Source organism: Dreissena polymorpha, chromosome 1, assembly GCF_020536995.1.
Source record: "Dreissena polymorpha isolate Duluth1 chromosome 1, UMN_Dpol_1.0, whole genome shotgun sequence".
NCBI lineage: Eukaryota > Metazoa > Mollusca > Bivalvia > Myida > Dreissenidae > Dreissena > Dreissena polymorpha.
In genome coordinates this window covers 137,666,315-137,738,403 of record NC_068355.1, presented here as the reverse complement: position 1 = coordinate 137,738,403, position 72,089 = coordinate 137,666,315, and the positions used below count along the sequence as shown (strand labels likewise).

At 34.5% G+C, this 72,089-nt stretch overlaps 2 protein-coding genes and 1 long non-coding RNA gene across 3 annotated transcripts in view; 2 read left to right on the top strand and 1 right to left on the bottom strand.

Annotated features, from left to right (window-relative positions):
• Positions 1-3,389: 3,389 nt before the first annotated feature.
• Positions 3,390-5,740, top strand: LOC127851627 (uncharacterized). The gene is made up of 4 exons (XR_008035858.1): positions 3,390-3,434; positions 4,104-4,161; positions 4,390-4,449; positions 4,701-5,740. It is a non-coding gene; the product is annotated as an uncharacterized LOC127851627 (long non-coding RNA).
• A 37,122-nt stretch (positions 5,741-42,862) lies between these two features.
• On the bottom strand, positions 42,863-59,481 carry LOC127851591 (uncharacterized). Its single transcript, XM_052385428.1, has 5 exons — positions 59,272-59,481; positions 53,590-53,747; positions 52,976-53,054; positions 50,550-50,711; positions 42,863-43,310 (listed from the first exon to the last, which is right to left on the bottom strand). The coding sequence occupies exons 1-5, from the start codon at positions 59,381-59,383 to the stop codon at positions 43,213-43,215; spliced, it is 609 nt and encodes a 202-aa protein (XP_052241388.1). The 5' UTR covers positions 59,384-59,481; the 3' UTR covers positions 42,863-43,212.
• An 11,575-nt stretch (positions 59,482-71,056) lies between these two features.
• Positions 71,057-72,089, top strand: part of LOC127851602 (uncharacterized) — a 4,061-nt gene continuing 3,028 nt past the window's right edge. Inside the window, exons 1-2 of the mRNA XM_052385441.1 lie at positions 71,057-71,156; positions 71,817-71,870. The gene's annotated coding sequence lies outside the window, so the exon portion shown is untranslated. The remainder of the gene's footprint in view (positions 71,157-71,816; positions 71,871-72,089) is intronic.

The window sequence follows — 72,089 nt, the reverse complement described above, 5'->3', positions numbered from 1 at the left end:
TTCTTTAGTCTGTCCAAAAGTGAATCGTTGTGCTACGACGTTTATGTTATCGCTAAAGTATGAACATGCGAGGGTATATTACTACAAATTTTATGCAAGTTAGAACAACTGTTATGATGGATAACACGTTTAAGTGTGCGACGCATTAACTTGGAAATTAAATTATTGTACTATGGTTTTGAGAACGGCCATATTGGTTCTATTGCGAAGAAACACCACTTTTGTGGAATGATGTTCCCACTTATTCATTTTTAAAATAACTTGGTAAAACCACACGTATACATCTCTGTGCATAATGAAGGCTTTGTCAGAGTCTTGTACAAAATTCATCGTAAAATGTGTTACATAACATAATTGTTCTTCCAAATAAAACCACAGATGTTATGAAAAATGATGTTAGACAATCTTTAATTACTTCTCCGCCGGAAATTGTAACAAGAAGTGTCAGACAATACACACAATGTGGAAATCATTCAGAAGCATAGTGCACATATTGGGTTGTCATAATCTGACATTTTAAATAGCATAACCAAAAACTGAATATGTTAAAAGTGTCTCATGCGAATGTAAAATCGTGTTTTGCAATCATTCAAATAAGAATAAAACATACATCGCCATACAATGAAGACATTCAAAACGCAAAGACCAACACAAAAAAGTGAGGTGACCCACTTGGACATGTAAATGAAAAGCAAACAATCGGTGGTATAACGCGTTGGCAGCACTGAAATGCTTCAATTACACATTAACGTGTACAAACAAATAAAACCAATAGCATCACAAATCAAATCTAACTGAAATAACTGTAAATACATTTTGGCCGTCTGTGAAAAGGGTGTTTAATGAATTTGCATAAAGTGGCGTCCCGGATTAGCCTGTGCAGTCTGCACAGGCAAATGAAAGGCGACGCTTTTTTGTTCTTGATTTTTGCTAAAAAGAGACTTTCGTTCAACAAAAAAATATCATTAAAGCGGGAAGGGCCGTCCCCAATAAGCATGTGCAGACACTAATTAGCCTGTGCGGACTGCACATACTAATCTTGGACGACATTTAATACACATGCATAAAACCCCATTTTCACAGTGCACGGTCCATGGCTGTATTATTTTCGCCTTAATCATTGGTTTATGCTAATCAGAGCATTAGACTAGTAAAGGTCTGAGGAATAATTAAACCAAACATCAACCTCAACATGTCTTAAATTTACACTCTTCTAACATCTTATAGTTTAATATTTAGATAATCGTAATTCAGTTCTTGGAAGAATAGGAACAGACCAGTTACATAACTTTGTTACATATGTTATCATGCACACCAATACAAATGCATGTTGATACTTAATTGTATTAAATAAAAATAAAAACACTTGCTGTAAAAATGTAGTAAAAATTCTTAAAATACACGTGTTGCAAACCGAAAAGAATATTTCTTCTTGTTACGACACATTGAGAGCATATTAAGATGATTTTTACGTAAACGTGAGACAACATAAATTGTTCAGACAGATTTCTACAAGTGCATGTACGTTCACATGCTTAATGAGACGTCGCCGTAAGCATGCTTATTCACAATGAATTAGCTTACTCGTTTTAGATGTGCACGCTAACAAGTCGTTAAATAGTATTATTTCACAATAATGACAGTTGCTGCAAAATTAAGTAAACTATATATGCACATTTTAGCATTATATCAACGTTAATATTTAAATTTAGTATTTCATTTTATTCGCAGTCTTTGCTACATTAGGACTCGACCAAAACTGGCAATGGATGAAAGATGGTTTCAGAAAAATACTAAAAACAAATTATTTCCAAACTAACATGCAATATTGTGTTGGCTTATGTCTGTCTATTGGGTAATTGTTGATTCGAACGTAGCTCTAGAAAACAGAAATCGTGGTGTACGTGAAATTCAGACACGACACAACAACGAAAAAACACACGGATGAATGGTCTATCTTTGTAACATGTTCATAAAAAGATTTTAGGCGCACGCACTAGTAGTCATATGTACTCCCGTCAAATGGGAATGACGGCCTTAGTGAGGCTGAATAAGATCATTTTTAAAGACAACTCCGATTCGTTCGTCTCCATTGGTTTACTAAACCAACATGAACTGCGGTCTGTATGTCATTTGCACGGATTTGAAACTCCACTGAAGAAAACAAAACAATAATCTTAACGCAAACGTGTATTACAAACTTCTTTCATATTCGTGTTTTCAAGCAGCGCACGGAGTCCCAAACGCGACCTTACTCCCTCCTCTTGGCTCTACGCGTCCACTTTGATTCATAGATCGGGCCAGTTTTAATAAAAAATCTTATGTTTTTTTCGTTAATATTCTGCTTTTCTTACGAACAAACGTTCTAACGCCAATTCCAAGTACGATTTATAAACACTTTTGCAAACTTAAGATTTTTTACGAACGTCTGCGTTCATCAATTGAAGGTTGCAATTTGAAAAAAAGTAGATCTGAATCAAAACAAATTTTCATGGAACAATGCAAATTACAGTGAAAATAATAGTTTGTTTCCGCTAACATATTAACAAGCTAATTAATAACAATTAGTTATTGTTTTTATAAGCTCACCTGAGCACAGTGTGCTCATGGTAAGCTTTTGTGATCGCCTTATGTCCGTCGTGCGGCGTGATAATTTGACCTATTAATACTATAGAGGCCACATTTATAGTCCGATCTTCATGTAACTTGATCAAAAGATTCATCCTGGTGATATCTTGATATGGTTAAAAAAATAATGTCGTTGGTTGAAAAAACATAGCCGCCAGGGTGTGTAGCATGTCTCTTTTTACGGCTATTGTAAGACCTTGTTCACTTTCTAGAGGCCACATTTATTATCGGATATTCATGAAAATTGGTAAAAACTTAGTCCCAATATTTTGGACGAGTTCGAACATGGTTCCGGGTGTTTAAAAATCATGGCTGCCAGGGGGCGGGACTTTTTTTCTTTTATGTCTATAGTAAAACAGTGTTAAAACTTTAGAGGTCACATGTTTTGTCCGATCTCCATGAAACTTGGTCAGAATATTTGCCACAATGATTTATTAAATGAGGAAAAAATGTTAAAGTTTGTTAAAAAAACATTGCGGTTAGGGGTGAGACATATTTCCTTATATGACTATACTTAAACCTTGCCATACTCTAAAAGTCACATTTATAATCCAGAACTTTGTCTGAACATTTTTGTAATGATCTTTTGGATTTGTTTGAAAATGATTCTAGACTTTTGGAAAGCATGACCGCCATTGGGCGGGGAAATTTGCCTTATATTGCCAAAGTAAAAAAATGTTAATGTACCTGAGTGGTATTTAACCCTTTTTATTTATGTGCAACCTATTTTCTTCTGTTCAGTTTGCTTACTATTGGGTATGGTTTTGTTGGTCAGCTGTTCAGTCTTCGGAGGGAATTCGTATAAGGTAGCAGTACACGGTAGGAAGCAGAAATATGCGAATTGGCCCCGGTCAAAAAGTGAAATATTGGGAAAGGGTAGGTTTCCATGTCAAATTTGAGGGTAATAGGTCTTATTGTATCCCCAAATTGCATTAAATCCTGAGAATATGACCATTTTCAAATGCGAAACTGTGGGGTCATGACCTCTTGTTGTTGTTGTGTTCTTTGTTACTCAGGAAGGAAAACTGCGGTAGGCATATTGTATTTTGGGTTCTTTTTAAGCTGGAATCGCTAGTAGGATCACGCTGTGCAGTATTGCGCGAAAACCACCTGGTTACGTGGTATTTATTCATGGTTTGATGGGTTGTGCTATGTTTTGCGTGTAAAAATATCATTCCAAAAGCAGGCTATCATTTCCATTTCATTCGTCCCCAGCCACTTTCGTACATGGTAAAACGTTTATTTTGCAGGCACTGTTTGCGGCCTTGCAATTCTTTCACTTTTGTCAATAGTATCACCTGTACAGGTTCCATATGCTCTTTTTTTATCTTAAATGTAAGTTTCAGACTACTTGTGTGCAGTGAATGTGTTTTTATGATTGCAGGTTCATTGTTTTCTGAATTGAGCGTGGTGGAGATCAAGAAGGCGTCCGCGGCTCCGAGAGAGTGTGTGTCTACCGTGGTCTGCTACCTAAGAAAGGCAGACAATTTCTTCATAAGATTTTTTTTTCTTCTCTAATCAAGATTTCCATTGGTTAGTATATTGTCTTTGGTTGCATTGAACTGCATTCCATTGGTTTTGTTTCATTCGTATTTAAAGAAGGATTTGACATGTTGGTAATGTTTAGTCATATATGTTCGCGATTGTTGAAATGGTTGCACCATAGATACAAATATTTTTTTTATATATTGATATCTGGAATTCTTTTAACTCATTACTAATAAGTGCACTTAATAATGTGTGTGCATGATTATTTTGCAGCAGTCATGTAGGCGTGGGTAGAGGACCAAGACAGAGGAGTCCATTCAGTTCCACAAATTGGTAATTTAACTGTTTGCTGTGTGATATGCAATGTTCTTGTCGTGTGATATATGTTTGTTGCTCTGTATGTTTGTTAATATTTTTATTGCAAAATAATGTTTAATGTTCATTTTAATTTGTAAAGACATTAGAACACGACATATTATTAATACTGATAGTAAAAGTAGGTCTATGATATTTATATTAATAATAATAGTATAATCATACTTATGCATCATAAGTTTAAATATACGTATTTGTATATTTTACAGGATGTGGCCTAGCCTAGCTTGACTATTTTCTGACCCACTATGTGTGAATTATACCTTTATATAAACATATTGAAACGTGAAACTGAACAGTATTGAGTTTCGTATAGTCCTTTGGTGTGGGTAATTGCTAAAATAGCCACAAAGTTACATTAAGTTCAGCTCATTTGTACCTCATGTAAGCGAATTTGGACCTTTAGGATCTCTTGTTTGATTATTAAACCTTTATAAATATGGTAAACATGCTGAGTTGTGATATAATAATCTAGATCTCGAACTACAACCACTGAATAAAAGCTTCAGAGAACTTGTTCGATACATTGAATATTACTCAAACCATACTGCCCCGTACACATATGTAAGTGAAACTAAAAAAATAACATAACCAACTACCTTAATTTTAAAGAAAAAATATTCGTTGTTCTTCTCTTGTTTTTACATTCCTTTTGTAATAATTCACTGACAGATAATCAAATATTACCTTCCAATTAACTCAATTCTATAAGGAAACTGATTGTGTTACACAGTAAAGTCATACACAGTTGAATACACATTACGTGTTTTCTGTATCAATCATCCATGTATTCCACTTTGCTCCATTTATTTTTCATGTATTTAAATAACGTTTATTATAAGATTCGCTTTTGTAATAATCATCTCTTCTGTATTTAGAAAATGCTTTTCTAGTACTAAAACGCATGACCAGTGGTAATTCAAAGGAAACATTTTACATTTAACTGTGTTTACATTTGACCTTGTTTTCTTATCGCGATTTCGAAAACAATGGAAACAACTGTACCCTTTATAATGTATACTTAATAAAGATACGTGCAGAACAATGTATCGACTTTTTCATTTTTAAGAGAAAATAAAATAATTTAACTTAAATACTACACGCCAGATTTCTGACATACGTTTCTCTGCAACAATATTCAGTGACAACACATAATGTTAAAGGCCGCAGTTGCTGTATGTTTAAAGTACTCTTTTCAGTTATTTCTTGTTTAAAACACATATAGAATACTAGGTCAGTGCCGAATAAAGCGAAGTTTATTTTGCGAGGCTTAGAAAATCTGAACCACGAGCCTTGGCGAGTGGTTCAGATTTTCGGGCCGAGCAAAATAAACTTCGCTTTATTCGGCACCGACCTAGTATTCGATTTATCCCATCATCTTTCTTATTCGTTAATTATTTCTTTTAAAATAGAATAGGAAAATAAAACTACACGGAAAATCCCGAAGTTATTTTAAGCAAACAGTGTTTTTCGACCTTAGCTGTAAAGAGGTCCGCGTAAGAAAATAGTAACAGAATATTTCAAGCAAAACAATACCAATTCATTTATTTACAAGACAACAGCCACTTACAAATGTTACCAAAACTCAACCAAATCAATAACAATAACCAAATTATATGTATAGCGATGTAAAGAGTCAGGTTCATTTAGAATTTGTTTTTCTACACAGTAGGCCGAGCACGTGAGTCAACTTGGCGTGTAGAGCAAATCGATGCTTTTGTCGGATTTACGGTGTGTCAAAGGTGTTATTGCAATACTGGATTAGTTATTGTGTACATGAAAATTCTGGATGTTGAACGTTGCCCGAAGAACTGGGATTTAAATGAGCTGGACAGTGACTGCTGAAAGCTGTACTGTGGCTGTGGGTGGGGAACTTGCACTTGTGTTTCGGGTAGAATTTCCGCTTCGGTCTGATGTTGTTCCGGCTGGCTAGGGGGCTGCGTTGACGAAAATGTGGCCGTGCTGGTGACAGAGTGTTTCCTTCCTTGAATTGGATCTGCATTTTGACCATGGGAGGCAAGTATGTTGGAACATTTTTTCTGTTGCTCATGACTTACATTTGAGTAATTTAAAATTGACTGTACATTCTTGTGTCCAGTGACAGACATAATTTCAGTGGCTGGAATGTTGTGTTCTCTAAGCTTTTGGACCAGGTGCTTGCGAGTTGAATGATTGGTCAGGCGTTTTTCAACTGGTAGCCCGGCTTCAGTTGCCATCATCCTGAGCATTTTGCTCAATTTATTCATCCCAATTTTTTGACGAATGAACCATTGCATGCTTTCTTTGTGATCAGACTCGGACTCCTGCTTCATTATTGTATTTGGAGCGAGATAGAATGGGTCGTTCACATCGCAAAAATTGGCTGGGCGTTTCTGTGCATAAATTTTGTACAAAGCAACTGGGTTTCTGGGGTCATTTTCATTGGTGGCAAACATTTTCGGGGTGACTCTTCTAGCATCGCTCAAGTTTTCTCCAGTTCTAGTCTTGGTTTGACGTTCATTGAGCTCCAAGTACTCCGTCTCATCAGAAGATATTTTCAGTTTAATATCCCCCCATCTGTTTGGAAAAAAAATTAATTTGTAAATATTACAGTAATTTATTACTTATTATTTTATGCTTTCCGGTGGTTTATAGAGAAATATCAGTGAATTAAAACTAATAATTTCACTGTTTCAAACAATAAAAATTTATAGTGAAATTTATTGATAATTTTCACTGTTTACTGTGAAATGATGTCATTTCTTTGACGAAATGATGTCATTATCCCAGCAAAATTCTTTAGTTAAGCTTGTTCGTTAACAATGAATATTAAGTGTGAAAAAAGCATAAAATAAAAAGAAAATGTGTTTGATTCGTTGATTTACGATTTTAATTCACTCGTGATCATAGAAAATATATATTTTCACTTTATTGTGGCCACTTGTGCGGCACTCGTGAAAATATTATTTCCCCAAAAAACTGTCGCCCACTACCTTAACAATCACCTGTGGAATGGTAAAAAATTAAACTGTCCAATTCGCGCAGTAAGCAGTTTTGCTAAAATTTCAGTTATTAACAGACGACCAAATTAATGAATTTTTATATTAAAATAGTTCATAGTTCTACTTCATATAAATTGTTTATGTTTGAATAGCTGTTTCAGTATAATAAAATAAATATTACATGTTTGACAGGGTGACAGTAAATTTGTCAACTTTTGGTAAAATACTGTCAATCGAGGTGAAGAGAAGGTTGAAATTTTCTTAAGTTGACAAATTTACTGTCAACCTGTCTGACGTGAACTGTAATATTTATATAATATTTAATTTGTTGCTGTTTTTTCTGATTTTTTGTGTGTGAAACTTACCAAAACTTACTTTATGCAAAACAGCAAAGTTTTTATTATTATTATTTTTTTTAATTTAAATTCTGTTATTTCAGGTATCAAATTGATTATACCTAAGGCTGTATTGTTCCTTCGTGCCACGCAAACCAAAATGCAAGCAGTTGTTTAGCCACATGGTGTGGACAAGAGCTTTTGGACTGTTAGGACCTAGGACACTCTTCTGCCACATTATATCTATTTCATGGTCGGTAAGTACGTCTGCCTCACATGGCCGGTTGCCCTTTCCCTAAATAAAAGCAAAGGAGGTTTAGAAAAAGAAAAACCCATTATTATTTATAGCGTTAGAATTGTAAAAATTATTTCTTTATTCGTCCTTATTTCTAGATTTACGCGAAAAATCCCAATCAACTGAATTTACACACACAAATTTCAGATTTGTTTGGTCCCAGGTACTTTTCAAAAAGGCAACAAACTTGCTGTAAACTGTGAAAATCAGTGTTGGCTTAAAGAAATACTGCAGTCAGTATACAAAAATATTATCGTTTCGTCAATATATCACAAACTGTCATAGTTTTCATTAACCCTTTCAGTGCGGGAACCGAATTTTGAAGGCCTTTGCAAACAGTTTGGATCCAGATGAGACGCCACAGAACGAGGCGTCTCATCAGGATCCAAACTGTTTGCTATTCTGATAATATTCTTTGAAAAAAATCGAAGAAAATGCTAATTTTAGAAATTCAGCAGACGACATTTTAGCAGACAACAAATTTCCCAGCATTCAAAGGGTTAAATAATTCAGTACAGTGTTGAGTAATGAATTTATACCGGTAATTGCTTTCATTTAAAGTGGCTATGCACGATTTTGATGTGTGTTAAATTGTAATATATTGCTAAAAATATGTTACAATAACACAAAATAGGCAAGAACAATTATGCATTGAAGACAAATTTCATAAAATGCAGCAAAGCCAAATAAGCCCCCCCCCCCTGAGCCGATTGAAACGGAAGATTTTTTGTACATAATTTCCTACAATAAACCAAAGCATTTGTCTTTTAAATATGATTGCAGTTAGTGTTCTTGTGTGGTTTGAACAAATATCATTGCATGAAATTAAAATGATTTGTAAAACTAAATGTAGATTCACAGCGTACATGCATGACATACGTACTGGCGAATTCGACTGTACAGACATTTTCGACTTCAGAATTAAATATCTGGCTTGTTTCGCATTTTTCGACGCATGTTCTTCTTATATTTTATTTTAATTTATATTATTTTTAAATATATGTATAATATGTTTTTTTACACATTTAATACAAATTAATAAATATTTAACAAAATTATGCATTTCCATCTTTAAAAAGAAAGTTATTTTTACCTGCTTTTTCAGGCTTTTCTTTTTAGGTTTCTCTTGTCAGAGAAAATTGTGGCCCTTTCTCATTCATAATGCTAAAAGGGTATTTGTGTCTTTTCAGCTTCCGGTCCAGGCTACTGATGATGGCCCGGATACTTGTCGGCTCAAACTCTGTGCCATCTTCGCGTTGCAGGGATAGAATGAACGTTGCAATATGCTCGTCAAGGAAATCGACATCCAACTGATGCATTTCCCTGGTCTCACCCTTAGTCAGTAGAAACCTCTGGAACTTTTTTGTGTCATTTAATGTTTTTTTTGCAGTGTTTTTGTTTTCTTCTTTTGTGATGTACTGTCGGACTTCAGAAAGCTCTATGTTTTTAAATTCATTTGGAATTGACTGGTTGAGATGTTTAGCTTCATTTTCAATTGTAACATTTGTGTTATTTTGATCATCACAATTTGACTCAGGGGCATTATTCTCAGTTTAATCCTCATCAAATTGAAGTGCATTTATTCCATATTTTTGCTCAAATTCTTCCAAACTTAATTCCACAGCATTTGAAAACAAACCATCCCATACTACATCAAAATCACCTGTTTCTTGGTTGAACATTGTTGTCAAAATTTATTTCATTTGATGAAATATGTTTTGCTGCAGTTTTATTTTAATTCTTGATTGTGTATTATTTATTTTTTCATTGTTTCAACCACAATTGACATTTAAGACTTAAGCAGACGACTTGATTTGCTGCTGACTTATTTAATAAAATACATGAAATAAAAAAGAAACATTTCATATATTTTAAATATTTATTTCTAAACAATTTATTTCCAATTAAATGAAAATAATATATTTTATTATTGCATTGTGTTGATTTTTAGCCATTCATTGACAAGAAAAGTCATACACAAGGTAAACAGATGCTAACTACTGAACCGTGATACAAAAAGTAGTCCCTCTTAATAATGACGTCATGAGGACGCGCACTTAATATTTGGAAACAATGTTGTTATTTTGCTGTTTGTGTTGCATTTTGTGTTTCAAATATATTACATCTTGGTATCAAATTGTTTTTTTTGTTTAATCTGATTCGATTTTACTAAAACTGATTACTTAATAGTTGATTCCGAGTAATATGACCATCCTCCTCACATAACAGTCCGCCGCGCCGGACAGCTCTACTTCAGCACTGCCGAAATAGAGGAAAATTTATTCCACAGGGGTTTATTTCGACAATGCACGTCTGATGATGGGATAAAATTATTTCTTTGTTGAATTGTATTCAACGATAAATATGAAGGTTATGTTCGCAAATTAAGTCTGAAGTAAACTTTGTGATTTTTAGCGTTGATAATTCTGGAGATGGTAATTAGCGAAATTTGTTAAGCTTTATACAATTCCTTTGAAAATCAGATATTTGCCTTTGGTTAAAACATTGTTATTTCTTTAAAAATTATATATATAGTTCCAGATATACTCGGTAAGAAAATGTATAAGATTTAATACCGAGACATACTTTTTTATCGAATGGAACATATCTTCGTTTTTCTAAAGAGTTATTACTTCGTTATTAATATTTTTTATTTAAGTATCATTTTTTAAGGTTATGTAAAATCTCTAGCCGAAATAAAGTTTGAGAATTTAAATAAATTGGTCCGGAAATATTTTTTAGCAAAACTCTGCAAGATTTCATGTAGAGGCAGTTTTTGTATTAAAAAGTAAACGGTTTTTTCTAAAATTCAAGCTTAAACAAAAATCTCTAGCCTGAAATGAATTTTGTGATTTTAAATGAACTCTTGCGAAGGATATTCATGGCAGTTTTTTTTTTATTGAATAGTGAATATCTGCTTTTGGTTACAACAAATTTGTGTTTGATTATTTAAATACCATTTTAATACTAGAATCAAAGTATGTATCCTCAACAAACTGTGTCTGTCTTGGACTCAATATTTACTGAACTGATTGCTTTCTTAACTTTATTTTCTTCATAAAATCTAAATTTACAATATGAATGCTCAGCATTACACATACGTAGCCATACGTTAACTTAAATAGTCCCAATGATGGTCACTACATTACGCAAACGTATACATTCATTCTTAACATTTCCGTATAAAGTTTAGATTTGAAATAAACTATGAAAACACAAACGCAATCAATATGTGATGTTTAAAAAAACACATATGCGATCGAGAACCGAAAGCATTCGCTCAGTGGGACACGATGTCCCGATGGTGGATAAAAAGTGTTAATTGGTATGCCTGTGACACCATATGTCTCTACATTTGTAGATGCCGTTATTAAGAACAGAACAGAACTGAACAAATATTGTATTCACTTAAGCATATTACAGCTCATCGTGTTCAATAATAAACATTCATACATGCGTGAAAAAATATAGCAATAAAGATAATAATAAATTACTCGTGAGAGTGTTGTGTGTTTATGTACACACTGAATTGAGTATCCATACTCAAGTATATATAAACAAAAACAGAGGAAACAGCAAAAAAATCACATTTCATAATCATTACATAATACACTGAAAATGTTATATATACTTTATAAGGCAAATCGGCATAATCCCTGCCTTTGGCCATTTACAAATACTGTATTACAAAGAGATGGTCATAGCAAAACAACATGTTAAGTTTAAAGTGCATGATATCAAAATATTTATGTACAAATACATATCGAACCACAAAACAAATACATAAATACATCTGACCAACATATTTATACAGCTTAAGAAGCATTACAATCAAGTATTTGGGAACGTCGTTTCATAGAAAAATATACACATTTTGCCAGGCGTCTTAAAACTCCTGTTTGATATGAGGACATAAGCATAATAAATTTATTCATAGTATTAAAAGCAGTTGGTATATTATATTTTCGTCTTGTATCTTGATACAACGGACAACAAATTACAAAGTGGAATTCCGATTCAACTACATTTAGGTTACACAGTTTACAAAGTCTTCTTACTCTATCAACATTATTGAATCTACCAGTTTCGATCTCAACTGGTGGAAACACAGTCTCAGTTTTGTTAATGCGATTGTATAATTATCATGGTCTACTGCATCTAGATATTTTTCATATTTGAAAACAGTTCTATTTTGTACATTCAATGAGTTGAAACTTACGTCATGTATGTTTTCCTGAAATATTTTGCTTGGAAGAGATTCATAATTTTTCATATTTTTTCACCAATACTGTAAGGCCTTTTCCTTACAAGGAAATCGGCCTAATTCGCTAAGGACTGCAACTGTGGATGTTTGGGGACGAACTCCAAGGATATGTTTACAAAAATTTAACATGGAGTTTGTCTACTTCCTTTAAGTCATATACGCCCCATATCTCGCTACCATATAGAATAATCGGCGCAACTTTGGAGTCAAACAGTAGCAACTTGGTTTTAATATCAAATGATACTCTAGTTAACAATGTATATGCTTTGAGTGCCTGTTCATTAAGTGTTTTTATAGCCTGGTTAAAGTTTCCGTTATAATATAATGTCATGCCTAGGTAACAGAAACTATCAACAATCTCAACATCGATATTGATGATAGACCGAGTATAGTTGTTTCTAGATAATTTGTCAATATCATTTACAGACAAATTAGTCAAGTCAATATAGTCCTTGATGTCATTTATAAATAATATAAACAAAAGAGGGGACAGAGTTTCGCCCTGCTTTACACCAAGTGTTAGATCAAACAGTTCAGAATACGACATATTTTCATTATTTCTTATACAGGCCTTAACATTCGAGTATAATGATTTAAGCATTTTTAACATCTTAGAACTTATTTGCGAATTAGTTAATTTCACCCATAAAGCGTCATGTATAACAGTGTCAAAAACCTTTTGATAATCAATAAATGCACAATATAATTTTAGTTTATTAGCAAGTACTTTCTGTATTATAGTATGAAGGATAACAATACAATCGCAAGTACTACGGTTCTCACGAAAACCAAATTGAGCCTCATTCAAGTTTTGTTCACTTTCGCACCAAAACAAAATTCGGCGTCTACAGATAAAAACAGTACATTCATTTTATATCAAACGGTAAATAAATAACCATTATAAACGTTGAATTAAACAGAAATAAAATTATTTCTTTTCTTAATGCATGTAATACAGTAAATTGCTAACTTCCGAAGGGTACCTTTATTATTTCTATTTAAGAGTTTCAAAAATGTATGCATACTTGGTCTTATTGAATAGTATTTTGATATGTATTTGGATCTTTCTTCTAAATAAATTGGACATTTAAGTAAAATGTGATATTCGTCTTCTAAATCGTTAAGATTACATAAAGTACAAATTCTTTCATTTCTGATAATGTTATAATATCTACCAGTTTCAATTAACAGATTATGTGACGATTGACGTATTTTAGCAATTATGTTTCTATGTTTTTTATTGTGAATGACATCTAAATACACAGATCTTTTAAATACAGGTTTAAGTTCCTTATAAAAAAAGGAATGAAGTTGATGAATCAACATTAACTCTCCTTTCAGATACATACTGATCTCTGAGTCTAGTCTTTAAAGTGATATTATGGGCATCTAACAGTTTATAGATGTCTATAGCAACCGTTGTTTAGTTTTGATGTTTTCACCTCATGTACACTTATATTTGTTAATGCAGCATTAACATACTAACACAATATCCCGGAAATAGAAAAATAAAGCATTTGAATATCAACCGTACTTATGGTCATGTAAAATATCGAATATAATATTATTTTTTTTTAACAACTGGAAGCAAGATGAGTTGCAGATATTGGTCAGTAACCATATTAAAATGCCCATAATATCACTTTAACAAAGAAATAAAACATTCAATTATAACAGACTCAGGAAAAAACATACATCTGTAAATTCTGTTTGGTTAAAAAATCGAACTTTAAACCAATTAACAGTATTATTTTGTGTTTCAATTTCTAATCTTAGCATATTAATGACCGTTGTAAGGATACAATTTCTCTGTTTATTTTGATGAAGTTAAAAATTTTTTTTTATCAATTCGTAGGTATTTACCAATATATAAAGAAAATCGACCAAGTTCGGCATATAGTGACATTGAATTTGTTGACAGTTTTACATTTAACAGTCTTTTACAGAACTTTCTGTGAATACGTTCAATATTAGTTGCCGCAATAAATCCTCAAACTTCGCAATTATAATTAAGGATTGATAATACATATGAATCAAACAGCTTGAACATAACATTTATTGGCACTTCCATATCTTTTGTAATACAAAATGTGAATTCATAGACCTTGTAGCTTTACCATTAAGTGTATTATTGGCAAGTATAAATGAGCCCCCACTTGACATAACAATACCAAGGTAGTTGAAATTGCTAACTATTTCAATAACTTTTTCTTCGTAGGTCCATTTGTAGTTTTTGCTAAGCGCGCCCCCTTTTCAAAAGACCATTATTTTTGTTTTTTCAATATTAACAGTTAAATTCCATTTATTGCAATATAATTCTAGATTGTTCAACGATTCCCGGAGTCCTTCTTTTGTTTCTGAGAAAATGACAGCATCATCCGCAAATAGGAGGAGATAAATAGACAATTGATCTAACGTTATTCCTGCGTTTATTCCGTTTTGCAAATTAAATTCTATATCATTAATAAATAGCGCAAACATTAAGATAAGATACTTGTACCATACGTCATCTTCTAATAACATGTCAGATGACAATAATCAAGGCCTAATTTTACGTCTCTGGTTTTATGACTCTTAAACAATGCAGATGAACCTGATAAAATATTTATTTAAATAATACGATTTGTTATATGATTATCGTATCGATAACAGAAACCATTTTTATCTTCAAATATAATTAATGTAATTGCGTCAATTCATTTTATTGTTCAGGGACCTACACAGACATATAGGTCCCTGCATTGTTTTTCAGTACCGTTATGGCGGCACATGAGAGTATTCAGGTGCGGTAATCCGTGAGTTATCGATTTCTAGGATTGTCTATACAGAAATACATAGCTACATAAAATACACATTAAACATGTATACGCCTATGTGTTAATATAATCGTATTCTTGATTGGTCTATAAGAGATTTTATTATATGTCCAATAAGTTCAAGTTCATCTAATCGGCATTCTTCATATGTACCACGTGACCGTCCAATATATTCCGGTTTTGGATCCAACAAGTCCGTATTTTTCCCATATTGGACAGTTGAGTACAAGTGCACTAATCAATTTTTTTATAATAATAAAAGCCGTTACCGAGAAAAAGTATCCGAATGTACAATAATCGATTCACACGGGCGATTGTCTTGTAAATAGCAGAGATGCAATTGGAGCATTTTAAAGCGGAAGAAAGGGATATAGAATAAAAAGCTTATAAGATGTTTAAACTGTACACTACGTGATATATTTGGACTTGCACACAGTTTCACGTCATAACGGCTCGTCCAATTTGACGTCAAACTGTGTGCTCGTCCAAATATATCTCCGTATTGTACAGTAAAACGTCTAATAACCTATAAGTCTTAAAACTATTAATACTATAGTTTAAGATGCCTTTTTTACAAGTTTTTATATTAACATAAACACACATTTTCAAACATTTCCTTTTAAAACGCTGTTTCTTAGTTTGAACTATTATTCCGGAATCAGGCTAGGTACCTGATGATGTCATCGTGCCAAATGATTTACAATCAAGTGGTGTTTTTTCCGTTTAATTTCCAATCAGTAAGGGCGTTTTAACACTTTCATATGCATACACCATCTACAATTTCGATGCAAATAGAGTATTTATAAATAATGACATTTTTGAAAGGAATATCCAAGTTGTAGAATTCTTCAACAAATATTTTTATCTTGCTTAACGTTCTAAATAATGTTATAATTAACAAAACAATTATACATGAATAAATTAATGCCATCAGTTATAAATGATAAACGCCTTTTGATGACAGTTTATTTCTATATACATTAATCATAACGATCTAAATCATTCTGCCATAATCTTGTGTTGATGTGACAAAAAACCATGACAGTTTAAAATTTATCATACATGTTAGAGTTGTCACCCTAAGGTGGTGAGACGTGACTGAAACAATTACTGTCGTTTGGTATAACATAGCGATAAATATGGACAGCGATGTGTTACAGCTTGCCCAAAATAAATGTAATGCGTTGGTTTTACGAACTAATTAGCATTTCATGTGTATAGTGGTACTGCTCGCACGCTACAAAGTCATTCGCGTGTGTGCATTTCGTCACAATATAATATACATAGGTACATGTGTGTATCTAAATTACCCGGGGGGGGGGCAATTGTGTAGAATCTTTTTTAAAGCCTCTATATCCCATGAGTCTCATGACACATTGTTTGCAAATGGCTAAAATACTGAAAAATTTAAAGTAATACTATGGGCATTTTTCACGTGTTAAATTGAGCTGAACAGAATTAACAGGTCAAAAGAGTTAGTTAAAATGTGGTTACTGACCAATTATCTGCAACTCATCTTGCTACCAGTTGTTTATAAAAATATATATTATAGTCGATAGTTTACATGACTGGTGAGTCCTGTAAGCCGAAATGATCCGTAAAACAAAATTGTGTCTTTGTGTCGTATGAACGAATCTGCACTAAAACTAAATTTAATATTACATCGTACATGCATGATCAGTTGTCAAACGAAAGTACGGTTGATATTCAAATGCATTATTTTTCTCTTTCCGGGATACTGTTTTAGTATGTTGATGCTGCATTAACAAATATTAGCGTATATGAAGTGAACACACCAAAATTAAACAACGGTTGCGATAGACACATATAAACTGTTAGATGCCCATAATATCACTTTAACTTTAAAATGTGTTTGTGTTAAAAATGTTCAATCATTTTCTGTAGATTACCTTACATGCACAATGCAAACTTTTAAAGTAAACAACTTATCTTAACATCCCTTAATCAAAAAACACATGTTATCTATCAAAGCCTGCCTCTTATGTGTATATCATTTGTATTTTTATTAACCTATCCGTAATACATATATATTTAACACATATTTGTATATGATTCACATAATATTCCTTTAACATACTTATTGTGTGTCAAAGATATATTTTTTTTAGATCATCATCACATTATTCTATCAAACACATTGCCAACAAACTTGCTAAATGACAAAAATCAATGTTACACTTATTTATCATGATGATAATATTAACAATTATAGTAATAATACAGATGTTGGTAATATAAAAAGCATCCATAGGAATACATCTCTCAGGCTAATAATAGACCGATAAATACTTAAATCTGTATATATTTATAACCTGATAATTGTATCATTTTATATATGCTTATCATTATTATTATTATTATGCTTATTATCCCCCGCCATAGGCGGAGGTATATTGTTTTGGCGTTGTCCGTCCATTCGTCCGAAGTGCTTTCATCTTGGAAGCACAGGTGGTAAGCGTGTGGCTATGATATTAATTAGTGAAATTATCATTTTGATTGATAAATAATTATATTATAACGAAAAATCAACTTTTCTGACATAAAATATTTCACTATCAAATATATATATAACAAGGTATCCAATTCAAAATCACACGAAAACAGGGTGCATCGCTTTGAACAGCCATAACTTCATCAGTTGTGCAGCGATTTTCACGATATCGGTCTTATTCAACGCAGAAATGAATTTCCTTTCTGGACGGATACATGTCTTGCAATATTTTTTACAAATGATGGGTAAACTGTTTAGAAATAACACGATACACAACTCACATGGCCTACTTAACATCGATCAGACAGGTTAAATGAATGAAATCTTCACGGAGTAAAGGGCATTTTCCCTGCCAAGTTCACGGACCTCGATATCATAATTCAATAAAACGTATGAAAAAACATTCTTACCGTGCTTGCCGTTGCGTTATGGATCAAAACTAACTGTCCAGCGCCGTTTAAAACCTTTGTTTACATACATTTCAACTAACCGACATTTTAAACACACGAGTGATTGCATTGGTCCAATGCGATGGTGTGTCTTAACAACTGAAGATTTCATTCATTAATTCTGTCTGATCGGTGTCAAGTAGGTTACGCGAGTTGGGTATCTTGTTATTTCTTAAAATTTGACCCAGCAATATATTTTGTAGAAATATAACAAGATATATACATGTCTAGGAAATTCATTTCTGCGTTAAATTAACCCAATATCGTGATAATCGCTGCACAATTGATGAAGTTATGGCTGTTCAAAACGATGCACCCCGTTTTCGGGTGATTTTGAGTTGGATACCTTGTTATATATATATATATTTGATAGTGGAATAAAAAAAATTCAGAAAAGTTGATTGTTCGTGATAATATTATTATTTATCATTCAACATGATGTTTTCACTAATTAATATCATAGCCACACGCTATTCACCTGTGCTTAGAAGTGCTTTGGCGGATTTCATTGAAACTTGGTATGAGTATATATGGATAAGTGGATGGTGCATGCCAAATGGCATTGTACATCATCTGTTAATAACGGAGTTATGGCCCTTTGTATCTTGAAACATGCTTTTTAATATAAGCGTAGAGCTTTAACTCCATTAACACATAAGCCAGAGCCATGAAACTTGCCAAAGTTGTTCTCAATCATCTACGGTTGCTTCACATTCAACACCCATAATCCTAGGGGCTAAGGTTAAGGTCAAAGGTCACACATTTGATGAATTATTCATTATTTAGTCATTACTTTACTTTGCATAATGGGATTTTGTAATAACTGTCCACAATTGTTCTCCATTTTCTAGCTAAGTGTCAAATATAAGATCCAGGTTTTTAGGGTCATGGTCAAAGTCACACATTTTGATTAAATATGCCTTATTTGGTGAGGATTCTTCCATACTAAAGTTTTACACCCATCCATAAACAAACTTGATTTGGCGGGGGATGTCAATGCAACGAATTCGCTTGTTATTGTTATAATATAATCAAAGTCTTACTAATGATTTGCCATTTGTTAATGTTTATATTTCAAAAAATTGTTTACACAGAGTATTCCAATGTTAAAAAATGTTAACATGCCAATTTATTCGACTTTGAACTTTTTTCGATATGTGTGGTTATTGTTTTATTTTTTATTTCCGATCTGTCTTTATATTTTTAACAGTTCGATTTTCGTGCTCCTATTTCGAATCATGATGTCCAGAAACGCAGACTACTTCGATATGCGTGTTACAAATGTGAATATTCAAACTAGTTAAAAACTCGCGCTTCATGTTTGAATTTTGATATCAGAGCTTTGTCGTTATTTGCACCAGCTTGATACTGTTTGTACTTGAATTTCAATATTAAAGCTGTATTTTTATTAATTCTATGCCAATAGTTTTGGCCCCTATAAGGCATGTGATATTCCTTGCTCGATATTCATACCAGCTTGATGTTCGTGTTATGCATGCTGATTTCAGATATGCCTCGATAACAAGTCTGTCTCGAGTGCAATTCATGTTTACGTTTGTATGTGTATGCTAACTCGCTATTTATGTTTTGCTTTGAATGTCAATGTCGCACCTGGCTCTATATTCAACCTGGCTCGATTTTACTTATTTTCTATATGAATGTCCATTTTAAAGCTATCTCGATATTCAACCATAAATGATTATTCAAATCTTATTTGAATTAAGTGCTTGTATTAGGTGAAGGCGTATTTCGAAAATTCGAACATATTTGTTGGGTGTGTATGCTAAAAGCACGCTAATATAAATCACAATTTTCCTTACACGATCAAACTGTTGGATATGTACGTTTAGGGTATGTAAAATACCACCGAGGCAAGAAAATGCAAGACAAAGCTACGGGGGGCTAGGCAAAGAAACGCCAGTCGATGCTAGGCAAGGAATAGCAAGGCAAGACTTGTCTAGACAAGACATGGCAAAACAAGGAAAGGTAAAGCAAGGCAATCTAATTAAAGGTAAGGGTAGGCCAGGCAAGGCTAGGCAATAAAGGAAAATCAAGGAGAGACAATGCTAGGAAGGGCAAGGTAAAGCTAGGTATTGCATGACAAGGCTATGCAAAAAGAGGTAAGGCTCGGCAATACGAGGCAATGCTGGGTAATCCGATTCAACGTAACACAAGCGAAGGAAAGACAATGCAAAGCTAAGAGAGGAAATGGAAAGCAAGGCTAGGCTAGGCAACTCAAGGCAAGACAATGCTAGACAATGCAACGCAAGACAATGCATGGCTAAGAAAAGCTTGGAAATGCAACGCACGGCTACACTAGACAAGGCTAAGCTAGGCCAGGCAACACAAGGCAAGGCTGAATTAGGCAAAGAAGCAGGCTAGGCATTCAAATACAAAGCCAAGCAACGCAAGACAAGGCTAGACAGTACGAGGAACATGGAGGCTAGGTCGAGCAACGCAAGGAGAGGTAGGGCAATGATAAGCAAAGTGATATTATTTAGGCAAGCCAACGTAAGACAACAAAGCAAGACCCATGACAAAACACGGCAAAAAAGCAAGACATGGCAACGCAAGGCAATGCTAGGTTTTGCAAGGTTCGGCAAGGTAAGGAAAGGTTAGGCTAGGTAAGATAACGCAAGGCAATGCAAGGTTGTCTAAGGCTAGGCAAGGTGAGGTAAGAAAGGTAAGGTAAAGTGTACGGTCGTATTGTGTATATGGACAGAGATACTGTATAGTTAGGTAATTTAATGTTACGGTCATATATTACGAAAGTGTAATGTTTCAAGATTTAAAGTTTAAGTTCGAGCCTTTTTTAACCTTAAAATGTTGCACATCTAATGTTTGTCCATGGAGCAGCCTTATAGTGATTAACTTTTAAACTTTCAAATACAGGGATCAACATTTTCATAAATAACATCAAAGAATATATTGCTCCTAAATAGTACGTCTTAATGTCTAATGATCATTTTTACTGGTTACTATAAAGACACTAACTTCCACAATTTTGATACTGATTGTACATGCAACCCAATTATATACACGGTTATGCATAATCCATTTTACCATTGATCAAAGTGCTAAATCAGACGTTAAGTATAAATTGTGAATGAGGCTTGATTAGTCGGTCAATGTTCCAATCTAACACTATTTAAGATATACAGTGAATCGATCATGACAAATGATACAATAATTGTCCGTAACTAGTGGGTGGTCCCCATAAATATGGCGTCGTATTTTGTGCTTGAACCGGACGATGTTACGGTTCAATTTTATTACTGAAGTCCATTCGGTTAATGAAATTAGCTTCATAGAGTTAATTGTGATTATTTGACGTCAAGTAAGCTTTGTGTCGCATGAACAAATCTGCATAAAAAACAATTTAGATTCACATTGTAAATCGAATCATTCCTGTCGTCAGTTGTCAAAACGAAAGTACGGTTGATTTTCAAAAGCATTATATTTCTCTTTCCGGGATATTGTTTAATATGTTGATGCTGCATTAACAAATATAAGTGTATATGAAGTGAAAACACCAAAAAAAAACAAACGGTTGCGATAGAAACCTATAAACTGTAAGATGCCCATAATATCACTTTAACATTAGTTAATTTTTGTTGTTGCAGAATTTATATATGTCGTGCATTAATTTATGACATCAATCTTAACTTGTTATATCTAATTTAAATCTAAATTAGCATAAATTATATTTGTTTCACATGTTTTTCATTAAATAAAACGCCTGCACTTTTTCGTCTACTGCCGTTTGCATATTTTTGCTACTGACGTTTGCCATTCCTAAACGTACTACTGACGTTTGCCATATTTGTTTTCACTCTTTAAACGTTTATTTATTATCCGGTAGATATTTTTGTTTGTTTATGCATATACATATGCAATATATGTTCGTCCGGTACATCATAGACAGTTCTGTGATAGTTAATTTTCGAGAACACTGATTCTTTGTAATTTTACTACTGACGTTTGCTTCTTAAATGGAAATTTGCGCCGAAGTGTTCTCGAAAACCAGAGCAAAACACAAAACGCGTGATATACCGATCGAAAGCTATATGCATGCCATATTGCCTGTACTAGGTCGTATGAAAGTCAGAGGATGATCAGCAAAGATATTGGAAAAAAACTACCTTGCGCGGCTGTTTGTTGTCATAAAATGACTACTGACGTTGACTTTTGTGGTCACGTGACAGTTTTTGTTCATTCACAGTGTAATATCGTCTTAACGTAATAAGGTCATGCCCTGTTAGTTACAAGTAGCGGGCTTTTAGTAAGTCGCACTGTTTTATTCCTCGGCATTGCTTCCCGTCCTCCCTTTACCATTATTTTTTCACTTTTTGTTATGAGCTTTGTGTATTGAAATCTGGACATTCTGAACTTTGATATGTACACTGGTTTATTTGATACGAGCAGGCTTTGTCATATTATGATACGCTGTATTTGTATTGTACATGATTGGTAGGCGCACTATTTAATTGTATATTTATGCTTATGGTTTAACTAAACATACCACGCGCTTTATTATCAAGAGCTTATTAATAAGTTGTGTAAAGAAAGCTCAATTTAACCCTTCGAGTATGTTTTGATTAAGCTTTTAGGGACTTGTTCACACTTTGATAAATTGACAAAATTGAAAAAAATTGTTTCGGATTTGCAAATTTTCATAGTAGTTATGATATTTGATTTAAAAAAAAAAACCAAATTGTTTCCATGCTCTAAAATTTGCATTAAATGCAACTTTTGACGATTTGAAAACCTGAAAATTATAAAGCGTCTCAGACGCGAAATGAGTTAATTTTAGTCAGAAATTGTGAATGGGATCCCAACTAGTATACCAGAATGCAGCATGCGCATGCGCGCTGCGCTTATCCGCTTTTGGTTTACAAACAATGCATCTCATTTCTGTGATCGAAAATATAAAAAAAGAGAAACAAAAGCCGGAGCCAGCGACATCGCTCGAATTTATTCAATCTTGGCGACAATACTGAGTGTTTGCAGAACCATAGAATTTTAAGTCATATTTTAGAAGCTACGTTTAGTTTTTTGGCAAGTGTTGCCTGTTTACAACGGAATTATAGCAAAAGTTTGGATAGGTATTTAGTTTTATTGTATGGATATTTTACTCTGCAACGAAACCAGATACGCACTGATAACATAATTTGTTCATCGCCCGTTTTAAAATAAGCCTTTATGCCCCTATGCCAAGATGTTCGTATCAATTTAATGAATCGTTATAACTTACAAGGAACACTCCAACACGAGTCAAATGAAGCATGAAATTAATGATAAATGATGAATTATGAATGATTAATTTATTCGGTATATATAATATTATAAAATATACTGGTATGCAAATGTATATGTTATATTATGTAATCAATTATCATGATATGATAATATGATTATACAGTTTATTCCCTGATTTTAACATCAATTTTATTGTTTCTTTAAATTGATATGTGATCAATTTTATATTCTAAAACAAACCTTCTTTTTAAGGTATTTAGGAAGACGTGCCGGCCAAACTATTGCAAGTTTGACTGTTCAGCATAATGTTAGAACAACAAACTCTTCACCTATGCACGGTCATCAGCCCCCGCCAGGTCCTGGCCTGTCATTTGTGTCACAAGGAAGTACCACACCAGGTCATGTGTCAGGAATTGGAGAGATAACATCTTACTTAGAGTATGCAAACAACCCTGTCTTAGCATATTTTAATTGATAAAATAATATATTTATATTCAGTAAGATTCTATGTGCTTCCTAAAGTTCCTTGGTAATATAATTGCTTTATCATTTTTTTACCAGAAACTTTTTATGTTAAGAAAACCAGAGGATATCCGATAGCTGGTTTGTTTTCTGAACCGTTCAGATAACTTGCATGGTGATTGGTCATGAAATTATTTCAATGCCATTCTCCTCCAAATTCTAGTAGTACAGTAATTGCCAGTTAGTGACTCAAGTATGATAACTTCATCATATAATAAGCTCATACTGGTGAATCAAGAAGCCAAGAAAAGTATTGGTAGGTTCATAAGTTAATACTGGTGAATCAAGTAGCCCAGAAAAGTATTGGCAGGTTCATAAGTTAATACTGGTGAATCAAGTAGCCCAGAAAAGTATTGGTAGGTTCATAAGTTAATACTGGTGAATCAAGTAGCCCAGAAAAGTATTGGCAGCGCTTCCGTTAGTGGACGTCCGGGCGTAAATTACGCCCGAAAAAGGCAGTCGTACGTCCATTATGCAAATGGTGGAAGTCCCTTGGACGTCCGATAATCCGCATGTACGCTATTTTCTAATACACAACACATACAAATGTCAACAGTAAATCGGGTTTTTCAGACCGTTAACTCCGCCTTAGAGCTACTGTTTTCAATGAATTTCACAGCGAGTGGCCAATATTGATTTCTCCAGCTGTCAATCAAAGTCTTCATGGTAAGCGCATCAGCCAATCAGCGCTCAGGCAGCTGAATACACGCAGACCCCACGTGAAGCTGTATACATTAGCGACCTCTGCGTTAGGATGTGTTTATTCAGCAATCAAATATTTCAGTCCACGCTTTCCCTGAAGAAGAATGACGTGATGTCGTACATGAAGTCTAATTTTCGCATGATTTTCACATGTACACGAAATACACGAGAAATGTTTATGTGTTGCTAGATTTTTCGTAACTTTCCGTGAATAATAAAATCTGGAAATGATTTCGGATAACACGTTTGTTTATACGCATTTGAAAATAAGCAGTCTGCAAAATTAACCCATCGCCGGATTGCCAATGCAATGCAATCTAGGCTCTGGCGATAGAAAAATTGTCTATCAATCGCCTGATTTGCGATGAAAAAAATCTGAAGACAGTATGGAAATAACCGACAAATAATTAATTCACGAAAATTCGTTCACGTGCGCGATAATTTGAGAACGAATTTAATAGTCGGCATTCCGGAAATTTTCAGTACCGATTTTCCCCGGTATTTTATTTATTTATTTCCGATTTGTTAGCAGATGGTACAGACATGAACTGCAACTGACGAAATATCTGCGCTAGTTTCCAGAAATCTTACATGTCAAATGCCCGCCATCTTGAAATATTTTAAGTGTCGATAAGCAAAGTAAAGTAGTGCAATAGCATATTGTAAAGCAATATGTTAACCAAATGATATATTGCTTACGAATTTAATTAGTGATTGGTTTTCATTTTCTGCAGTCAAACAATGTGCACAGATTATTTCATGTCCAAACCACGTAATTTTTTTTCGGACAGTCGTTTTCGGATACAGTATTTGTCGTCGATCATAATTTACATGTAACATTAATAATTCAGTCGTTGATTTGTCATAATTACTAAATATGAACAGTGCTCTATTTCCTCAAATCGTGTCACGTGATAAATGCATGTTCAATAGGAATTCCCCCATCCCACAATTCAACTTGCGTAAAATGGCAGACGTTTGCGGACGTCATTATTGTCCGCATTTTGGTTTTGAAAATAGAAATCATTATAATACTGGATTTTCGGGTAATAGATAGAGTTGGAACATGTAGGTATATTAAAATTATAAAATGAAATCAGGACTTCAAAATTTATGTGTGGGACGTCCAAAACTTTAGGTTTGGAAGTCAGGACTTCCAAATTTAAAAAGCTAACGGAAGCTGGTGAATCAAGTAGCCCAGAAAAGTATTGGTATGTTACCTGATTGGCATGATATGAATAAAATAACGTTTGAAATAGCAAACAAAGTTCATACATAGTTTTTATGATAAGTTTTAGTGTACATTTCAAAATTACAAATATGCTTATATGTTATTTCAGAGTAAATTGAAGGCAGCCAACAATTGGACGGTGGTGCCAATCAATGAAAAGAAGGGATCCACGCACATGCACTGAGTACACAGAGATCATCAAGGAAAAAACCCTTTGATCAAAGTTCCTTTTTGTTTCAGCTTATCCAAAGCTGATTGTCTCTACAATTGCCCCTTATATATCCACCTGCGGCTAATGAGGAGCTGCAATATCCAATAGGTCAAGGGCAAGCAACCCGGAAACAATATGAAGATTTACTCATACAAATTGGTACATGGTGTATGTAACTATGTTGTTTTAACTAACTTCAACATACCACTATTATGAATAAAAAAATTGACAAAGCTGAAATCAATGATAACTGACTATGGGTAGGAACATGTTGTGTGAATTTTGCAGCATGATTTTATAGGATGTATACCATTGAGTATGAAAGTGCATGTGTGACCCTGGCTGTTTTTTTAGTCAGTAGATGACTTTAGTATTTGAAATGATGCTTGAATTTATTTGTGTAATATGAAGGCGTGACCAAATGTGTGACATTATTGTCGACTGTCCTGTCATCATCATGGTGATAAAATGTGATTTTAATAAGTGAACTGCTTATAAACATAGGGTAGAAATATCATTGATAAAATACTGATGAACATAGCATACAAGTGCCCTGAAATGCCATGAGAATACGTATTTGAGTTTTAAGTGTGTAAGGTATTGTGAATTTTGTTAATTGTTTTGTTATAAAAATATAGGATCCAAAGTATTCAATCATAGATAACTCTGAAAAAGAAGAATTAGTAAAAACCTTGTCTGGCAAATAACTACATAAACAATGGGCCAAGTTCCAGATTTTTTTGTCACAAGTCAAGACCATTAACAGGAATTATTGACTCTTATAGGTGTTATGTATCGTGATTTGTGTTAAGTTTTTTATGGGAAACCCATGATCAAACATGGTGAATTAATTGTTTTGTTATTACAATAGAGGATCCAAAGTATTTGATATAGGTCACTCTGAAACAGAAGAATTTGTGAAAACCTTGTCTGGCAAATAGCTAAATAAACACTGGGCTCAGCATTTTCCTGATTTTTTGTCACAAGTAAAGACTATGAACAGGAATTATTGACTCTTTTAGGTAAACGCTACCATAGTCAATGTTGAGTGCGTGCTGCACACCACATTAGTTTATGTTCCATTAACAATGACATCAAAGCACAATGCTATATATAGATTATGTATTGTTTTCCATTGTTTATCAGTCTATAAACAACCATTTATTGTAATAGCCTTACATAAACTGTCATAAAGATGATAAAGTGCTGTTTATCCATAAATTAAAAAATGGTGGAATTCAGAAATAATATTATCTGTCAAATGTTGAAAGTTGGAAACATTTATTCAAAATGTTATCAATTATAGTTTTGTTTCATGAATATAGAATATTATGTTTTGTGTTCATTATGTTATGGATTTTGTTGTTTTGGTTTAAAATGTTTTAATAAATAACATGAAGAAATAAGAAGCTAGTTGTTCAATTTTGATTTATTATTACATGTATATTACACAGCAAAACATTACTGCAAGAATGTTAAGTGAACACCTTATTATAATACACGTTGAGTTCAACACTGAACAAAAGAATATGCATCAATTAAAAACGACTCATAATACATTATTATATGAAACTGCATCATGATTCAAAAGTTAAAGAGCATATAGACAGCTAAAACCTAAATAGGTGAGCCTTGCCCTGGGAAAATGGGGCTTAATGCATGTGCGTAAATTGTCGTACGAGATTAACCTGTGCTGATCATACCAATCAGGCAGACAATTGCTGCTTTATTGTATTTTTTGTTAAAAGGGAGTCTCTTAGAGAAAATCAAGATAAGGCGGAAAGTGTTACCCCTGATTAGCCTGTGCAGTCTGCACAGCCTAATCTTGGACAACCTTAAGTACATGCATTAAACCCCCTTTTCCCAGAGCGTGACTCAAATATTTATTAAATGATTGATTAAGTCTTCCACATAACATCTTTTAAGAAACTTTCAGTAAAACATATTTATTTGATGACAGGCACGGCAAAATCAGTAGTAAATTCATAGTATTAATTTGTGTTACATTATAATACTAACATATTGTTGCTGGTTATAAATGTGGAAAAAGTTTGAATATGCATTGCTACTATACATGTTAATTTTCTAAGAACTGCCCCTTTTATTTAAAGAATACTGTATGTTTGCCCCTGTAATATTTCTGACAAAAGAACAAGATAAATAAATAATGATTAATAGAACAGTAAACTTGGTTTTCATTTTGTATACAAAGGATAATTATGTTCTTATTATTTACACTATATTGAAAGAAATAAGATTACATCATTTAATAAAGAATGCATTACTGAAGATTCAAATTTAAAACAACCGTTTATCCACTTAAATGTTGCAAGCATTCTAAAACAAGACTAAAAAAGCTGTTAACAATAATTTTATTAACTACTTCCTTTCATAAAAAAGGCAGGTACAGTTTTGTTGTCGTCCCGTTGAAGGTGTCCATGTATCCAAAGGATGTACTGTGATCAATCTGTGTCCTCCACATCTTCAGTGCCAACACATTGTTCCGAAACGTTTCCTGGATAAGGAGGGTGAGAGGATCAGTCACCACTTAACCCTTTTTCTGAAAAATATGAACACATAAAAAACTCAAAACCCCTTGCTAAATCTATCTATATAAATATATATTAGCTGTTATTGTCCAACTTTTAAGATGCAGGAACATAATGGCCACTGTTTCGACAGTAAATGAGTTAAATTTTCTACACTTTTGATTTTAAGCTGAGACAATTACATGAGTAGTTTTACGTGTTCTATATTCATATTACAAGCAACAATATTTGATAACGATAAAATGCATTACTAATTCCGTTGAACAGGCCCACAGACAAATAAAATATTTGATATAGATAAAATGCATTAATAATTCCGTTAAAAAGTCCTCAGAAAAATAACATATTTGAAATAGATAAAGTGCATTATTAATTCTGTTAAACAGGCCCACAGAAAAATAAACATGAAAAATGGGTCATATTCAACAACAGTAAACATACTGGTCTCTGGCTTGTATAGTATTGTCAGGCCATGCCACAACAAAGCTGGTCTTCATCATGGTCTACCAAATGGACAATTCTTGCAAACACACCATCATGGTTAGCTTGAGGATGGTCCAAGCTGGGCCAGGACAGGCTGTCAGTGATAACTGCTGACTGTCTGGCAGCAATTTCCTTCAACAGCTCCTATGCTTTCGTATAAGTAAGGTGGTTTATGATATCCTTGAAAAGACATTTCTGCATTTAACAATAAATGTTTTGAACATAAAGCTAAGAATTTTGACACAAGATGTAGCTACATGTACATATAGAATTTTTTATTTTTCATGACACCATTTTTAAACATTCCTGTCAGTTTTTTTTGTAAAATTTCAATATTCACCTAGTGTAGTGTAGGATCATTTTTTAAATTCTTTGCTCATGTAGCAACACAGTTTTACATACAAAGACTTTGTTTTATATATCAATAATAAGTGCATTGAACTGTGTTTTTTTCTGTTTCCATTTAAGAATGTTGTGAAATGACATATTTTTTTCAATGAAATCTCAACTTGCCTGAATATCTGAAAACATTATCTACAAATTATTTCAATATTCTCAAATGAAATCAACAGAAAAAAATGCAGCTAAATAAGTATACCTTTTCTGTTTCTTTTACCAAAGTGACAAAATCCAGTGATCCCTTCTTCATAAACTTCTTGGTTTAATTATGGTTGTATCCTATTGAAAAAGTAAATACACAATTTAAAACTATATATGGTCTATTAAAAAAGTGAGTTGTAAATATGTGGTATTATTATCAAATAAGTTTTCTTCGACATTCAGGAAATCAAATCTTGAGGATATTCAAAACAATTGAAAAAAGAGGAATATCCAGAATATTCTTGGCTTTTACAAATATAATGATACATGCATTTCAGATGACCTGTATTTGATTTATTCAAAATACAATGTACTGTTGAAATACACATTTATCAAAATATATACGTGCTTTGCTAAATTAACAAAGAATATAAAGATAAAATACTTTAAATAAAGAAACAATAAGATGCACGAAAATAAATTGGGGCGAGTTGTCTCTTGGTTGGAGCGAGTGACCATATGTTTGATGCGAGTTTGTTTGGGGGCAAGTTGGTATACGGGCGAGTTGTCTGGCGCCAGCTACATGCATTTGATGCCATGAATTACTAAACTGTGTTACTATTTTCAAAAATATTTTGGTTATTCAGTTTATTTATAAAATAGCTGTGCAGAAAAAACTGATATAAATACATTTTAACCCTTTGCATGCTGGGAAATTTGTCATCTGCTAAAATGTCATCCGCTGAATTTCTAAAATTAGCCATTGCTTCGATTTTTTTCAAAGAATTCTATCAGAATAGCAAACAGTTTGGATCCTGATGAGACGCCACGTTCTGTGGCGTCTCATCTGGATCCAAACTGTTTGCAAAGGCCTTCAAAATTCGGTTCCAGCGCTTAAAGGGTTAACTATGAGTTTTGGGTTTAAATTAATAAACTACCAGTACCATTCAAATGCATTTTAGTTTATAATAAATGTCATTGTCATATAACACACAATAATGAATATGTCAATAAATGCACAGCATCTTGAATTGCCTGCCATCAAATAATGTTGTCACTTTCAGTTATGAGGAAAGAAAAAGATACTTAAATGTTTTAATGATCTCAGTACTCCAAGGCTAATGATAAATTTAATTAATTTGCGCGAATACTAAAGTTAATTCTGTATTCAACTTGGCTTTTAATTTTAGTCTCTGTCTGTAACTTAAGTGTAAACGAGAGAATCAGTATTTACGCGTTCTGTGATGTATATGCATATACTTATGTAACGAAAACGAATACTGGAGCACGTTATTCGCGATGTTTAAATTTATCAATTTAAAGTATTAAATAAAAAACTTCAAAAAATGCAATTTAAGTGTGAACAAGCCCCTTTAACCCAGTGCACCAATGATTGGTTACATGTGCAATTAACCAATCAAAAGCAAAATGTCTTACATGTAGGAAAGTATTGCAATCTGTGTAGATGTATTAACCCCATTTATGCCTAGCGTCTAGAAAAAAAGGCCTTGGCAAACAGCATGATGCGGCGTCTCATCAGGGTTTGCGCTGTTTGCTTAAAGGAATTTCTGTAAGAAATATTCTAAATATAGAAATAAATATAACAGACATCCCTAATTGTTTAAATAAATTTATCCAATTTGGAAGGATGGAAGAGTCCACTGGGCATAAATGGGTTAAATATCAATATGACGTAGCCGTATGTGCGATTGGTAGATCGTAAAATTTGAATCATAATAAAAAACGATTTGAAAGTTATAGAGTGATCTAGAATGTGTGAAATGCAATGTTCATATAAATTATTATATTACTGCAATACATAATTGTCTTAAATGTTATTTCTTCTATTATAACTCTAGATTTTCTATAGTGTTTCATAGTGTTCTCTGATTACTATTACCACACATCTGCTGGATCTAATACCACCTCAACATTTTTGTAAAACAGTGATGTCTTAAACGATAAAAATGATGTTGCAGCTTTTTTATAAGATAGTTCTTTGTTATAAATGAAACGTAAGTGTATTTTTTAAAGTGAGAATTTAACAATATTGGTTCCCAAATTTTAAAAATTCGTTGGATAATAGCATGAACTTTTAAGCTTGGTGTTTTTACCGGACCATGCCTAAGACTAAACGTCCGCAACTGAACACAGTCTTGCATACTGTATTGCACGTTAGTTAAAGTAAATGCCAAGCCTTTTACAGCCGATAAATACTCGGGAAGAATGGCACGTTTATATGAGTGTCAGTAATCAACAAATGACCTATTCATATGTTGCATCGGTTGATGCAATTATGCATGTCAATTCGTTTGACACACCTTGATTTCGCAATAATCGGTATAACGTCTTGACCTTTAGTTGATGACTGGATAACTAAGTATGTAAATTCTGCGACAATAATGTCATGTCGAAAACAACATTAGTGTTATTTCAAAAGAACTATCCGTTATCTTAAATGAATCACTTGGCTGTTTTGCAACTGGTCCCTTCGGATGCGCCACACTAACCTATACGCGACTTATTTTAGCTCATTTATATTTGCCAGAATGTTACGTATTGTGATTGTGAAACAAATTCTAAATCCATGTCGTGAAAGAACAGGTACTGTGAGCCTTTTGATACATCATAGGAACGATCCATACGAATGAGATATTCGGTACCCCACTTTCTCTTCGATTGCGCAGCTGCACCTTTGATAATGCATAACATATCATACGGGAAAATAATATGAGTATAGGTTTGTGTAACGTTTCTCTTCTTTAAATTGATATCTTAGAGTACCTGATAGATGTATGGTATAAAAACGGTATGATTTTTAATGTTTTTGAATTCGAAGAAACAACCGCAGTTGATGTATAATTTTGAATAATCTATAATGTATAATATCTGAATATAGGTTTTTAAAGTTTATAAAATTCACTGAGAACCGAATTCAGAATTGATTAAGTGTTATGAACACCATTTAAACTTTTTAAAATTCAACAAAATCGATGTATTGTTTAAAGAACTAACTTAACCAAAAAATAAATAAATAAATATCAACTTTGAAAACAAAAATAAACGGATGGACGGCCGGATGGATGGATGTACGGTCGGACCGATGAGTGTTTGTGTGGTTGGAAAGATAAAAAATGTTAAATACATAAATAAAAACAATGATTGAACAAACGAACGAGGGGCCAAACGAACGAACACAACTTAATAAAAATAGATACATAAAAAGATAAACAAATAAATACATGTGCATGAATAAATAAATACAATATAGAAATACTGATAGACGGCGTAACTTAATTAGCATATGTCATCCAAGTAGCAGGTGTTACTAGTATAACGCAAATATATTGTTTTATTCTAGACATTTGTATTGCCATAAAATGAATGAATGACATCTGTATTGCCATAAAGTGAACGATATTACCTCATACAGATGTGCAAAGGCAGACCTCTGCTGAGTTAGTGAAAATTGGCAGAATGATGGATATAAAATTTTGTGCGAGTATTTGACCAAGGACGAAATAAAAACTTCGTTTAGAACAATTATATGTCATGGATGTCAAAAGTGTTACTTTGATTTTCGTCAACCGATATTTCGCAGGCTGCTCAAGAGCGAGCATTACGTTCACACGTGTATTTGACTGTAGATATACAGGTTGTTGTTTTGAAAAGTTTGGTATCTGCGCACGCAATATCCGAACCGGATATCCGCAATATCCGAAACCGGAAATGGGCATTTTCGAAGTAAATAACCAGCGTCTCCTGATTGATCAGGGCCGTACCCAGAAAATATTGACTGGGGGGCCCAAAGGGGGAGGGTGTGGGAGGAGTTGCCCCTCCCGAATCGATTTTTTTATTAGGCACTGTTCAAAGTGATTTTAAATGCGAATAAAAACCTTATTTTGTGCTATAAATTTATGGTATATAACAAGTAAATCAGCACCTTTCTTAAGTCTAAAGCTTTATCCATTGGTGTGAAATTCACGAGTGAAGGACATTAGCCCTCTCGGATATTAGCCCCTTGCCCCTAGGACAATAGCCCCTAGGACAAAAGCCACTTATGACATGCCCCCTAGAACATTTGCCCCTTAGGACAAAAGCCCCTACCTATTTTTAAATTCTATTTTTAGGCATTTTATTTTATCTTTTTTAAATGAAATGCAATTAAAAGGTAGAAAATGATATACATATCAAGATGACATTATAAGATGTTTAGTAATAAACAGAGCTCTTAGTATAGGTATATAAAACCATGTTTTACTTTAAATATGCAATTTTCATTGTATCTTGTAGTTAAAAAAGAAACAAAAATATGAACACCTTTCAAAGTAAAAAATAATTCATAGTTAATTGGGCCCCATTCCTAATCTCAAAACGTATATATCTTTCCTATATATAATGAGGGCTAATGTCCGAGAGGGCTTATGTCAGTACTCCGAAATTCACACACATGTTTATAGCTTTAGATTTCAGAAATGTATGATGTTTTATGAAGAAGGAAAAGCAACCTTTGAAACCTTTATAAGGTCGCCGTGGTGTAATGGATATGGTGTCCGCCTTGCGACCGGGAGGTCACGGGTTCGATCCCCACCGTGGGAGCGTTCTTTAGATCTCCCCCAAAGACACCAAGTACTGGTTCTAGGCCCAGGAAACGGACTCGAGAGCGTTTATATAAGCCTAAGGCTTTCGACGCAATCGAGCTAAAAATAAATAGGTTTAAACTAACCTTTGAAACTAAAAAAAACTTTATTAAGAAATGTAACATGAAGTATGACTCTAGAGGAGGTTTGATTTCAAAGAGAAAATACTATTATGGTTATATGTCAGTAACTAACATATAACCTACTAGTATTTCCTCTTTGAAACCAAACCTCCTATAAAGTTTCAAAGTCAATTAATAATAAAATGTTTATCATCTAAAACAAAGTTTTCACAGAAATGTATCATAAAGTATGACTAGAGGAGATTTGAATTCAAAGAGAAAATACTAAAATCGTTCAGACCTACGACCTTTGGTATCAGTTCCGTCCATTTGCTGTTTCTCTTTCCTCCGCCAATTACGTGTTACACCAACCATCTATGGATGAAGCATTAAGCGCAACGGGTAATTGACAGATTGGGGATGTGTGTACAAGGTGATAAGAAAACATAGCCTAGGGGCTTATCTCCACTGGCGAGTAAATTAGCGCTAACCCCCTTGTGTATCAGGGGCAATAAAACACACCTGCGCATCTGTATTGGGGGGAAGTGTACTGTGGGTCCTTTCATGTGAGAAAAATTTGCATTAGGCCCATTATTAAAAAATCATAACTCGACAGCCAGCTGGGGGGGGGGGGGTCCCAGGCCCCTGGGCCCAGTGCCTGGGTACGGGCCTGTTGATCATAATGATAAAATAGATAAACATGATCAAATATACTGCTTTTAAATATTCTAAAATTCTTCTCTGTATTTATTGTTATTATATTTCGATTAAAGCATCAGCATTCTTCGTGTAAAACATTTGTCTTCATTCAGGGACTTCCCCATTCGAAGACATCATCACCAAATTTATCCAAGTAACGAATGACGTCACCGTTTTGTGTGCACATAACAAGTGTCAACACCGACGGCTACTCGCATGTTTTATTAAAAATGATGACAAAACAAGTAAGTGCTATTATTTATTGGACGATTGCCATTGAGGAACAAACATATGATTGGCTCGGCATGTACTCATGTACTTAATTTTTCAAAACAACAACCTGCACAGTCAAATACTCGATTTCATAATCATTTCACATAGTGTATTCATTTTTCTTTCATTGTCTTAAGTCATACATTACATTTAAATTTAAAGGTGGTAAATCACATTTGAGTATCATTTCAACATGACGAAACATTATTATTACATCAAAAAGTATATATCAGTGGTTATATTCTAGATATCTATTCTCTTCTATTGAAATAAAATACAAGACTTTAGCTTAATTTGTATGCCTTACAAAATGGCATGATTCAAACAAATATTGCTACCTTTGACAATATCTCATAGTACGGGAGATAATGCCCTTATTGACATCTGAGCTAACCTTTCTGGTATTAATTAATTATAATATAATATATATTTATATATATTTTTTTAATTAATTATATAATAATTAATACAAATAGTGCAATGTTTATTGATACTATAAAATGTGATTGATTCAAGCAATCATAAGATGTGATCAAATGTGATAAACCATATTTAAAACATAAATTCAAATAAGTTATGAATAAATTTGAGGTGGGTGACGTGACAGTCGCTACATTTGTACCTTTAGTACGGTGGCTGACTTGACAGTCTTTACCCTGAGTTCGGTGGGTGACGTGATAGTCGCTACCTTGAGTACGGTGGGTGAGGTGACAGTCGCTAACCAAAATGACTTTTTAACAGTAGGTAGGAATAAACAAATTAATTTAATCCTAGTATTTTGGTACTTGAAAAAAATATATACTTACAAGTGTAAAATTATCCAAGTGTTATATCAATGGTATTAAATAACATAAACATGTATGGTGCGTGACGTAAGTATCGCTGACCTACCTTGCATTTATTCTTTATGGTAATTTGAAATAACTTTGACTTTAAATGCTCAAAGAGGAAAATAAAACAAATATTATTGAGTAGGTAGCAACAGTTGGCTGTTCTAAATTTGAACATTATACATTTGTATGTTCCAGTTGATTGTTTATTGTTTTAATGAGGTAATGCCAAGGACATACATACTAGATTAATATATATGTCCTTGGTATATACCAATCTTTGTTTGCTGCACAATTTGTTTATAGTTTCATGTGTAACGCAACTTTCCCCCTCGATATATTTTCTCTTCAGGTATACATAATTATCAAAGTTTAGGTCACTTTATGGTTTAGATAATTACTTAAAAAAATATTAGAGTTATTTAGTTACAAGGACTGTTCTGTTGCTCTTATCCGTAGTTGGTATTCGAACCATATTTATCCCATTTTCAACGCGACATTGACGGTATAACACCTTATGGAATATACTAGCCTGTATTCAACACTGTGGGATATACCTGTCACGTGCACGGACTACTTTTTACTTTATCACTGAATGATTTTTCATAATTAATAAAGTCGAGAAAACTTTAGCTTCAAAATTATACGACGTTCAACCTTTAAATCTAGTCATATGACATAATTTTTTCGCCATCCATATAATGAATCAGCTGATTGATGGCGTCATAAAATGACACTTTTGCGACATTTTCCCAAAAAAAATTTGAAGATTTATTATAAACGCGACTTATTTCACATGTACTGTATATCGACATACGGTATTTCAATTGTCAATTAATCACATTTTCCTTATTTCGTGTAATGTGCATTGTTTATAATCCATGCATATACTTTTGACATTTAAGAATGTACAACAAGCCATACAAATATCGCACAATTCATAAATAATCTGCAATATTTGCTATCCGATTTAATTCACGTTAATCATAAAGCTGTGTAAAGTATAAGATGGTAAAAATAGCACCACACTGGAATTCGGAACGTCCCATTTTGTACACGGGTATTATCCACTGATTTATCTGTTGTGTAATGGAATGTTTTCCATTATTCGTGTATTTATATATTAATTTACATATATATATAAATTTCAGTTGAAGTAAGATTTTTAATGCAATTAAACTGTTTTTTTTTCTTATTTTAGTCGTGTCTATAATTATTTTCAAGCGTAGTAATGTTATTAAAATAAAATACTGATTTGAGAGACATTTGATTTACCCCTGTGTGTGTGTCTGTCTGTCTGTCTGTGTGTCTGACACACTTGATGTCTGAACTCAAGTCCTTGTTTTACATGCACTTTTATCATGCAAAATGCTGATTAGATAGCATGAATTGCATCATTTGAAGGTACGATTTCAAAAAAAAATCAACGACGGAAGGGGACACCTCCCGCACCCTCCCCAGTTGAGCCCCCCCTCGGAAAAAAATATGGATACGCCTCTGTAAATTATTTTCTTGTACACAATAAGGGCATTTATCATAGACAAATAACATTGTGCAAGTTTAAACATAATTATGTTTGTATGCAGAAATCTTCAAATGCATCCGAGTTTACCAACGGCTATTATTTGATAAACTGCTCCGGTTCCTTTTAACAGCAGTAATTTACATAGAGTACATGACGTAGCGTTTGGCGAATCAGAAAGTTTATCGAGTTCATAAATTCATTTGAAAATAGTGATAGGTTGGCATGAGGGTCTTTATTTAACTACGCTAAAATAATTATTAAAGACCCTAGATGCAAAATCGCCAATTATTGAGTTAAATGGATTATTAGATGGATTTTAAAAGATAATTAAAGGTAAGATACTAGTGCGAACGTGTTTTGGTTTTTGTTGGTACTTTTGTCATTCCCTGTTCTCGGGGAAATAATTTTAACATGGGGGCGATTTATGCATTGGATCACACACGGCATACCCATAACATTATATAAAAAAACACGTTCTGCGCGTCCTTAAATTCGTCGTCCAAAGTCGGAAAACGTATTGCCTTGCATATTAAGTCAGATAAAGTGTCAGTCGCTGCAATTGTCTGTTAACTCGTCGATAGTGTACATGTAGAATCTATGTTGACATCGACATCATTTTGTCAGGAGCAATCGCCGCCATATTGGATTTTGATCATTTTCTTTCGAAATAAAATGAATTATAGTAAAGTAAAATCTTCTTTTCGCGGTCGTTATGTGTTACAATTCGCTGCGTAAAATTTAATCGAGGCATATGGTGATATTTTTACTAGTTTGACAGTTTGTGTGTGAATTTTTTAAAGTCTATTTTGCGTACCAGAACAAATACATTTATATCACTACGCATGGTTACATTCGTTAGATTTTAAGCGAGTTTTAAGAATGAATTAAACTAATTGTTAGGCTAAGGTTATTAGATCTAGTTATGTTAAATGTCACGTTGAAAAAAAATCAAATGGGATAAATAGAATATTAGGATTAGCGTTGAATACAGAGAAGTTTATGTTGCTCGGCTCGAACACCGAAAGCGCTCGGCGTTCTAAGCCTCGCAACACAAACTTCTCTGTATTCAACGCTTGCCTAGTATTCTCTATGTATTTTACCAGATTTGTACAAAATAACTTAAGGTGATTGTATCTCAACTTTGCACAGTCGGCAAATTAGCACCATTTTTACAAACAGAAGCTTTTTTGGGCTTTTCAAACATTACCTCATGTGAGCTTTTGAACTGACAATATACTGTTCTAAATCATAACAAAATATCAATTAAATGTAATTGTTTGTAAAATTTTCCTAAGCAAGGTAATCATTCTATTATACAGCATTGCAGTTTAACTATATATTTTTCTAAAGGGCAGATAGCTTAATTGGTAGAGCAACCCAGGCCAATATCATATGATCAATATCATCAGATGGCTCATGGGTGGATTCGGGTTCGAATCCCGATCTGACCTTCGTAGGTAAACCTCTGGTTGCAAGGCTTGCCACTGATAGTGTGGCAATCTGTTTTGGTAGGGATTTTGGGCTAAAGGTCCGTTCATCAGGTTACATGAAACCCTTTAATATGGCCCATTTGTTGTTTAATTGCTGATTAACATAATAATTAAAAGTCCATTTCCTTTTTTTATACCAATGCCTATATTATTACCAGTCTTTACGAACTCCACATTCTTCTGTTAGGAAGTGCCTATAATAATTTTATTTAAATATCATCTTTTTTTAAAGTTTTTTGTTAGTTTCTTCTATTAAACATTAATCATATTAAATACTACTTTATTATTGCCTAACGTCCGTCTGTAGATGACGTGAATACTATCATCACACACTTGGTAATCCCATCAAACTTAAAATAAAACTCATTCATGACCTGAATGTTTTATCACGTAAAAAAAGTTCAGATCATTGTTTCTAAAACGTTAAAATAAATGATAACATTTAACACTAAAAACCTCAAGAATATTTAAAATAAAACTTCCCTGTGAAATACAAGTGATCATATTGTCCGTTTATACTTCTGTCTTTCATTATGATTTTCCGGATGTCGTCCAACTACGAAACGTTATTTAAGAGCATTGGGCTTTGTACATACTTCAGAATAAAAATGTGATAACGGTTTCATATACTTTTCCAAAGATCAAACGTAATGTATACATTATATAAATATATTAACATGAAATATGCTTACACTCGACAAGTACAGATAACATAATCATGAAGCGCAGTATACTATGTTTATTTTATGTCATCATGCCTCCAAAGTTGTTTATTGTTGTCAAGGTTTATTAGTACCGGTTTGTTTTGTGATTTATTCTCTGTAAGTAGGGGTGTATTGGATCTTTAATTAACAAATAATAATGTGTATTTATTTGTCTTGTTCTGTGAAAGCTCGGCATAATGCATGTGCGTAAAGTGTCGTTCCAGATTAGCATGTGCAGTCCGCACAGGCTAATCAGGGACGATACTTTCCGCTAAATCTTGATTTTCGGTAAGGAGGGACTTCCTTGAAACTAAAAATACCATAAAAGCGGAAGTGTCTTTCCTGATAAGCCTGTGCGGACTGCACAGGCTAATCTGGGACGACACTTTACGCACATGCATTGTGACCAGCTTTCATAGAACAAGACACATTTATTTAACAGTCTGTATAACATTCTAAAAATAACGAAATTCAACTTGTCGAACATGGCACACGTGTTATGTGATACAAGCTGTATGGATAGTCTTTTTAGAACTGCGGGAGACTAGATGCGCAACACACAAATCCGAACAACGGCTTGTCGGTATCTCTGATCTGGAACTATCCGACATGAGGCTGGAAATATAAGCACATCATTTGTTAACAGACAGACGCTGTATATATTGTTCAAATTAGTGTAGTTACATAGAAACCATATTGTAAGGATAAAACTGGAATCATGTGTTAGCTAAAATAGTATTTAATTAATCTTTGCGATGCTAAGTACACACACAAAATACTAGAATAAACTATTTATTTACGTCTCATGACGAGCACAACATATATCCATACTCAAACAAAATCCAGGTAACAATTATTTTAAAACTAAACTGCTCCTTCCTATTTCTTAAAGCAAAATATTCGTCTTACATTGTAATTTGTTGAAGTTTTGGAACTCACCAATTTTACTTTTCAGTTAATCATGACGATACATTCTAAACTAAATACATCTGTTAAAGACGATCTGCAAACTAAATTCTTTACACTTAAATACATTTGAATATACGGTTTACTTTTGCTCACATGCATTTTGTAAATTACGTCAATTGCCAATACAGTAACGTGTTTTGCAACTTCGAAATTAACCCATTTATGCCTAGCGTCTAGAAAAAAAGGCCTTGGCAAACAGCGTAAACCCAGATGAGACGCCGCATAATGCGGCGTCTCATCACGGTCTGTGTTGTTTTCTTAAAGGAATTTCTGTAAGAAATATTCAAAATATAGAAATAAGTATACTAGACATCTCTAATTTTGGAAATAAATTGATCCAATTTAGAAGGATGGTAGAGTCAACTAGGCATAGATGGGTTAAGTGAACACTGCCTTTAAAAATTAAAACTAAATAACAGATATTTCAACAATGAAATATTTTTTAGCTACTCTATACATTAATAATTTATAAATTCTTTCATTGACAATAATACCAACAGACTAATGTTAAATTTTGTTGAAAATGAGTTTTAAAATATAGATAAGAGAATAAATGAGTATTAGTGAGCAGAATTAATGACTTCATAATAACTCAGGAGATGTAAATATAGACTATCAATACAACCATAAATAATGAATATGTTTGTACTTTAAGTCGCTTTCTCTGGAAATAAGATAACAATCGAGCGGAACCAACAATTATTCCCGCCAGTCCCTTGAAGCTATTAATATATTGAGTAATATGAGAAGCAATTAAATCCAAAGGTAATTTTAAATCCCTACTTTGCAAATTATTTAAAGCGAATTGTACATGCACGTTTAACCCAGTATATGGGGGAAGTACGGTTACTGTTTTTTTTTCAAATGAAACATGAATCAGATCAGGCTGTGATCTTAATAAAAAGTATACAGATAGGAATTTATCGATCGTCTATAATGCTTGCGCTCGTCAAGTACAACAAATGCACACAAGCGTTATGTAACGTAATTAACAAACCACCTTGATATATATTTTTCATTGATATGTTTGTATAGGCCATTTGAGAATGGGAATAATGTTTGACAATATTCAAACATTTCAATCTTTGACAATTATAAAACTTCAAAACAGTCATTAGCCTCACAAAGCTTTTTAAATACTAACCTGTTTAACTTATAATACGTTATTTAAACTTGTAGCGCTATGACCGACGTCTCAAATAAGTATTCGAAACACACACACCTCGTCCAACTACGAGTGCCATTATAGGATCCGGGTCCCCGTGGGGAGGTCTGCAACTTAGGCCCCGTCCACACCGGCCAGTTGTTAGACCGCATGTCTGCCCTTCCATGCGTGCGCACGCCATACAGCATGCACAAACGCCGGGCTCCATGACAATTTCACAGCCTTGTTTTAACGCAGGACAGGACCTTGTGGTACAGTTTCTACATTGGAATATTTCCTTGAAGCCCACTTGCTGTGAAAGTACTAAAAGAATGGCGTAAGTTAAAACGATTAACACTTCGTATATTCTACAAAAATCCATCTTATTGCAAACTTATGTAACGACTGCGTTGACATAACAAACACGTATGCGTTCCAGTGTCTTATATATGGTCGTGATTGAGGAATTTTAACGCCGCCTTCATTTGAACTTCTGACGTTGCCGCTATCAGAAATAGCTTTGCGATGATTGGGGTGACCAATGTATGCCGTAATATAACACTGCGACAAGGAAATATCGGCTGAACTCGCGAGGAAAGTATGCTTTAGTTGTAAATAGACACGGCGCTATTCCGTTTTTAAATTGAGTTAATAAAGGAATAGCACACATGGTTTCATCGGTTATTTTCGCAAAAACGCTTTAAACGACTGTGCTTTACTTGTGAATGCACATACTTTAAATAATACAATACACACCATCATGCCAAAAAAAGCCATATACATTAAAAATAATATTTTTTACGCAATAATAAAGGAATAAATGATAATTGCGAATAAATATTCTTACTGAAACCTACCAAAAATGAAAAAAAAATGCATTCCTCCATACGGACAGCGCAGTTTTATTATCATAAAACATGTTTTAAATATTTCATAATTAAACGTACATAATGGAAAAGTCATTTAACTGATACAAAAACGCAATGTAGTAGAATGATAATATTCAGAATGGTATATGATTATTGAGAAATATTACAAACAACTCTTCCCCAGAAATACTTTAAATTGAGTATAAATAAGTAAGAAAAAATCGATTAGTGTTGATCACATATGCCAAAAAAGCCATTCGAAAGTTGTAAAAATGCAGTTCACAGAAAATAGCTCCAAACATCGTACTTCTGTTTTATCTTGAAGGCACGTCGGAGAAACATAACGGACACCATTAAGCATGTGTTGTTATGCATCTGTTTTGCAGAAAGTTGGTATAGTGAATGCAGTCGGATCCGAAATCCCCACTGTGACGTTTTGGTAGGAACTTGTACGCAGAATAAAGTCTGAAAGATGTATATAGGCTCTGGCACGAGTTCTCATATCATACCATATTTTATTAAACGAGTTCAGGAATTTTGCAAGTATTAAAGCGAGCCTTTGGCGAGCTTACCAACGAATTTCCTGGACGAGTTTAATAAAATATGGTATGATATGACAACGAGTGTCAGATCTTTTTATCACATGCTTTTAAATGAGCAAATTAAATAAATATTCACGCAAACATAATGTTAAACCCCGAATATTTACATTTCGTGACGTCATTGACTTTGCAACGTAAGTTCAGCAAAAAAACAAAATGAGATTGGTAAATAAACGAAAACTAAGCCAATTAAAACGCTTAAAAAGTACATTACACATGTTTAGCGTAACTAAAAATATATGTTATGGTTATATTACATGAGAAACAGGGTATGGCATGTGATAAATTAGTATGCTGAATATCAACTGACGTTTGATTATCATTCACAGCATTAAATATGGGCCGTGCAATGTAAAATAAAAGGTCAAATGCATGTGCGTAAATTGTCGACCCAGATTAGCCTGTGCATTCCACACAGGCTGTTAAGGGACGACAGTTTTATCTTGTATGATATTTTCGTTTCAAGAAAGTCTCTTCTTAGCACAAATCAAGTTTAATTTGAAAGTGTCGTCCCTGATTAGCCCGTCTGAACTGCTAATCTGGGACAACACATTTCGCACATGCATTAAATCCCCTTTTCACAGAGCGCGGCTCATATATAAACGAAATAATAACATTAAATACGATTATTCAGACTCATGGTTAAAATTAGATTTTAAATTACACTATCGCTAAAATAATACAACGTTTTGTGTTTTAAAAACACTAATGTTTACGTGACGAAACAAATTCCATCATAAAAAAATGCATATGGGGTTGTTCAATATTCCTTGTTTAACCAGCTGATATACTGTGTAAACGCCTCACGTGCGAATCTCAAGTGCTCATTATCATAATATTTCTAAATTTGTTTTTTGGCATTTTTCATGGTCTTTTAAAAATAACCATATCAATGAACTGTTTATTTCAGTGTGTTTCATTTGTAATACTTTGATAAAGATCACGTACAGGAGCATTACATTTTTGAAGTGTATTTATTTATAAGGCTGTTTGTACGTTGAATGTTTGTATATGTATTTATATCGTGCAAAACCATTGTTTAAACAATAGTTTTCAAAAATGAAACTGATTACATTTCTTCCTGATATTTTAATTGTATACGCAATAGCTATGTTATTTAAATGAAAACTAATGTATTAAATTTGAATATATCGTGTTCGTAACCTTATAGGGAAAGTAGAGCTTCTTATAGCGTTACACCACAACAACATCATATACTCTTTTTATTTTCGAGATCAATATTGTATTAAAAAGGCTGGTCGCAATCGGGTTTTTTATCAGATGTGTATGCCATTCGAAACCCAATCATAAGTGGATGTAATTGAAATTCACACACATAAATATCAAATCCTATTATCAATAAATTTGCGTCATCAGATGCACACTTGTTACGATGTTTTTAATGGCCATCAATTTAAACTAAGCACTTAAAATTTAACCTAAGATCTTAGAGAAATAAATATAGGTCCCCGTTGGCGACTAGGAAGCATTTAAAGCGAAAGAAAAAACGCATCATAACAAAGTTTGCGCTCAATATACTGCGCATACACAATCTAGCAGTGTTGGTACGTGGCGCATACACAATCTAGCAGTGTTGGTACGTGGCGCATACACAATCTAGCAGTGTTGGTACGTGGCGCATACACAATCTAGCAGTGTTGGTACGTGGCGCATACACAATCTAGCAGTGTTGGTACGTGGCGCATACACAATCTAGCAGTGTTGGTACGTGGCGCATACACAATCTAGCAGTGTTGGTACGTGGCGCATACACAATCTAGCAGTGTTGGTACGTGGCGCATACACAATCTAGCAGTGTTGGTACGTGGCGCATACACAATCTAGCAGTGTTGGTACGTGGCGCATACACAATCTAGCAGTGTTGGTACGTGGCGCATACACAATCTAGCAGTGTTGGTACGTGGCGCATACACAATCTAGCAGTGTTGGTACGTGGCGCATACACAATCTAGCAGTGTTGGTACGTGTTTTTTTTATTATCATATTAGCATCATTAATTTAATTTGTAATCCGAAACTAACTCCCAAATTGTAATGTTTAACTACATGTACATATTCTAGCTTCAAATAAACAATACTAGTGTACATGTATCGAGTGTTCTTTTTTCCCGATAAAAGCGCGCCAAAATTATACGTGTACAGCGTCGCGTTACCAGCATGTAAGTCGTGGGTGTATACATTTTTCATTAACAACTTTGTAGCGCAGAGAAGATTTATATGTTTTAATTTCGGTTAAATCTAAATTCAATTTCACTCGTTCATTGGTCTTTATCATTAAATATGTTCTCGTTGCTCGCACAACCCACAGGTTGTTATATATAAAACAAGGTATTCAACTCAAAATGACCCGAAAACAGGGTGCATCGCTTTCGATAGCTATTACTTCATCAATTTGCAGCGATTTCCACAAATTTGGTCTTATCAAACGCAAAACTGAATTTCCTTTCTTGAAATGTACATATCTTGCAATATTTTTACAAATGCCGGGTCAAATAAATAGCAAGATACACAACTCGCGTGGCCTAATCGTCGAAGATCTGACCCGATTCGAGTATGAAGTTACAGGACAGGGTCCATTCCGGACACAAAGATCTGTTAAAAGTGACGTCATCGTGACGCGCTTTAAATGATCACGTTATTATGACAGTCAAACACGAGGTATGGTCGGGGCTCCATATGATACTCAAATACGGGTATGGTCGGAGAGCCACGTGATAGTAAACTCTGGGTATGGTCGGAGCCTAATATAATAGTCACATACGGGTATAGCCGGAGCCAAAGAAGATAGTCAAATACGGGTATGACCGGAGCCAAATATGATAGTCACACAAGGAGTATGGTCGGAGCCCCATATGATAGTCAAACACAGGATATGATTAGAGCCCCATATGAAAAGCAAACACGGGGTATGGTCGGAGCCCCAAATGGTATTCAGATACGGGGAATGGTTGGAGCCCATATGCTGGTCAAACACGGGGTATGTTCGGAGCCCCATATGCCGGTCAAACACGGGGTTTGTTCGGAGCCCCGTATGATAGTCATATACGGGGTATGGTTGAAGTCCCGTATGAAAGTCAAGAACGGGATATGGTCGGAGTCCAATATAATGGTCAAATACGTGGAATGATTGAAGCCCCATGTGATAGTAAAATACGGGGAATGATTAAAGCCCAATTTGATAGTCAAATACGGGGTATGGTCAGAGTCCCATATGCTGGTCAAAAACGGGGTATATTCGGAGCCCCGTATTGAAGACCCATATCATAGTCAAACAAGGGGTATGGTCGGAGTCCCATATGATGGTCAAATACGTGGTAAGATTGAAGCCCCATATAATAGTAAATTACGGGGCATGATTGAAGCCCCATATGATAGTCTAATAAGGGGTATGGTCGGAGTCCCATATGAAGGTCAACACGGGGTATGTTCGCAGCTCCATATGATTGTCAAACACGGGATAAGGGGTATGGTCGGAGCCAAATATGATAGTCAAATGCGGGGCATGGTTGGAGCTCCATATGATAGTCAAACACAGGGTTTGTTCGGAGCCCAACATGATAGTGAAATACGGGGTAAAATCGAGGTAAAATAAGCAAGTCAAAAACGAGTATGGTCGGAGCCCCATAAGATAGTCAAACACTGGGTATTATTGAAGCCAATTATGAAAGTCAAACACGGGGTATGGTCGGAGCCCAATTTGAAAGTCATCACGGGGTATGGTCGGAGCCCCCCAGATAGTCAAATATGATAGTCAAATGCGGGGCATGGTCGGGGCTCCATATGATAGTCGAACACAGGATTTGTTCGGAGCCCAACATGATAGTGAAATACGGGCTAAAATCGAGGTCCAATATAATAGTCAAACACGGGGTATGGTCGGCGCCCCATGTGATAGTCAAACACAGAATATTATTAGAGCCCCATATGAAAGTCAAATACGGGGTATGGTTGAAGCCCCATATGATAGTCAAACACAGGATATGATTGGAGCCCCATATGATAGTTAAACACGGGGTATGGTCGGCGCCCAATATGATAGTCAAACACGGGGTATATGGTCGGAGTCTCATATGATAGTCAAATATGGGGTATGGTCAAAGCCCCATATGATTGTCAAACATTGGAAATGGTGGAAGCGTCTTATACAGGTCAACACGGGGTTTGGTTGGAGCCCCATATGATAGTCGAACGCGGGGTTTGGTCGGAGCCCCATATGATAGTCAACACGGGGTATGTTCGGAGCCCCATATGAAAGTCAAACACGGGGCATGGTTGGAGCCCAATATGAAAGTCAACACGGGGTATGGTCGGAGCCCCATATAAAAGTCAAACACGGGGTATGGTCGGAGCCCCATATGAAAGTCAACACGGGGTATGTTCGGAGCCCCATATGAGAGTAAACAAGGGGTATGTTGGGAGCCCCATATGAAAGTCAAGCACGGGGTATGGTCGGAGCCCCATATGAAAGTCAAATACGGTGTATGGTCGGAGCCCAATATGAAAATCAACACGTGGTATGTTCGGAGCCCCATATGATAGTCAAATACGGGGTATGGTTATAGCCCGATATGATAGTCAAATACGGGTTATTGTCTGAGCCCCTCATTAAAGTCAAACACGTGATTGGTCGGAGCACCATATAATAGGCGAACACGGGATATCAAGCGGTATGGTCGGAGCCCAATATGATAGTCGAATACGGGGATTTGTCGGAGCACCATATTTAAGTCAAATACGGGAATTGGTCAGAGCCCCATATGATAGTCAAACACGCGTATGGACAGAGCCACGTTTGATAGTCAAACACGGTGTATTGTGGGAGCCCCATATGATAGTCAAATACGGTGTATGGTCGGAGCCCCATATGATAGTCAAATACGGGGTATTATCGGAGTCCCATATGATAGTCAAACACGGTATATGTTCGGAGCCCCAAATGATAGTCAATTACGGGGTATGTTCGGAGCCCCATATGATAGTCAAATACGGGATATGTTCAGAGCCCCATATGATTGTCAAACACGGGGTATGGTCGGAGCCCTATGTGATAGTCAAACACGTTGTATGGTCGGAGCCCCATATGATAGTCAAACAATGGGCATAGTCGGAGGCCCTTATGATAGTTAAATACGGGGTATTGTCGGAGCCCCATATTATAGCCAAACACGTTGTATGGTCGGAGCCCCATATGATAGTCAAACACGTTCTATGGTCGGAGCTCCTTATGATAGTCAAACACGGAGTATTGTCGGAGCCCCATATGATAGTCAAATACGAAGTATTGTCGGAGCCCCATATGATAGTCAAACACGTTGTATGGTCGGAGCCCCATATGATAGTCAAACACGTTGTATGGTCGGAGCCCCATATGATAGTCAAACACGTTGTATGGTCGGAGCCCCATATGATAGTCAAACACGTTGTATGGTCGGAGCCCCTTATGATAGTCAAATATGGGGAATGGTCGGAACCCCATATGATAGTCAAACACAGGGTATGTTAGCAGCTCCATATGATAGTCAAACACGAGGCATGGTGAAAGCAAGAAAGAATAGCTAAACACGGGGAATGGTCGGAGCCCCATATCATACTCAAATACGGTGTTTGTTCGGAGCCTTCGATGATAGTCACACACGAGGTATGGTCGAAGTCTCATATGCTGGTCAATCACGGGGTATGGTCGAAGCCCAATATTATTGTCAAACAAGGGTATGATTTGACACACATGTGATTGTAAAACGCGTGGCAAGGTGGACGCCCCATGTTGTAGTCAGACACGGGGTTCGGCCGGAGCCCCATATGATTGTAAAGCACGGGGTATGATCGGAGCCCCATATGATAGTCAAATACGGGGTTTGGTCGAGGCCCCAATACGCTAGTCAACACGGGGTATTTTCGGAGCCCCATATGATGATCATACTCGGGGTATGTTTGGAGCCCCATATGATAGTAAAGCAGGAGGTATGGTTGGAGTCCCATATGATAGTCAAGCACGGGGAATGATCGGAGCCCCATATAATAGTCAAATACGGGGTTTGGTCGAGGCCCCAATATGATTGTCAACATGGGGCATGTCGGAGACCCATATGATAGTCAGACACGTGGTATGGTTGGAGCCCCATATGAAAGTCAAACACGGGGTTCTTTCGGAGCCCCATATTATTGTCAAATACGGGGCATATGGTCGGATCCCCATATGATAGTCAAACACGGGGCATATGGTCGGATCCCAATATGATAGCCAAACATGGGCATATGGTCGGATCCCAATATGATAGTCAAACACGGGGCATATGGTCGGAGCCCCATATGATGGTCAAATACGAGTTTGGTCGGAGCCCCATATTAAAGTCAACACGGGGTATGGTTTGAGCCTCATTTCTGTATTAGAGTCGCTAGAAAAGACCTTCGTATCGCCATTTACTGGCGTTATTTTGCATGTGTTACACCCCAGAGTGCACTTATCAGATTGTGCTGCGTTTGTTTCCAAAATGAGAAAAAACGTCGGTTTACATGATTTTTCTATTTCATTGTTTCGGTGAAATGTTGTTTGAAATTAAATGTTGACTCGTATGTTTTTACGTTATAATTATGACCACCGACTACGGACCAGAATAAATAATTGTGTATTCATAATGTTTTTATATTTTAGGTTAAGTGTGAACTCCGGCAAGACCATAGCACTGCACGTATTTGCTTTCTAGATTGAGCTGCTTTCATTTTAAATTACACGTTTAAGCAATTTAGTTACAACCTTGTAATTGCCATTTTAACCAAATCAATACGAGAAATTAACAATTACATGTTTGAAAACGTGAAAACAATTGGCATGTGCAGCTATTTGTGAGTATACTTCTAAAACAGTTTTGTTTGGTTATCTATCAATAACAATGTATCGTGTATGGACATGTTTATGCCCCACGTATTTAGAGGTTTGAAGTATTGCACTTATCCTTGCGTCTGACCTTTCCTTACACAATCCTTCGCATGGGACGAGCGTTCACATCGTCCCCAAATATGTCATCTTTCTAATGCCTTAATACTTTGGGAAAGGTACCGCTGCATTCGTTAGAATCACCTACCTCGCCCCGACCTTGTTGACAGAAGCGCCTCCGTCAATGGCAAGCACGTGTCTACGGTTACGCCAAGTCTACGTCCTCCTTCTTCACCCTTGCCTTCCCAGAACCACATGTCGACTTGGACACCAGCCGGGTAGTTGTGTCGTCCTAAATGGGTGGCGTTGTCTGCAACAGAATAGTTTGATCACATCTTTGTGTAACCATATATCAATTCTTTCATCTTGGTATGTTGTATTTATAAATAGTTCACTACACATCATATTCATAAAATTGTTATTACAATAACTTATCTATAATTTAGAGAAAGCATGCGGAAACTGTGTATTTGAAATTAAATGGTAAAATTTACTTTACCACCATATTACTTTTTGCAGAATCGATAGATAGCACACATAAGTATTTGTTTTTCTGCGCATTTGCTTCGCATGGTAAATAAGTTTATTAATTTACTGAGTGCTTCTAATTCGTTGAGAGGATTGTCACTTCCGTTTGCATCCATGTAAATACAAGAAATATGAATTAGCCGTGCTCTGTGAAAAGGGCTAATCAGGGACGACACTTTCCGCCTAAACTTAATTTTTGCTAAGAAGAGACTTTTTTTACACGAAAGTTATCATAAAAAAAGAAAGGTGTCGTCTCTGATTTGCCTGTGCAGACTGCACATGCTAATCTGGGACGACACTTTACATACATGCATTAAACACCCTTTTCACACAACTCGACCCATTACTGCATATTTTTTCTAGGTAACATACTTATATGACACAAGACTACGTCGCAGTCTTATAGAAGTTATTGTGCGAAGATAGTTTTATGCCAATTATGTAGATGCATACAAAATGAAGTCAAGCTATAATAATGCCAAATGAAACATGATAGAAATCGCACTTTCATTTCATAGCATACATACTTATTTCTAGATTGCATTCGAAAGTTTAGAGTAACTCTTTTGCTGAAGTCTGTATTAACAGACAGATGGGTAGACTGACGGGTAAAAAGGTAAATAGACAGGCGTCCATTGCGATTTCAGAATACCTCTCCCCTTTACTTCGAACCACGTGTGGGGTGTATAATTCAATTATATTTAATTAATATTGCTTTATGAAATCATTATGCAACTATATTACACTACATGTATATGCAATACGATTAATTGATATATCAGATAGTGTATCCATTATTATAAAGAAAGCTTTGACAGCTATATAAACACTTTCCATCTCAACATATTTGCCCTTATGTATGCTTGTTGCATATTGATTTACATGTGCCGCAATTTAACACTTTTCGATGGCTCCTCTCGGATGCATGCTTGACTATCGAATTGGATGTTTATGTATTGTATTCATTTTGTAAGTATTGTTATATGTGTGGACATTCGGAAATAAATACATACACCACAGACAATTGTTATTTTAATTCTTCCCACAGCACTTCTTAATTTTCCAACTTTTCTCTACAGTCATTACAGTTTTGGTCGCATTTCGTTAATGAACTGCAGCGTAATAATATTTTATTGTCTTGCGATATTGTCACGCATACCGTATTTTGGTCAATCATACTAGCTACACAAAAATTTAGTTTTTGCTTTCTAGTGGTTTATAGAGAAATATCAGTGAATCAAAACTGATAATTTCACTGTTTCAAACAGTGAAAATTAACAGTGAAAATTATCGATATTTTCACTGTTTACTGTGAAATTATGTCATTTTTTTACGAAATGACATCATTATCCAAGCGCAATTCTTAAGTTAAACTTTTTAAACTCGTGATCATAGATTTTGTTTTTATGATCACTCGTGAATTAAAATCGATAATCCACCGAATCCAACAAATATCCTCTATGTAACACACACAGCCTATTCTTGACAGACGTGTACCACATGTTATTTAAATGACATGGAACACTTTGTTTGCAATGTTTTTATAGACGTCCTCATTGAAAAAAAAAGAAATTCACTGACGGTATTCGAAGTTAGTAACCCATGTACAAATGCATAGCATTGCATGTTAAACTCTTGACGGACATTTGTCTACTCGTCTCATCCTGTTGTTTATGCGCGTTAATAACTAAAGAACTTTGAATATGTGAAATGTGAACATACACAATTCAAACGAAACGCATGTCTCTTTATTTTTGTACGCAAACTCATATTGTATACACAATGCTCCATACGGAAATATTGCCGCATATTGCGCATTTCTTTGTTTTATTAAACTCTTTAAATTAATTGCTGTTTTACGTGTTATTTCGGCAAAAACGGTGAAAGCTGAAAACTATTGCTTAAATGGCTCACACTCTAACAGGATGGTTAAAGAAACAAGTTATGTAATGAAAAGAAAACATGAATGAACTCACTAAATAAGAACTAAAAGCTTCCGTCATTATCTTTTAGAACACTTTGCCTGAATTGAACTCGTGACCTTACCTGGTATACATGCAGACGGCATTTGCGTTTTAATGACGTCAACGGTGCAGTTGTTATCTAGAACTATATACCTCCGACCCTGATTAAAAAAAAGTGAATGTTATCCATTATGTATGTTTACTTTAATCGGCATACCAATAAACAAAATGACATCTCGAATAATCCTCTTTGCTTTTGTTCCATATTTGTCTGCTCGGTTGTAACGTAAACAAAAAAATCGTATATATCGCATACGATATGATATAAAACTAATGCCATCAATTATCATCATCCGCATCACCAGGATTTAAATGATCTCTAATATTTAAAAAGTTAATCACATTTGCTATGCATTCGCTGAAGAGATACTGAATTATGTTTTAAAACGTTCAACATATCAATATTAAAGAAATGTCGCCGTATTTGAATAACAGTCGTGTCTTTAACATTACACACAATTAGTAAGAAAGATATGGTTCACATTAATAATGCCCCACCATGCCCGTCTTGCGTGAATAACTCAGAAATTCGTTCACATTAATAAATGGCCCCTACATTACCATTCAGGTGTTGTATAACCTAGCTATTGCATACACTGGGTGCGGCGGAGAGATAGACAAGAATAGTAACGACACCTGCTGATAGTTGGTTATCACGTGTGTTGATGTCTTTGCGTGAAACGTTGTGTTCGACGATTCTTCGAAATAGGCAATACTGTCTGTGGCGCCGTCATAATAATATTTCCGCAACACATAGGCAAGCGATGCGCTGTCTGTACCCTGATTGTATTCCCCTGCAATCCGAGAAAGGAGACGTGTTATTGCTTAAAAACCGAAATATGAATATAAGTATATAATCTTTAATAAATTAAGTTTACCAAGTGTTTAAGGTTTTATAACTTTCCCGAAAGAACGAATTATATAACTCTAGCAAACGAAGGCGATTCATTCGGAATGAGATGAATGTAAAATGGCCATCAAAAATCATTTTAAACTTTTAATAGAACAAAGACTTGTTGAATATTGGTAAATCACACGGAATAATTGTTATAGATGTTTGTTTTGTTTTTAATAACAGTAAAGCGATTTATTTAACCCATTTATGCCTAGCGTCTAGAAAAAAGGCCTTGGCAAACAGCGTAGACCCAGATGAGACGCCGCATGATCAGGATTTAACTTCCTAAAAATATCACATGAAAACATTATATTTTGAAACTCAAACGGCGTTCAATCGTTTCTAAATACCTTGTAACTACATGTGGCGCATTTACATAAATGAAAATTTGCAATATCTATCACAAAACGAAGCATGTAAAACCGTATGTGAAGGGCACTTAAATCGTCATCGCGCTTGTTAGAATACTAATCGTGCATGCTGGCAATATAATTTTGTCTTCAGTTATTTATATCAGGATATTTAAGTAATAATTGCGTCGTGTCTGATTGCAGTTATAATTTGACTGATGACTCGTACAACGTGATTTCACTGAGCGAGATGTCAGTAGCAACAGGAAAACATCCGAATACATGATATAAATAATCATGATGTAATAAGAAACATAGCAAATCAGCATACGATTTCAAATAACGACAGTTTGTGCTGTACAGTTGCGTCCCTTTGTTTAAAGTATTTCAGCTTGTCATTTTGATGAACCGCAAACTGTAGGTGACGTATAAAATGGTGATTATATCTACTATTCCAATATTAGCAACGATAAACGAATTTTGAAGTTAGTTGTAAACTACATTAATTTTATTATAATTAACAGATGTATTAAAAATAAAATAATGGTGCGTTAAATTACGCAAATAAATTGAAACATTCTTTATCATGTCTTTTTCGGTAAAATGTACAGTTTAATGGCTCATTTGAGACTATAACCATCGAGGACGTGTCAATTATTTGAGAGCATGACATATTGACTCGTTCGACACTGTATCAGGTTCACCATCATCAACACAATTAGTTTCTTAAAGCCATACTTTGAAGAAAAAACAACAAGACATCCAGGATATCATCATTCAATTGTTGTTGTTGTTCCTATTACAGTAACTGTGACTCATTATAGAAACAGAAACGTTGAAGTTTATTGATAATTGTGTACTTTTGCCTCGATCAGTAAAGCGCCGTTGTTCATTCAAGCGTAACAACTCAAGTTATGCCTATTGCAAATATTACGATACTGTCAAAATAGAAAATATTTCCGGCCTTCAACGAATATAGTAAAATAATAATAGCACAAAGTTCACGTTAAAACTAGCATTCATTCATATACATGCAACCACTAATACGCTGTTTGGCTTTCATGATAAATTATTTAATTATAAGTCCTGTTTTTGTCCTGATCCACCAGTGCCCATCCTCAAAAGATGCTCATATATAAGCTGTATATATCTAAAATGATTGAAAGGTATTACCCTGTTCTACTTTTTATCTTTGTATTTATAGTTACAACATACTTAAAAAAATGCGAATTTATTAATAAGAAAATCAACAACAACTTAGACTGCAGAGTTGTTTATGGGCTGATACTCATCGACGATGGAAAAATGTATAGCACGATTTATTACTATGATAATCACAATTTTATTCAATTTTAGCATGCCTTACCGATCCTAGTTGCATCATGCCTTATGTATAGAATATGTTACAGCAATACGTTTGATGTTTGTGTTATGTTATTATAAAATTGATCATGTTCGTTCAATTAATGTAATGTGTCGGTATGTTCATTTAATCAAGCATAAAACTTTCATTTGGCTTTATGTGAAAGCAAATACTGTGTATATTTCACAAAGCTATGAAGAGTTGAATGTAATTTTAGACAATATTTGCACACATTTATAAGAATAACTATGTGTAATTTTACATGAATCAAATCGCTTTTCAAATGTGGTAACTGAACAATTATCTGCAACTCATCTTGCTACCAGTTGTTTATAAAAATATATATTATATTCGATATTTTACATGACGCACCAGTCCTCTAAGCCGAGCGGAACTGTTTTTTATTAGGATCGGACATAGTGTTCATGCGTCGTATTAACGAATCTGCCCTAAAACTAAATTTAGATTCACATCGTCAGTTGTCAAAACGAAAGAACGGTTGATATTCAAATGCATTATTTTTCTCTTTCCGGGATATTGTTTTAGTATGTTGATGCTGCATTAACAAAAATAAGTGTATATGAAGTGAAAACACCAAAAATAAACAACGGTTGCGAAAGACACCTATAAACATAGCATATACTGTTAGATGCCCATAATATCAGTTTAAGTTGGATAGAAGAACTGCACTGACACAGTGTGTGAATAGGCTTCAATGTAATGTGTAGCTTTGTATTGCGTCACGGGCCATTCGTTCAATATAAATTTTTCTGTTAATTAAGATAGGAAATAAACCTATTGAAAACATGCCATCGATAAAGACATTGTTTCCTGTTTTTTTTTCAGCGCTATAATGGAAGTGGGAGCATAATGGGTACTTTTCCAGAAACACAATTTGTTTCAATTGCCACAAAGTAAATTGTTCATCACAACTAATTGCAAAATTTTAATACTTTTAACCAGCCTGTTAACTTTTTTACGTGGTTGAATACACATACCCCTTGACTCGGATGGGCGTTTTCTATGGATTTACCCTATATCCAAAATATATAATTTTTGTTAATGGGATGTACACATATTTTCACAATTAACTTAATAAACGTACTCGACTGGATTATGCTAGTGGATACACAATGAAACAAGAGCACCGCCCTGCGGGTGCAGACCGCTCATCTATTTTCTTTTTAAAGGTGAAGGGACTCTCATTTTCGATCATAAAGGAGGGAGGGGTGGAGTGAAAAGGGGTGTATAGTGTGGGGGCGTGGACATTTATCACATTATGTTCCAAAAATGCGAAAAAAAAAAATGAAAAAAAATCGGGGGGAGGGTGGGGGGGGGGGTATAGTGTGAGGGTGTGGTGGTAATTTGTGAGATGATCTTAAAAATAAAAATAATAATAAGGGGGGGGGGGGAGGAATTCGGGGGGCGGGGGGTATTCTTCGGTGCGATGGTTGGACGGTATTTCAAACATAAAATAATAAAAATAAATATTTGTGTTTTTTAACCGTTTCAAAAAAAAATGGGGGTGGGGTGGGTAAAGTATAATGTGAGGGTGTGGTGGTCATTTGTGAGATGATCTTTAAAAAAAAATAGGTAGGGGGGGGGGATTCGGGGGGGGTATAGTATAGTGTGAGGGTGTGGTGGTCATTTGTGAGATGATCTTAAAAAAAAATTAGGGGGGGGGGGTAATTTGGGGGGGGGGGGTATAGTATAGTGTGAGGGTATGGTGGTCATTTGTGAGATGATCTTAAAAAAAAAATAAAAAAATAGGGGGGGTAATTTGGGGGGTGGGTGGTGGGAGGGGGGTCGGGGGGGGGGGGTATTCTTGGGTGCGATGGTTGGACGGTATTTCAAACATAAAATAATAAAAATAAATATTTGTGTTTTTTAACCGTTTAGGTCATTCAAAGGTCAAGGTAAAATTCAACTTGCCAGGCACAGTAACCTCATGATAGCATGAAAGTATTTGAAGTTTGAAAGCAAAAGCCTTGATACTTTAGAAGTAATGTGGATGGAAACACAAAATGTAACCATATATTCAAAGTTACTAAGTCAAAAAAGGGCCATAATTCCGTAAAAATGACAACCAGAGTTATGCAACGTGTCCTTTTACTGTACCCTTATGATAGTTTGCGAGTGTTCCAAGTATGAAAGTAATATCTATGATAGTTTAGGGGTAAAGTGGACCAAAACACAAAACTTAACAAAATTTTCAATTTTCTAAGTATAAGGGCCAATAGTTTCGTCCAAATGCCAGTCAGAGTTACATAACTTTGCCTGCACAGTCCCCTTATGATAGTTAATAAGTGTTGCAAGTATGAAAGCAATAGCTTTGATACTGTAGGAATAAAGTGGACCTAAACACAAAACTTAACCAAAATTTTCAATTTTCTAAGTATAAAAAGGGCACATAATTCTGTCAAAATGCACGCCAGAGTTATCTAACTTTGCCTGCCCAGTCCCCTCATGATAGTAAGTAAGTGTACCAAGTTTGAATGCAATAGCATTGATACTTTCTGAGAAAAGTGGACCTAAACGCAAAACTCAACCGGACGCCAACGCCGACGCCAAGGTGATGACAATAGCTCATAATTTTTTTTGAAAAAATAGATGAGCTAAAAAGTGTCATAGAAAGCGATTTGTACTTTTGATCTCCAATGATATTTGCACTGATCTGGATAAAAGGGCAAACACAACAACAAGTCGTTAAGTGACAAGAAACTTTAACCCATTTATGCCTAGTGGACTCTCCCATCCTTCTAAACTGGATCAATTTATTTCCAAAATTAGGGATGTCTAGTATATTTATTTCTATATTTAGAATATTACTTACTGAAATTCCTTTTAAGCAAACAGCGCAGACCTAGATGAGACGCCGATTCATGCGGCGTCTCATCTGGGTCTACGCTGTTTGCAAAGTCCTTTTTTCAGGACGCTAGGCATAAATGGGTTAATTACGTTTTATGTCACTTTTAGTGTAATGAATTGCAGATTGTGTACATATGTATTTGACACAACATATTTTCTACAAACTGAAATTACACTTTGAGTATGCCTACCCCCATTCATTATCACGCAATTAATTTCATATAAATTTGTATATGACTTCTATTTTGAGGTTTTCTATTTGCTTATTAAAAGCTTCAGTTATAAACCCTGACATTTGAATAAATTTAGCTAACGTTGGCTTCATATTGATTTAATAATACATAAATAATACAATCTAAATCTAAAGTAAAATGCAACATATGAATACAGCCGCAGTTCACCACAAAATGTCAAAGTTTTCCCAATATAACATAGCATTAAGATGTATTAGTTATAATGTTACCTACATGTAGCTCAATAATCGGATATTCTTATGCATTATTTTATAAAAGCTTATTTTAAATACTTATTCAATCATAAGCAATGTATTATGACGTCATGGAAGTAAACAACGTTCTATGTTTTAACAAGAAGTCTTTTACCGTTCAACGCTTTGATAACTATGGAGACTACACAGAACTACTAATGATACAACATAATTTATAAGGAATGCCGCGGTTATTTGCCTCACATAATTGTTTAATTTTTCTTCGCAAAAACAGAGGAACGATACACGATGTAAACTATTTCTCTTTGAACGAATTTTTTCACATTTAGTGCCATGAAATGGACAATAATACAGAATGCCTGTGGTGATTGTAGAGTACGCATGATAAACTTACCAACTGTGTCAATTATAGAAGCACTCCACTGTTTTGGTGAACAGCAAGCGTCGCTGCTTTCAAACGAAAACCCGAACAAAGTAAGCAATAAATAACGCCACATCGTCAACATGTTTAGTCCTTATTCAGAAAATTAATACTAATATGAATGAACACAGAACACCGTATTGCTTCACAGATTCCTTACAAGATATGGGTATTATCACAGCTCAGTAGGTGTTATATCTGTGTATATCAACATGTCTTAAAGATAACTATGACAGGTGAACGCAAAGATTAGATAAACGCACGGTCGTTAGTTGTCGCTAAACTATAATTAAGAACGTTTACACACTGTATTCTATTCTAAGCCTTATATTTTCAAGGACTATTTTTGTTGTTGTAGGCGTAATACGCATTTAGTATTCAGACATCAAATAATTTTCTTTTGCATCAATACTTAACTTGATATTTGTTAAACAATGCTGAAAAATGACGATTTTTACAACAGGACGAATATGTAACTAAATCGATTGTAGGTGTACTGATGATTTCATGCCATATACCAAAACTTCTTGCAAAATGGTTTCACAGTTGCTAATTTGGTTATCATGCTATATAAATCATTTTAAACCAACACTCTTAACCTTGACCTTCACATCACGAAGAATTGCCAAATTGCCCAAAAGCTATACGCAGGCATTTGACACAGAAGTCAGCGGAGGTGTTAGTGCATGGTCTTGTACACTCCCATATTGACTTTTGCAATGGTTTATTCACCGATCTACCAGCTTACCAAATTCAAAAGCTTCAGCGGACTCAAAATCATGCCGCAAGAGTGGTCCTGAATGCGTCATTTGATCAACCAAGTACTGAACTCTTGAAACAACCCCACTGGCTACCAGTAAAAGCTAGAATCATGTACAAAGTCCTGGTTATGGTCTTTCGTGTTGTCCATGGTTATGCTCCAGGTTACTTGCAAGAAATGTTTGTCCCAGCAAACAGTCGGTATAGACTTCGATCACAAAGTGACTGTAATCTTTTTTTTTCTTTTTTTTTTTTAGGGGTAATATTTTTTTAAATTCAATATTATACAAACAATGTATACATGTATATGATCATACAACATCGTGATTGTACAAAGCAATACAGTTCAGACATGTTATACAAGATATGCTAATATATATATTTTTTAAAGAGAAAAGAAAAGAACAACAGAAGAATAGTTATGAAAAATGATGAGTTGTATAAAGTAGGAAGAAAACATACTGGACTTGTGTGTTTTGTTGTATATTCACAATGATCTTATGAAATTGAAAAAAAATATACAAAAATATTTTAGAAAGATAAACTAACATTAGAGTGAAATGTATATAAGTGGACAAACATTATGAGAATTTAATCCGATTCCATTTTTGAACAAAGATTTGTAATGTGTCATTACTGAGGGCTATTTCTTTTTCAATCTGGATTTTTATTTTTGTTTTTTTTTATTTTTAGACTATGGACAAAACAATTAAAATTTGGTACTTGTTTTTTGTACATCATTTTAAAGATAAAATATTTCATCAATATAAGAATAAAATTCACAATATTATTACAGTCTATTGATTTCAATGAGTAAATTCCGATTTTTAAATTTAAGAAAGATAGTTTAACGTTTAGTTGCTGTTGTTGAAGAAAAGATACTAATTGATTCCAAATAGGCTGGATGTGTTTGCACTCCCCCAAAAAATGTTCTATAGTTTCGATGTTTTCACCGAAGAAGTCAGACAGATTTGAGTTAGATAATATGCATTTAAAGAGATATTTATTTGTAGCTTTAATTCAATGGATGTATTTATATTGAAAATTTCTCAGTGTGCTTTCAATAGTTGCTTTATATGGAATGGTAAATATGTGTTTCCAATTAAGTTCATGTTCTCCGAAAAGGACTTGCCATTTATTTTGGGTTTTGGAGTTTTCTGTAGGGTTTTTAATTTGTAGTGTGTAAAATATTTTATTCGTTTTGTTTTTTCTTCCAAGTATGTTTTCTACGAATGTTGTTTGAGTACATGGTGTATTATTTGTATTGATTTCAGATTTAATATGTATGGGTATGCTTTTGATTAGTGTGTAGTACTTCAGAAAATTATTTGAAGGTATTCCGTATATGTAGCATATATCATCAAAAGAGTAGAAATCCTTAATTCTGAAGTCATATAATTCGTCGACATATTTTATGCTTCGTTCAAACCAATCTTTATAGAAAAACGTCTTATTGTTTGAAGTTATGTCTTGATTGTTCCATAAATAGTTTAACTGCTGGTTTGGGTTTCTAGGTTATGAGTGACATCACTCCATGCTGATAGAACATCAGACAGAAATATGTTTTCGTTTGCATTCATGTAAGATAGTATTGCTGATGTTATATTCAAAGAGTAAGGAGTCACCATATTTTTTTAGGATTTTCTGGTAGAATAATTTCTATTTACTCGTATTGGTATTATCTAGGTATCTTTTAACCCAGCTGCATTTGATTGCATTCAAGAATGAGTCAATGTTCGTTAATTGGATACCTCCATTTTCTACAGATTGAATTAACTGAGTTCGTTTTATTTTATCAGGCTTACCGTCCCATATGAAATTAAATATTGCTGATTTTATATCGTTAATAACATCATTTGGTGGATTTGGGAGAACTGTTAATACATAAATTAATTTAGGAAGTGCAAACGTTTTCAATACTGTGTTTTTTCCGATAAGTGTAAGTTTACGGTGATGCCATGATTTTAAGCAGTTTTTAAAATTCTGTAATTTAGGTAGTATGTTTTTAAGAACTGTATCCTTTTCATTATTTGTGAAAGTAATTCCTAATGTGGCTTCATCGGATGTCCAATTAAATTTCATTTCTTTTTTATATAGGACATTACTTTGTTTTAATTTACCTACTCGTAGCACAGTACATTTACTTTTGTTTAGTTTAAGACCCGATGTCATTCCGTAAAGGGTTAGTGACTCTATTAGGTTATGGAAAGAATCGTAATTGTCGTTTAAAAAAATAAGTTGCATCGTCAGCAAATAGGGACTGCTTGATATCTTCATCAGGTTCTAGTGATATGCCTTTTATGTGTTTATTTGATTGGAAATGATGTGATAGATACTCGATGCAAATAATAAATAGCGATGATGAGAGTGGACATCCTTGTCGAACCCCTCGTTCGATGTTAAAACTGTTTGAAAAGAAGCCATTGTTAATGATTATACTGTTAATATCGGTATAGAATAGTTTGACCCATTTAATGAGACTATCACCAAAGTTCATATTTTCTAAGCAAGCGAACATAAACTAATGATCAAGCGAATCGAATGCCTTTTCAAAGTCTGCAAAGAATATTAGACTAGGATTGTTTGAATTGTTGAAATAGTTTATGCATTCTTGTATAAGACGAACGTTTTCACCAATGTAACGTCCTTTTATGAAACCAGATTGAGTTTTTGAAATGATTGATGGTAATATTTTTTTTATTCTGTTTGCTATACTTTTAGTTGCAATTTTATAATCATTGTTTAGTAAACTAATCGGGCGCCAGTTTGATAAGGATTCTAAGTTTGTTCCAGGTTTTGGAATAAGTGATATAATACCTTGTTTTTGTAGCGTAGTTAAGTTTTCGTTGTTCAAGGTAACATTTTCGATGATTACTTTTTAAATATTTCACCAATTTTAATGGAATAAAGTGTAGAGCCCGCTCATTTATGAGACTTTTCTATAGGTATCATGATTATATAAAACAAATAAGTATTTTTTCAGTAAAGTGCAACCGCGCGTTTAGACGGTTAGAAAATGTAGGATCAGTGTGGGGACATTTTTTCATTTTGACACAGTAACATCACCTCTGATGAAATTAAGCAATACATTTTATAGGCGGAGCTTACAGTATATCATTGTGCATTCATTTTCAGGTTTCTGTTATATATTTACGAAGACAAAATCACGAAAAATATTCTTACAGAAATATGATCTGTGTGGTATACGTGTTTAGAATGATCTGTGTGGTATCCGTGTTCCTACAATTAACGGATAAATTGAAATAATAACGACAATATATAATTTTTTACTTAATTTCAAAGATATACTTCAACTATTTATTAGACCAGGTCATGACACACGTCTATATCGATAAATATATATAAACATTGGAGTGATCTGGTTAAAACATGCAAAAATTGAAATGTACAGATTGAAAACGTACCCAGCTGTGATTTAAACGTACCTCAAGACTTCTAAAAACTTATCCAGGATAAGTTGCCTGTACACTTTTTCCGTTGGACATTCTATTTTGTTATAGCAATCCGAAACTCTTTGCTAGACACAAGTATATTCTGTACCGGGGCAGGCTTTGTGAAAACTTAGTCGATATATAAATAAATTTTATCACTCAAAATATGTACGTTAAAATAACAGTAAACATAAAAAAGTGGTTACGCAAGGATGTAAAAAGCAGTACTCTTTAAATTTCCCCTATAAACAATACCATTATATTATATTAATTAATGGTAATTTTAATGATAAGTAAATTGCATAGGACATAAAAGTACCGGTACGCATATATACACTTGGAGACTTTTCAAACGCATCTCTTAATCATATCAATATAGCTCCCTTATATTTGAACGGCTTGTGTTGTAATTAGGACCAATAAGAATAATTCATCATATATCTGATAATTCCCGAAAACTTAATTGTAATTGGAAAAAAAACACAAAATATAAAACTTAACAAATTAAAAACGTCACTTCACAAGTCAAATTCGCAAACTCGTACAACGTCAAATAATAACAATTTGAAATGTAAAACGCATAAACTTTCACGTCTTAATAACTGACCGGCTTGCACCATGCCGATTGAGCCGTTTCGTTTTCCTGAATATTCATTCAAATTAAATTGGAATAACATGTATATCGCCTTTTACTACACTTGGTGATTTTTCTAACGCAACACTTTTAAAAGTTATATTTCTCAATAATTAGTTAATATTTTTATTTAAAATTACACATGTAATGATTTGACTACAATATGTGCAAGCTAACAACAGCTAACGATAAAATAATTCATCAATTTACAGAACAATTTCCTGGACGACTTTAATACATTAAGGTATGACATGGCATTCAATACCAGATCCTTTTTTATCACATGAGCAAAGTAAATAAATATTTACGCAAACTTATAGATAAATGCCAAAAGTTGTTAAGATTACGCGAAGTCATTTAACGTCGCATCGTCATTTCATTAAAATAAGGAAATGAGGTCAATCAAACCAAAACTAGCCAATTAAAAGACTAAAAAATAATATTACATATGTTTAAGATACAAATCTTCGTACTGGTTATATTGCGCGGTAAACAATTTATATAATGCAATAAATAAATAAATAATAAATATATATACAATATATATGTACATTATACATGTATTAAAAACGTGTTTTTACTTTTAGCCATGAAGAGTAAAAGGTCGTCAAATATCTCGCTAAACGCGACCAGTCGTCGAAAAAAAAGAAATTCAAAAACTAAACGGAACGTACTCCAATTATTGATCAAGGAGTGTAAAACAAACAGACCTGTCATTAGAAGATTCGGAACACCAAGGTCAATTAATATAAAACGAAAAGGGTCATTTTCGCCGTTTAGAACATTAACAAGTCCTAAACGTTATTCACCAAGCAAGCGCACCCCGAAAAGTCGACCACGGCCGCCAAAACTAAGAAAAAAATTGTTTGAAGACAACGTGGGATATGAATGCACAAGTTCGATAAGTGATGATGCAGAAAAGAGCATACCAGAAATTCAAAATCAAGAAGACATGATAAGTGACATATGTGATATTTCAGTTCTTTGGGAAAATCATTCCATGCTTTACACGAAGCAGGGTTGGACCAAACTTTGTTCGCCTTTCTGAAGGAATTTAGCGACGGTAGATTTCCGCCAGACAATTTAGCTCTGCGTTTGTTTGCCGATGTTGTCAAGTGGTTTTCGTGTAAGCAAACAACAGAGATGAGATATTCTCGTGAAAGCAAAATGTTTTGGAAGCTTGGATATAGGCTTTTTGGGGGCAGATTTTTGCATTTTATGGGTGGGAGTAAACATGCAGGATCGTCAGTATTGAATTCAAATGGTGCAACCGATTTGGATCCGAGCAAGTCGTGTATAAACTTCGCTGTTCCAAGTGAAAATATACTAAGAGAATTTGACCCATATTGTCTTCAGAAAAACATTTCAGATTACTGCCCACCAGGTGTTCTAAATAGTATGATAGACCATTTAAAGAAGAATATAAACGACGCATCTTGTTGCCTCACTTTTGACGGAAAAAAACTTAAACAGGGTTTAACACAAACAAGCGGTGATATTGACTTATTCGGTTTTGAACCTAAGGAAAGTTTGTTAAAAAAACATCATGCGCTAGAGGAAATGTTAAAGCCGATTCAACAGCTACAAGATATATTTTCAACCATTGACAGTGAACATTTGTCATCAATAGAATCAGACATTCAAAAACTGTTCCTTGACAAAATAAATTGTTCATTGAAACAGATATCACTTGATATTCTAGATGTGAAGGACATTCGCACGAAAAAAAATTACGCGAAGCAGAAACTTATTGATAGATGTGGTGAGGTAGATTGGAAAAATAGTAAGTTCGTGATGGCGATCAGCAACACGATCGCATACATTCATGATATTGACAAGTATATAGCTGACGCAAGAGAAGTTCTTGATGAACTCATACTGTGTATAACCTATCTAAACAAAAACGCCTCACATCTGATTAGAGGGGAAACTGGAAATCTAAATACATTGCCAACTTTTGTTCAGATTCCTGCAAGCAACGCTGACATGGGTGTTACACGAAACGTAAAACAACGGACTGAAGAATGGCATGCCAAACGGAAGACTGCTAAAGTAACTGGAAGCACGATTTATACGGCCATTGGATTGGATGGGGTAAAGAAACAAGGCGACTATTTCGATGAATTGCTATGTGGGTTCCCTAAACACACATCAGACAAGGTCAACGCCTTTATGGCCTATGGAACAGAGAAAGAGCCAAGTGCAATGCTAACACTTGCTGGAAAGGTAATGCCTGTAATGTTTCCTGACACCTTGTGCTGTGAGGAAGGATTTATTGAACTTGGAAAAGATAAGAATAATAATCCATTTATGGTTGTGTCCCCTGATGGAAGTGTCAGATGTAATACTTCCATTGAAAGTACAATAATGGCAATAGAATTAAAATGTCCAGTATACGAAATACACAAAACTCTACCAACGCGATACTTTCTTCAGTGTCAAGCTGAGATTGCCGCACTCAAGGTGGATTCGTTGGTCTATTTATGCTGGAGACCGGATTTCAGCAGTGTCTTTATTGTAAAAAACCAAACTGAACTTTTTTCAAGGGCATACAAATTGTCGGAAAATCTGTACAACAACGACGCTCCAAAACGTGCAAGGTCGTTATCACCTGAACTAAAATCGCTCAAAAAGGATATCGAGCATTCGTGTGTACATGAGTGTACGTTTGTGGGAATTTTTCCATCAATAGAACACAAGTATGAAACTTTCAATCAGTTTTATACAGAAACATTTACGGTTCGCAGAACAGAGTTGTTGTTATCAGCAATACATAGATTGTTCAAATTAAAATTTGAACTATTAAGAGAAAAGGCAACGGAGGCTGTTGTATTTTTGTGTAGTACGATGGAAAGATGCAACACCAGCAAGTGTCTAACTGCACCTGTTTGTTGGTTTACCAAAGGATACTCGTTGGACTGTTCGACGATGCGAACGATTGCAGAACATGTGATGAATGAATGTAAAAAGGCAGGTATTCACATACCTGCGGTATCTTTTGATGGGCAATGGCATGTTCTCTCGGTGAGAGATGACAATGATAAACCACTCACTGTCTTGCAGCTGCAAAAATATGTTTGGCGAGAAGTTGAGAAAAAGAAGAAATTGGACATTCTCAAAGAATTAAAGGACCTCAATAAGAATCCGCAATGGGAAGTGCTAAAGAATAATAGATCAGAAATCATTGGATATAACCTCACGTCTAGAAGCAGTGTATCGTTGCCCAAAATATCCCAACGCGTTACAAAACAGAGACTGTCTGAACAACAGAAGAAAACAAATAACAAGTCCGACAATACTACGCATCCAGAAAAAAATAGCGACATCGAATGTGAAATAGAATCGACTGACCGTTCACCAATTGATGGTGTTGAAAATGTTGTTCAACAGCAACCAGATGGAACTCATGAGGAAAATGGAAGTATGAACATTGAAACTAATGCTGAGATTATTGAATCGATTCAGCGGGAAAGTGAATTAAACTGTGAAGAAAATACGAAGAATGTAATTGATTCACAAGACGCATCGGTTATACTGAACATGCTTAAAACTGATAAAAACAGTAACAACAAAAGTAAATGGACTAATAGTACCGAGGAACACGTCCAGAACATTTGCAAATCAACAATTGAATTGTCTAGGTTACGTGATGTTGATTTGAAAGTGATAGTCAGATACTTAAAGAAGAAAGGAATACCAGAGATGAAGGAAAGCGAAAGCAAATACCTCAAACTGAAAAAATTATATAGGGCACTAAAGCTTTCTGATGCATCGTCAGACACTTTGAAAATATATGAAAGAAAGTCAAAAAGTAACGCTATTGTACAGAGTTTACAGACTTAAGCATTTAGCACGGTGGCAAAGTATCGGAAATCGGATTTGAACATAATTTATGCCGAATATGTATGGCCTTCGAGGCTGAGTGAATGGCAAGCGCAGGCATATAAAGTGAAGACTAGTTTATATGACGAAACAGGTTTACTTGAAAATGACAGTCGGGTAAGCAGTGAGAGGAATCAGTCAACAGAACACACAGATACAGACCAAATTGAGGACCGTAATAACGATTTGAATGACATGGATACCAGTTTCTTTTACGTACCAGCATTCAGTAGTAAACGAAAGCAGTATGAAGTAAGTTGCATTGACTCCAGTCACTTGTTAACCAGAACCAGGCGAAAGTGCTGCAAGGGCGGATTAGATGGTCTTCTAAATGATGCTTGGAACAAAGTTGCAAAGAGAGGTAAAACAAACTTATCGATCGCCATGACAGAGTGTGTAATAGACCCAATGTCAGTACCATTTGCAGTAACACATTTTAGTGAAGATGTGGAAAAGGCAATAATTGAAGAAGGCTACATAGATGAAGCAAATCTTTGTCGGGATGTACGTCAGTGGTGGAAAGCAGATGATGATCCAGGCATAACAGCACGCGACAGAATAAGAATGCGACTAGGTTTGAGAAGACGCTTGCTACGTCATGTTACCTTTGGATATTTCCCGCCACCTGGAATGTTCATTGGCGGATGGCCTTCTCAGCTTTGGGAAGGGTTAATATCAAACATCGACGCAAAAACTCTGTTATACTCATTGGCGAACGGCAATACCTACAACACGAGAGCATTTTCGAGTCTGTGCGGAGAGACATTTTTCTCCGAACTAACGTTGTATGATAGGAGAGGACAGGGTACAGTTACCGCTTCCGAATTCCAATCTTTCATTGGTACAACTGTGGAGAAGATGTACATGAAAATGGACCCTGAAAGGTTATATTTTCAGAACTAGTTTCTTATAGATTAGATTACTTAATTATAAGACTGTATATTTTTAGCATCGTTGTAAATCTGTGATATACTTAACGTACGTAAAAGAATGTGTTTAAGATTATTTATTTATTTGCTTTCTTGCTTGCCTTATCTAACATGAACCACACTTTTTCAATTCTTGCTCAAATCGAAGTAAAAGAGCTACTTGTGGTACCTGTGCTACGTTCAATCGAATATGACTTGTACGGATAATACCCCATTTTTAATTGCATAATCATTGACACTCACAAAGATATAAATACATTGCAGACCATTTGTCTACAAAACCAGTAGAAAAACGGTTTACAAACTATTAGACGAAAGGGACTTCGAAGATGAACAATGTGACAAAGACATCCCTGTTAGGTAGGAAAAGATTTCTTCACAATCTCTTACTCTATACCTAAGTCTTTCAATACTACTACTACTACTACTACTACTACTTAAACAACAACAATAACAACTACTACTACTACTTTTTCTACTTCTACTACTGCTACTACTTCTACTACTACTACTACTTCAACTACTACTACTACTACTACTACTACTACTACTACTACTACTACTACTACTACTACTTCTTCTTCTTCTACTAACACTGATACAACAACAACAACTACTACTACTACCACTACTACTACTACAACTACTATTACTACTACTACTACTACTACTACTACTACTACTACTACTACTACTACTTCTACTACTACTACCACTACCACTTCTACTACTACTACCACTACTACCACTACTACCACCACTACCATAAATACTACTTTAAGAAGTAGTAGTATATAAGTAGTAGTAGTCGCAGTAGTAGTAGGAGGAGAAGTAGTAGTAGTGATATTGGTTTTTGTAGAAGCAGTAGTTGTAGTAGTAAATCATTAATAATCTAAAAATTGATCCATTTCAGTAACCATCTATTTGACACTAGCGAAAGGAAAAGGGTAAAGGGAAGAAAAAAAAGAGGAAACTGTTTCACGCGACCGGAATGCGATACAGAAGGGGACATTAGGAGTGAGGTGGGAGCGGGCAAGACGCAATGACAGCAAACTGTTGCCAACAATAAGAATGGGGATAAACGAAAGCAATTGATATTGTAACACATGTTTTGTTTAAGTATGCATGAGCGGTAAACATCCATGCCTCTATTATATTTCTTCGGGAAGTGTATACAATCTTTGATTTTGTATTCGGACTCAAATTCTGCCATATAAATTGAGTCAAATGTTACACATGTTGACAAAAACAAAGGCACGGTTCTTTCCTGATTCCTGAGTTATATATACGTTCTATAATCAAAGTTGAAATTAAAAAACAATCCACCAAACGTATCGGTTTGTCATGCATTTTTAAGTGCCGTGCCTCATTGTGAAGAAACTGTAAACGACAAAAAATGTGACATTGACGAAATTATTTTCTATTTAGTTTTTTTTCTTCAAAAGTTGAAGTTAAATGGTAAATGATCTACTAAAATCAATTAGCCCCGTTATGAGAAAATTTTGTTTAATGCATGTGCGTAAAGTGTTATCCCAGATTAGCCTTTGCAGTCCGCACAGGCTAATCAGGGACGACACTTTCCGCCTAAAGTTGATTTTTGGTCTTGAGGAACTTCCTTGAAACTAAAAATACCATACAAGCGGATAGTGTCGCCCCTGATTAGCCTGTACGGACTGCACAGGCTTATCTGGGATGACACTTTACACACATGCATTAAGCCCAATTTTGTCAGAACACGACTCAAATAATGCTCATAGAAAAAAAACTTTTGGGTTTTTTTATTATATATACATGTGTGTGTTGCGTGTGTGTGTGCGTGCGTGTTATTTTCATATATTGAATTTATATTGTTTCATTACTAGTACATATTATAGATCTTGACAATCATTTGCCATATGTTGGTGTTAATGTCATGTTACAAATGATGTCGTTTTATTCAATGCTACAAGTGTATGCTAATCTTTAGCATCAACTATTTTGAAGAGAATATAACAAGTAAATGTATATGGGCCGTGTCGCGGCAAAACCTGTATTCGTGACATCAGTTATGACGTTGGTAAATTCTCTGTAAAGTGACGTCAACATTTTATTTAATTTGCGCGATTTCGTCATCACTGCAACATGTGGATCTGTGTAGCTGTTTTGGACAGTTATATATTTGTGTTAAGTATGAAATGATGTGATATGGATAATGAAATAGAAGTAAGTAGTATATTTTATTATTATTGGCTATTTTGCAAAATTGGTTTGATCTAAATATTTAATAGAATATAGCGAACTAGACGTGTTTACAAATTAACCACCATGTTAAACGTTGTTAAGATATTCAGTGAACGAAAATTTATTTACGGTATAACTTATCAGACTAAAAGTTTGTTATTTTTATTTGTACATGAATTGTTGTAAGAGTTTGTCCCAACCTTTTATTGAAACCATGGGGTTACTACAAAAAGTTTTTTTTCCAATATTGAACCCGATCGATTCTAATTTGTTGTGCCGATCCTAAAGGCTAAACAGTTTTTAAAATTCAAAGCAAAATAGTATTTGTTATTTGTTAGTTTTTGTTTTCGATTTTTATTATAAACTCGACCATAGTCTCTAAATTATTATTTATCCAAATTCTTAATAGATTTAAATAGATTAATATGCAGGAAAGAATATTGCATAGAAGTCTGGAAGATTTTTGTCACTTATTATCCTTGTTTCGGTAGGAAATAGCTTGCATATCGCACATATAGATCTACATTGTCTACTTTTATTCAATGACTGAGTGCAAAAACAAATTTCTGTAATTTCGCGTAAAGAAACACGTATCGATTATTTAATGTTTGAATAATTTGCATAGACTATATACGTTTCCAGGAACTGGACAATTTATTGTCCGACCACTTTGGGCGAACTCCATCGGCATCTCAGGTGAGCTCAAATTCCGATGATGGGACTTATATAAATTCCCCAAATTATCATTCATTTAGTGAGGACGAAAACAGTTCAGCAGCAAATAGTGTTGATTGTAGAGCCAGAAATTTCATTCACCAACATGACATTGTATGTAAAAACAGTGATGAGTATGAAAGTGATGTGGACGATACATACATTGTCAGTGGTGCATGCGCCAGTGGTGACATGGGCGCT

Bases quoted from the DNA above. Each gene is read 5' to 3' on its own strand.
- LOC127851591 (XM_052385428.1), bottom strand. From the start codon at position 59,383: ATGTTGACGATGTGGCGTTATTTATTGCTTACTTTGTTCGGGTTTTCG. The intron at 53,748-59,271 runs GTAAGTTTATCA...CTCGGATTGCAG, and splicing joins TTCTATAATTGACACAGTTG to GGGAATACAATCAGGGTACA. The intron at 50,712-52,975 runs GTAAGGTCACGA...ATTCTGTTGCAG, and splicing joins GCCGTCTGCATGTATACCAG to ACAACGCCACCCATTTAGGA.